This window comes from Berghia stephanieae, chromosome 12 (genome assembly GCF_034508935.2).
Source record: "Berghia stephanieae isolate SIO BIC M18660-M18661 chromosome 12, UCSD_Bste_1.3, whole genome shotgun sequence".
Classification (NCBI taxonomy): Eukaryota; Metazoa; Mollusca; class Gastropoda; order Nudibranchia; family Aeolidiidae; genus Berghia; species Berghia stephanieae.
Window position 1 is genome coordinate 12,294,463 of NC_088371.1, and position 63,784 is coordinate 12,358,246.

Below are 63,784 nucleotides of genomic sequence, written 5' to 3' on the forward strand. Positions count from 1 at the left end.
TTTGAGACTGGTAGCAAAGCTGAAAGGCATAACACAGGTTGAAAATTTCTTACCGTTGTATCTGGAGGGAGATGCATTGGCGTTGTATTTGCGGTTGGATGAGGTGCAGCAGTCGAATGCGGGAGAAATTGAACAGCATTTGATCGAGGTGTTTGCCGACGGGCCGTTAATGGCGCATAAAAAGATGATGGAAAAGAGATGGATGGGTGAACAAGTTGATGTGTTTTTCATGGAGTTGAGGAGGCTTGGTGGGTTGGCTGGATTTAATGGCGAAGGGTTGAATAGATTGGTGAAGTTGTGTTTTGTTAACGGTTTTCCTGATACAATATCGTGTACGCTTCAGCAAGTTGAAAATGTATTTCAGATGTCAATGGCGGACCTGCTTAATAAAGCTCGAATTCTTACTGCCAACAAAGGGTGTGTTGCATCGGCAGTGAGAACCATTACCCGCACAAGAAGCTTAGATGAGCAGACAAAACCGTTTAGTGGTTGTTTCCGTTGCGGTCGGCCACATATGAAAAAGAACTGTGACCAAAATGTGACAGAAGTACGGTGCTATAGGTGCGACAAAAAGGGCATTTAGCGAATCGTTGCGCAAGTCTGAGTACACAATGGGTACAGGGAAACAAAGTGGAGGTCACTGGTGCGCCAGCAGTTACCCCAGTTACACAGGGGCGCACTCTCTCCCAGTAATAATAATTCATGCAGACAAATGGAAAGGAGTAAAGGCATTGGTAGATACAGGGTGTATGACGACAGTGGTTAGTTCGAAGTTGGTTGGAGCTGGACAATGTAACGGAAGAGACTATATATTTGCGTTTGACGGGTCACGGGTGGAGTGTTATGGTGAACAAGATGTGCGATTGGAAGTAGAAGGGACAATGGTGTTGGTGAAAGCGATTGTAGCAGATTCTATATTTGGTGACATGAAGGTAATCATTGGAATGGACGTTATTAATGAGTTGGGGGATGTGACAATCAGAAGTGGAAAGATTGAATTCGGTAACAGTTGCAGTGCAGTTCTTGTCAGCAAAAAGGCCGTGAGTGAACAATGTATCAAATGACAATAAAACTGATGAATGCGGAGACAGGGTTGTGAAAGCCAGCGAGTATGTTGCTAGAGAAGAGGGAAAAGTTGACAATGAGATGATTGAAGACAGTGATTTACAGCAGTATTTCATGGAAGGCACTGGACGGTGCAATGGACATGGAAAACGGAGCCACCCGTATTAGATACGGTTGGATGTTATGATCGGAATTTAAAAGGTACAGTTAAGGATAGCTTTGAAAAGGAAGTGGATAGATGGATAGAGGAAGGTATTCTGATGCCATGGAATAGAAAAGTTAAATCGGGAGTGATTCCTTTAATGGCTGTTGTCCAACCGACGAAGAACAAGGTCAGGCCATTCTTGGATTTCAGGGAGCTGAATAAGCATGTCAACTGTCACACGGGTGATGATTTTACGGATATATGTAGCGAGACGTTGCGAGAGCGGCGGAGACAGAGCAGAGCTGAGACGATTGTTGACCTCAAGTCAGCATATCTCCAGATAAGAATTGCGGAAGATCTTTGGGTCTACCAGTCAGTAAACTACAAGGGTACAACTTAATGCCTCACACGGTTGGGGTTCGGCTTGAATTCCGCACCACGGATAATGTCAAAAATTCTAAAGACAGTATTGGTGGTGAAGTGAAACGTGCAACAATATCATATGTTGATGACAGTCTTTTAGACGAAAATAGCATGTCAGCAAATGTGTTGATTACTCACTTGAAAGAATGTGGGCTAGTAACCAAGCCGTCAGAGTCATTGACTTTGACTGGTGGAGCTGCACTAGGATTGCGCATATCGAAAAGCGGAGATGGGAGGTTAATGTTTTCACGGGGGGAACGAATTGCCGGAGAGTGTACCTGATAGTATTGACAAAAGAGAGCTGTTCTCAATATGTGGAAAACTAATCGGCCATTATCCGTTTGCTGGGTGGCTTCGCGTGGCATATAGCTATATCAAGAGAGTAGCTGGGGGAATTAAATGGAGTCAACAAAAGAGCAATCGAGATGCTACAGGATGTGTTGCGAAGAGTGAAGGATGATGATCCCGTGAGACGAATATGGCGAGTTTTGAAGTCAGAGACTGCAATTGTATGGTGTGATGCAAGTAATATTGCCTTGGGTTGTTTATTAGAAATCGGAGATAAAGCGGTAGAGGACGCAGCGTGGTTGCGAAAAACAGACAATTTCAAGCACATCAACGTAGCTGAATTGGAGGCATTAATGAAGGGGGTCAATCTGGCACTAAAGTGGGGGAGTGACACGTGTCACAATAATGGCAGACTTAGCAACGGTGAAAGGATGGGTGCAGACTGTGTTGACGGGTGAGAAAAGGGTGAAGACGAAGGGAGCGGCTGGGTTACTCGTCAAAAGACGTTTAGGGATTTTGAAGAGTTTAATAGATGAATTTAACCTTCATGTGTGTATACAGCTTGTGCCGTTGATAAAGAATAAAGCGGATGAATTAACGAGAGTGAAGAAGGAATGGATTGAGTTAGGAAAGAATGGAGATGGAGAAGGACAATTTGTATGTGCCTCTGTTGCTCCTGAACTGAAGGCCCTGCATGAGGTTCATCACATGGGTGTTGACCGACCGTTGTTCCTTGCGAGAAAGATCTTTCCAGAAGTTCGAAGAGCTGATGTTTGTAAAGTAATAAGAGCATGTGGACGATGTCAATCAATCGATCCTGCCCATGTCGTTCACAAGAGAGGAAATCTCAGCGTTTTTGATAATTGGGAAAGGTTGGCGATTGATGTGACTCATTACCGCCAAATTCCGTACGTGTCCATCCCGGGAAGATTTTCCATCTGGAGGAAACTGATACGTGAAACGGCGGAATTTGTTACTGCAACATTAAATCAGTTGTTTCTTGAGAGGGGGGCTGTGAAAGAAATTCTAATGGACAATGGGACTGTATTTCGGTCAGATTGTATGTGCCGGTTACTCGAAAGGTGGAGAGTAAAGGCAACATTCAGGGCTGCCTACCGCCCAAGTGGCAATGGGATTATAGAAAGACATCATCGAACAATTAAGACGTTGGCAGAAAGGGCAAACATTTCACCCATGGAGGCTGTTTATTGGTATAATTCTACACCCAGGCACGGTATAGATGGGGAGACTGTGCAGTTTCGTGCGATCTAAAAGTACGAGTGGAGAGATAATCAGACCGCCGAGAATGAAGCTCCTAGTAATGACAGTGAAAGAATTGGTGGAAGATTCAAGGTTGGTGAGAGAGTTTGGGTGAAACCGCCTCATGCCAGCTGTACATCAAAGTGGCGAAAAGGTACTGTGACTGCAGTGAATTCGATAAACAATGTTGATGTTGATGGTATACCACGACATGTGTTGGATATACGGAGTGTTGTTGAAGCAGAAAGCGGAGACAATGTGGAGAACATCACCGGGTGACAATGGGCGTTTGATATTCAGAGATTGGAGGAAAGTGACGGTGAGGAAAGAGAAGGTGAAATTCAGAGATTGGAGGAAGAAGGCGTTGAGGATACTGTAGAGAGCATATTATGTTTCGGGCGACCTGGTGTCGATGAAGAAGTGAATCCGTGTATAGCAGAGCCAGAAGATGAAATTGGAAAAGCTGGCGGATTAAGACGGGTTGGGACAAGGACGCGCAGGCCACCGGTTTGGCTCGGGGACTACGATTGCTCATCGGATGATGAAATGGATGATTTGTAATAGTAATGGACTTAGACTTTGTGATCTTTCGATCAGGGGAGCGTGTGATTTGTTAATTGAAGTGCACACAATTTTTCGGACTCTGTGCTAAAGAGTGTAAAAACGATAATTGAACAGAAGAGAGAATTGTGTTGTCAAGTGAAAAGCCGGCAGGAAAGGGGATATTTTTTCATTGTAGTTTCGCAAAGGTTAAATCACAGAAACACAATCTTTTCGTAATAGCCGATAAAACCGACATTACGAAACTTGACAAAGACGACCAAGAGTGGAAAAAGACAAAGAGGTGGGATCGTTAATGTGAGACAAAGAAGACGTAGAAAGACGAAAGCATCTGTCGGCAGCCGCTCTCAATAAGCTGACACACATATGGCTGAGAAACAACAAACTGAAAAGAAAAGCAAAAATAAAGCTAGACAAGAGCCCTGTCAAATCAGTACTTATTTACAACTGTGGAACATGGGCACTAACAAAAAGCGAAGAAGATAAACTAGATTACTTGCTCAGGAGAATTCTAAATATCCACTTTTCAACCAAAATAAGTAACACATCATTGTACATAAAATGCGAAGAAATACCGCTATCGATTCAAATTTTGGAAACAAGATGGAGACTATTTGGACATATCTTAAGGAGAGACAGAAATACTGCAGCTAATAAGGCAGTGGTGTTATTCTTTACACCAAGCGGACATAACAAACATGTCGTCTGTCTTGTGTTCTTCCCTTATATATGAATCACAAATGTACTCACTCTATCTTTCTCTCCATCTTATTGGCTCACTTAGACACCTCTAGTTTTTGATTTATATACAATTAAATTTCTACTGGTGATTCATATGAAAAGTTTTTGAAAGCACATCACTGTTCTCAACCAAGTGTTTCTTTCCATATGAATGGATGCACACGCTTCAAAAATTTGAGAACCCATAACTTCTTCCACGTAAAGATTTCTTCAGCAGCTTGAAAAATACAAAATATAAGTACATACGACTACAAAGAATGCCTCGCCGTTTAAAAGACGCACACCATGACAAAACCTGAAGTCTATCTGATATGGTATAACATCAGAGATGTCTTACCATTTATGGAAGCTATACATATAATCTCAACCATCCATTATTTTATGAGAGGAATCGACATGTTTAAAGATGGGATAAGATTGTCAGGGCTAACCGTGAGATTTTTTTAAAAAATTGTCATCGGACACATTTTTCAGGCTTTTTAATGAAAAGTCCGCTGGGCTCCATACACTTATAAAAATGTAATTAGTGGTACCTCCCTAATTTTTCATCGTCATCATGAAATTGGCGAAACGCATATTCAGTCAAAAAGTTGTGGTGTCGAAGCCAAAAGTCTTCGGTGGTGTTTTGGGATTTGGTGACAACGTACTTTTCGTTTACTGTTTAATGCAAGAAGATGCCGACGTGAATGTATGCCAGACGACGAGGCACAGACTTTAAAGCTGAAGTATCTCTCAGTGATGGACACATGACTGAAATACACGGCTACATAGGAAGGAATATTTGTTTGGCTGAGTGTGAATATGATGGTGTACTTAGAGTTTAAAGTCGCACAAATTCTGTTGCGCATATGTTGGAGTGTGAATGTTTGATATGCAAACTTTTAGCCACTCTTTGTCGCTAAGAAACACAGTATGTTAAGTTAGTTACAGAACATCTTCGTCTGAGTTTAGTCGCTTCTACACTAACAATAATATCATTAGTAATAAAACACGTTAAAAAATTTCGTCTGAGCTGAGTCGTTACATATTTGCCAGGAGAAGAATGGCTGAAGAAGCTATATTTGGGCATGTGGAATGTAATGCAACCCATATTCAATAATATAAAAGGTCTGATAACCCAAATTGTTATGGTCTTATTGCTGTAATGGGAATAATCTCAAAACAACGACCCATAATTGCGTTAGGTTATCAGACCTACAAATATTATGAGATTAAAAATGAGAAAGAAAACCATCGAATTGGATCTCCCTTTGCACATTATTCTTTTGTCGCCTATCAGTATGGAAAATTACATAGTTTAATGATATTGAGATCATTTCGTGGACAGGTATAATTTTGAATATAAAGAGATGGATATTCACTCTGCATATTTAGCCCTGTCAGGAGATTATCTTGAGAAAATGGTAAAAGCAGTAAAACAGACAAAAAAGCAGAGTTTTATGAGGTGTGGACAGGTGGCTTCCGGCTGAAGCATGTGACTATCATAGAAAGGCGTTCGTCAAAACGAGAATGCAAAATAATGAATGGAATCCAGGAGAGTGCTGAATGGTGAGAAGAAGGCATGACAAAAGAAAGACAGGATTGTTCAAACTTGAATGGGAAGGTACTGGAATTGTGGGCCTTTATAGTAAAATGTATTAGTGTTTTGGTTTTTTTCCAAAAATAAAACCATTAAAAAAACCAAAAGCAGTCAAGATCTTAACAAATGTCTAAATAATTTCAGAAAGATAACAATTGAAAGTATTAAAGGAACGAAAATTTGTGTGGAAAGAATATGGGTTTTGTTTTGAAGATAGACCTCGTGTGTTAACGTATCAGCAATGTAGACATCGATTGAGCTACTGTTATCCCAAACGTTTTGTCCAAGCAGATAGTGTTACCACTTTGCCACTGCAAACATAGAAGAAGAGAAAACTATATTGAATTGTCAGTTTTTCTACATTTTTAATGTTATCAGTCTATAAAAGCATCCAAAATAACTCTTCATTTTGACATTATGGATCCACAATGGGAACATCCATTCACTTCAATCTTGGCTGGTTCAACTATTTAGGACACATTTTGTCCCCAAAAAATCTTGCAATATATAGATGAATATAAGTGATGACTGAGGAAATAAAATGGAATTATGGTGAATGGCAGATTGATTACAGTGTATTTCCAAAATGTCAAATTCATTGAAGGTTTACCCGATTGTACGAGGTCTATTATTCCATAAACAAGTCCCACCCCCCCCCCCCCCTTTAAATTCGAAATTAGCAGATGGGTATACAGCATTTTAAGCACCTATATTGAATAAAAAATTATCTACCTTTTCCTATTGATAGTTTAGTCATGATGGCCAGCATAATAAATGGTCAGGGCATGAGGGGATTTTTCTCAAGGTATGATATTTCTAAAAAAAATTATGACCGCATGGAAAGTATCACTCAAATCTGTCAGACGGTGATAAGAAATTTAGATAGCGCACGGACTTGAATTTTGAAACGGACTACAATTAAGGAATTACATGTGTATTTTTCAAAATATTAAGTATTATTTTAACAATTGTCAGTTGATAGTCTAGAGCAATTTACCTCTTAACGGCCAAACTACTTATCGGCCACTCTCAGCAAAAATTGTGTCTCAAAAGTTATGCTTTGTTTCAAAAACATAATTGAGGCGTTTATCCATTAAAACAACTTTCCTTTTACATAATACCAGTTTAAGGTTTATTTCGATTGCCAGAAGATGGGCTTACTTCTAAGTCTTTACACTTTTTCAAGACTTTTCCCTGTATTTTTTTTCTCTAGTCAACATTATGAACAACTTCCACAATAAAGGGAAACCTGTCGAGATATCCGAAAACAACCATTTTCATGTTCATCTTGTTCGCCAGTTTAAAACCTACGAGAATTTCACAAACATCTAAAGAACTGGAAAAATAGAAAAAAACAAACAAACAAACAGGTAAATAAACGCCAAAAGGAATAAGAAAAGGGGTATTAGAAGAACTGCAGAGAAAAGGAAGGAGGCGATAAGACACCTCGTGGCTACTTTTATTGTCTTTAAGATAGATCGCAACTCGGTAGAAACAAAAATTGATTCAATCATACATAAGAAATGAGTGCCAACATCGTACAAGATTATGTCTACACGAATGTCGACGAAGTGGTTCTATGAGGAATTTTAAGCTGTTTCTTTCTTTCTTTATTTTAGAATAATAGAAAACAGGTGGTGACCGCCCCCGTTCAGCGAGGGTAGAGGAAAATATCGACTTTTTGGAAGATGCTATTCTGTCTCAAGAAGACAATCCTGGATCCCATCTCTCTACTCGTGAAGTTGCTGGTGTCCTATGCATAAGTGACTTTTCTGTACGGCAGATTATAAAAAAAAAAGATCTTAATCTCCGCCCTTTCAAGCGAATCAAAACCAGCAGAAAGTCTGAAAACGTCAAGAGAAAACGCAAAACACGAGCAAGAGCTTTACTAGACAAATTCACGTCAACGACGTTAAGTATATCATTTTTACTGACGAAAAAGACTTCACTATTGAATTTGCAAGAAACAGTCATAATGACGTTGTGTACGGTAGTAGAAAAACTGACATTTCACTGGATAGACTTTACCACGAGAGTAATCGGTTCTCAAAAAAAATTGCATCGGCGTCACCAGCATGCCAGCTCAATCATTTCATCACCGCCCTTAACAATAACAGCTTCCATTCAGCAATCAAATATACTTACCACAAATCGACATCTCATGTAGTCTTCCAAGACATCGCTGTTTCTCTCCCCCCAAGTGGACTTAAGACATATATATCTACTACAAGGAAACGAACAGTCATAGCTACCTTCTCTACCTGTCTTCATGTCCCATCAAATGCAAAAAGTCCACTCCAGTGTCGCAGCTGCTCAGATTAAGACAAATCTGCCAGGATGATGAGGACTCCAACATGGAGAAGGTTAAAATGCTTGACTTCTTCTGGAACCGCCAATAGCCGGAACACATATTGAAACAAGTGGTCGACAAGGTCCGAATGTCTCTAGGGAGGCTGTCACGAGACTAGTTAACAATAAAAACAACAAAATTGACAGACCTATTCTCGTCATCACCAGTCACCCCAAAAAATAAGGAAGTCATCAATTTAAAAAACAACAACAACAACAACAAAAGAATAATAATAACTATCGTCACATTCTCCAAGGTCATGTAGAAACCAGAGATACGTTCAATAAATTGCGGACGTTATAGATGCAATACATAACCACATTTATTCGTGGAAAACGCAATCAATTTCTCGGAAGAGTGTGGGACATCTGGCATGTCTTTACATCTTTACAGGCAAAGCACATTGACCGCAACTCGATTCACGCAATCATCTGCAAAAGTTGTCACAAGACATAGTGGGTTAAACTGGCAAGAGATTAAACGACAAGTCTGTAACAGTTTTATGTTATTCACCAATAATACTTAAATTAGATGTTGCGCATCTTATTATATTATAAATGTTATTTTGGTGCTCTTCCGTTTATTGGGTTTCTAAGTAATTGGATGTAGAAGACACTCAATGTCTTTGCCAACTTGACGACAAGATTGTATACACGAATTTCGACAACTTTATTCAAGTGATTCTATGAGCAATTTTAAGCTAAGTTTTCTTTCATTCTTTATTTTAGAATAATATAGTTTGTTTCGTGTTTTTTAATTATTATATTTTTTTTTTATTTATCTCTCTCCTTTATTTTAAATTTAACTTTGAAACGCATCCTTCCACTCCCGTTCTTTCATCTTCATTCTCTCTCTCTGTCTCTCTCTCTCTCTCTCTCTCTCTCTCTCTCTCTCTCTCTCTCTCTCTCTCTCTCTCACTCTCTCCTTGTGCCTGTCTCACTCTCTCTTTCTATGTTGTAATTTGGTTTTACTTGAAACAGGCCAAAGGCCGAAACGTCGTTTGTTTTGTGTTGTTCATTCATGTGTCAGATTTACTCCCTTTATCTTCATCTCCATTTTATTGACTCATTTAGGCACCTCTAGTTATTGGTTTTAAAAGATGAATAAACCGAATGTTTAGAAGCGCAGAAAAAGTAGATCAAGAAAGAACTGATACGTAAACTTAACACCCTGTCACATCACGGCATCTTAATATTATACAACATTGCACATCTGCATCTGCATCTGTCTGAATGACAGTAATTCATATGCTAATGCAAACATCTGATATTGATAATGTTTAATTGATAATTGATATTAAGTTGATTAAAAATAATTAATTTTGTTCTTTTCGAAGAGGGGGTATGTAACATTATCATGTTAATCACCAATGATACTTAAATTAGATGTGGCGCACCTTATTATATAAATTATGTTACAGTTTGGTGCTCTTCCGTTTATTGCGTTACTAAGTTACTTGGATGTAGAAGACACTCAATGTCAAAGTGGCTAAAAGATGAATAAACCGAATGTTTAGAACCGCATATCTGCATCTGTCTGAATATATACAATGCATCAATATACAAAGTCAACATCTGCGGTCCATTGAAAACGACAAGGGCAAACATATCGCCCACCATTTCAATGGTTCCAGTCATCGAGGATTGCATGACGTTCAAATCACCGTCCTTCATTTCTGCCACACCACTAAAGAGCATAGAAAATACAGAGAGGCATAACTGATACTTAAACGAAACACCCTGTCACATCACGGCATGAACTCGAGTCTGGACTTCATTTAATATTATACAACATTTATCTCTTGCATTACAACAACGACTACTACTACTACTACTACTACTACTACTACTACTACTACTACTACTACTACTACTACTACTACTACTACTACTACTACTACTCACTAATCATCCCAAACATTTGTAAAACTTTATCCCAATTAGTAGGGGGAAACTAGGTCCAAAAAACCCTTGAATTGTTCAAATTAGGGTTGAAAGCATGAAAATTACATATGTAGAATATGAAAACTTATATAATTTATGCTATAGATAGAACCACTCTGAGCGATCAGTGTTAGTGTTAGTTGAGATACAAGCTTTTTAAGATTGGAAAATTTTGAAATGGACGACAAAAAATTCGTCATTGTGTAAACATTCAAAACAAGGCGACCCAATTTTGTTTTAATGTTTTCCTTGGATTCCCATTGGTGACTATTATTAGCGCCAAACCGGATGTTTTCCTTTCACTAAACATTCGATTCACGAACTATCCAAATTGTTTAATTGTCAATCTTATTCAATTTTGCTAGTTTTGTGTACCTGATTTAGCAAGTATAATTAACTACACTAATAAAGACCGGCAGACGGACAGACAAACAGACTCGCAGAACACAGCTGGATGAATAAATGTCGGTAACCAGTGTTGACATAGACGGTGCTCCTTTCCCCCTCCTCCTATTTTTTCTTTCCAAAAATACTGCGATAATCATTTTACGTGTTTTATAGCCTGTTTTGGTCAGTCTTGATAATAGTTAGGAATCAAGATAGCTCAGTTGGTAGAGCACTCGCTTCACACACAAAGGGACCGAGGTTGATTCGGGCGCAGTCGATTTTTTCCTCCTGATGTAGGGAATGATATGTCTTTTTGTGTTGTGTGTTTGTGTTTACAATCTCGATCGAGGTTATTGTGAGCTTTTCCCGTTTGTCATGGTGTTTCGTTTTCGTAAATTGTGACGTCATGTCTTTTATCAGCCTATATAATCGACAGCCACCTTTCACTCTATCTCTTTGTCATATTGGAATCATTAATCTTCCTACTACCCTTCATGCCGGAATGTATTAACGCACTCATGTAGCCTTATCGGCAATTCCCAGTTCATGAGGAAGTGGGCCAATGAAAGAAGGCCGGAAAGACCTCTCTATCAACCTCGATCCGCTGATACTAGGGCTGCGCACTCGGGAGCACAGGTCACTAGGTGAAACGCTGACAGTCGGTCAGATAGTGGTGGAATCGCGGCCCGGAGGAGCAACGCCTTCAGGACGAGAACACAGCCCTGAAAGATTCCCTGGCCTGTCTCCAGAAAGACCTGGAGAAGACTAAGGCTGAGCTCGCCCGCTTGAAATCGGAAGTGGGGTGTATCCAACTGAACAAGCCCATCGACGATCTGCTAGTGGACTTGTCCGACCAGGAAGGTAAGTGTGTTGGACTAGTTAATGCCCACTTTCATTTGGACCAATGGCATAAAGCTAAGGGAAAAGGGAACCATCTGGACATGTTAGAACAACTCCTGATGTACCATGTTGCACCCAACCCATCGGCGGAGCTACCTCTTTAAGGCGGAATAATAGTCTACTGCGATTCTATTAGTTTCCCTTCAGAGAGTGAGCTCAGATCACTGACATGCAAATTCCCTAATTTTGGGATAGCTGTAGGTATCCACCCATCCCACGCTACCTTAAACATGCAAGCGTTGTCAGCAGCCAGGGATAAGATAAAAACCTAAACCAACTGGACATGATTCACGGGTTAGGAGAAATTGGTTTTCATTGGACAAAACGGAGCACTAGAAAAGAGCAAGAATTTCTAGTGCAGAGTCTTATTGTTGGCGCAAACCCCCAGAAACCAATTATCTTGCATATCAAGGGGGGGGGGGGGGGGGGGAAAGAGTCGGATATATTTGGAAACAAGGCATATGTGCACTGTTTAGAATTTCTTTCTCAGAGACTATGTAGGGAACAATTCATTCAGGTAGCAGTACCACCCTACATAGATGACTAAGTATTTTCTTTAGCTCCTTTGGTTTAGTCAGTAACAAATAAAAGCAGTACAGGAGACCCCGAGCAACAGGCTCCTGCTTGAAACAGACTCCCCCTACCTACCATTTCACCCCCATATTAGACGTAACCATCCACATTACTTAGGGTAATCTGCTAGTCATTGCAGAATTAAGAGGAAAAAGTCTAGATGATAATTTGAAAGCCAACTCCAGAAATGTTAGACTTGCTTTTAAAATTAGAATATAATGGTCTTATATTTTGTCCTTAGGATTTGCCGTAATGACCAGTATATAGTACATTAATCCATGATTTCTCGTTTTACAGGCGCATAAAGGACACTCCCTTCGATGTACACAGTGTATATATATATATATATATATATATATTATATATATATATATATATATATATATATATATATATATATATATATATATTTACATATATATATTATTATACATATATTTATATATACAAATATAATATATATATATATATTTTAAATATATATAATATATATATATAAATTAAAACAAAAACATGAAATAATAGTGCTAACTTTAGTATAAAGGAGCTATTTATAAACATTTGAATATAATTAGTGTTTGACTCTCAACTTTCGATAACAACGTTGTAGAGTCAAATATCTAATATTTTCAATGTTATTATATATATATATATATTTATATATAAATATATATATATATTATTTATATTTAACCCAGGAGGAGGAGACTATCCCCTGCGGAATTGTATTTATTATTTCAAGTTTTCAGCGTTTCCAAGACCCCAGGAAGAGAAATTTGCGGAATTTGTCTTTATTATTTCTCGTTTTCATCGAGTTTTCAAGACCCCAGGAAGGGAGATTTATTGTTTGTTTGTCACTCCTCCGTTTTTTTTTTTTTTTGGGCTCAAAAGGGGTCACGAAGGCCACGCCTGAACGGGATGTCCTTAGGCAGGGTCTCAAATTCATTCCAGTCAACCCTCATGCAGACCACATACAGAAAGAGCACGATATTCATCAGTTTACACGCAGACTAAGACTCCAACTATATTTCAAGAGTAAAGAGAGGGATGACGAGAATAATACTGACGAAGACAATAGGATAACCAACACCGACAGTAACAACTTTCACTCCTTCTCCAAATACCAACTGCGCTCTTCTTTGACGCCAGCGCCAGGCGAATCTATACGCTTGATTTATTCATAGACAACATCAAATTTGGGGCTGCCTATTTCCATTCCCGACTGATGAAACATTCGAACCTCAGTGCGACAGAGCAACAAGCCTTCGAACCCAGTGCGCCCGTAAAGATATCAAGCCTGCCGACAAAGGGGGTACCATAGTACTATGGGGTACACAACTATATATCCAGGAGTGCCAGAGGCCGCTTACTAACACTACAAAGCTTTGGAGAAAGATAACACTTTATATAACAACACGGTTGTCTAAAAGACTTAAAGATTTAATAAAACTCGACTCCTACCATCCGAAGCGCACAATCTTGTCATCCCTACCATATAACAGTGATATTGGTTCCCCCACTTTTTACCTGTTACCCAAAATACATAAAATGAAAACCCCAACAGATATTCCTCCTGGAAGGCCCATTGTCTCTGCATGCTCCAACAGAAAGAATTTCCGATCTGCTTGACTTTGTATTCCAACCCTTAGTACAAAAACTTCCTACTTACGTTAAGGACACTAACCATGCACTCACCATTTTTAGAGATTATACCATTTCTGACTCCCAGTCCCTCCTTTTGTTCACTGTGGATGTCTCATCACTGTACATTTCGATTCCCCACTCTGACTCTGATGGTCTTAATGCAGTCAAGTAATTCCTCGATCAAAATCCTCCCACAGATATTGAGTTTAACACAGTACTCAGGTTAACATCTCTTGTCCTGAACCTCAACAGCTTTGAATTCAATGACAAGTTTTACAAACAAGTAAGAGGTGTGGCCATAGGCACAGAAATGGGATCTAGTTATTCTTGTCAATGCATGGGGTAAGATCACATATAAGAGATAAGGAAGTAGAGGGAAGAAAACATTGATCGACAATTGCACTAAATAAATTATTACATATATTGATTAGAAAAGATAAAATACGAATAAACACTAAAATCAAAGAAGATTATCTTATTTTTATTTTATAATAACTAGTGGAATTCTGCGCTCGATGATAAAAGTTTAACACTGGCTTTATAGGACAATGTTGATCCCCTAACCTATTTTTAAAAAAAGAATAGATTAGAAAGATTATCATTACTTGGTAGTATCAAGAGCGATTGTAAAATGCGTCCTCGTTTTTTTGTTGTGGATATGCTAGAATTGCGTAGAATAAATTATACTCGCAATGAAAGTCACACGTCAAAAAGGACTGAGTATTACGACCTTGCAGATTTTCTTCGTATTAATTTGAGTCAAAGGATGATAGAATTAGCCTGAAATAAAAAGAAGGTTTGCAAGTTACTCGTTTATCAGTCTGTAAAAAAGTTTTATAATTTTTAGATTTGCCAGTAATTCTGTGCTCGATTAGATATATAAATTTTACATTGGCTGTTCAGAACAATGTTGATCCCCAACCCAATTTTTAAAAAATATTAGATTCCATATTTGCTCCCCTCCTCTCGTTTTCATCTTGTTTAATTATATTTCTAAAGGAGAGGAAGAGGAAGAGGGTCAATAAAAACACTACCTCGGTCCAGAATTTTTAAATAACACCTTCCTATTCCCTCTACCCCCCCCCCACCCCGCCCCTTATCTTATGCTTGATTTATATTATAGTTTTGATCTCGATTTACCTTTCATCTCATTACTTCATCTCCTTGTTGCTCTCTCTCTCTCTCTCTCTCTCTCTCTCTCTCTCTCTCTCTCTATCTATCTATCTATCTATCTATCTCCGCCCCCTCCTCCTTCCCTTGCACACACACACACACACACACACACACACACACACACATGTTTACATATGTTTTCTTTTTTTTTACTCTCTTTTTCTAATTTACTAACCATATCGCAAATGTAATAAAACATTTTTCCTTTTCTTGTTTACCCGAAGAAGGCCTCTTATCATTTATAAGAGTAATTTTTATTCCCTTTATTTTACTAGACGTTTTATAAACTCTTTAGGCACCTCTATATGAGGGTAAAGACCAGCACTGAGTTGTTACAGGAAGATGCAGATTTGCATGATATTCACCATTCCGGTGTGGAAATAACTGTAAATTCCAAGAAGAGACTACAATGAACCTTTTGCTATTGTGACAAGATAAGTACCGATACTGTCTACAGTCTTACAACGTCGATGAGGTGTCAAGTAAGGTATTTGATTGATATTGTAGGGGCCATATAAAATATTGATTTGAGATTTTCAGTTTGTAAAAGTTTTCATTTACCGTATAGAAATGATGTCTTGCCATTCGAGAAATCTGTGATTTTATGAATTCTCGACAATTTCTCTTTCAGGTGGGGTTTTAGTGTTTGTTAAGAGGATGACAAAAAACACAAATGTAACGTTACTACTCTCCATCAAAGAAGATCGCACAACTGACAACTGAAGATACGCCTCAGTGTCGAAATGGCCGTATTGGTGGACGAAATGTGAGTTGATTTTACTCATTTGATAATGCTCTGAATTGTGTGTGTGTGTGTGTGTGTGTGTGTCTGAGTATGTGTATGTGTGTGTGTGTGTGTGTGTAAGTGTCGTGCATATCAATTTCTCACAAATATATATATATATATATATATATATATATATTTATTTATATATATATATATATATATATATATATATATAGTTGGTTGAGGGGAACATGCTGGTGGTATCACGTAGAGTGCTTGACAGTTTCTTGGAGCGAATATTTAAACAACATTGGCGCCAACTGAATATAATAACATTCTTCCCGGACACTACTATACAGACTAGCTCCCTGAAGATTCCAACAATGGATGAAACAACGTTGTAGGAGGAAAAACCGAACGAGGTGAGGATAATCTATATATACGCATGTAGACACATAAAAAAACTCCTTCTTTGCAATTACAAACCACCATGATATTCTCGACAACAAAACATCACAGGAAGTATGAGCAACACACAACCATAATTAATAGTAAACAACAATAACGATTACACTTCCCGTATATTGTCATAGTGGCATGAATCAGATCTGTAGAAGTCAACAGTAATTCTATTTTATGAAACATTCTTTTGTAAGCTGTACACATGGTGATTCAATGGAATGTGATATATATATATATATATATATATATATATATATATATATATATATATATATATATATATATATATATCCTTTCTTTTAAAAAATATAGCCTTGTGGAAAACTGTGTGCTTATTTGAGTCAATAAAAAAAATTGATACGGCGCACAACTCTACTGAAAGATTTGAAAAATAGAACTGTATTTTTTACAGATAAACAGATAACTTGATTTCCTTTTATAATTTATAGTCAGTTTGAAAGTTTGTTAAGTCAAACAAATATCATAAAAAATTTACCGAAGACACTAACATCTCAAGGCCACACCCTCAACTCTATCTGTCCAGTAGAGTCCTTACTTCCGTTGTGTTGATTTAGCGGTGATCAGTGTTGTTATGTAGTAGTGTGTTCTCATTGCGTGTATGTTTATATGTGTGTGCGTGTGTGTGTGTGTGTGTGTGTGTGGTGTATACATGTGTGTGTGTGTGTTTTGGAATGTGGTTGCGTGGAAGAAAAAAAAAAAGGGGGGGGGGGGAGGTTGTCCATCAAGTAGAGAAATTCCTGAGCAAGGAAGGGGGGGGGGGGGGGGGGAGGGGGATGTATTTGCTAGGAACTGTCAGATTGGCATTTTTCAGCAAATCGTGGCATTCATAGTGATATAATTCACTTGATCACAATACGGTATTCGGATTTACAGAAATTTTAAACAGGTTTCACCGATTAACAACATCAACTAATATTACTGCTGATATTACTGTCGTTTTTATGCCATCGATGTGATAATTATTGCCCTGGGAAATATTTAGTTAAACGTTTCGGCAAACTGTCAATTGGTTCTATCTAGCTTCTAGCCCGAACAAACGAAAAGTAGACAGATTCGGGGACTTGATATTTTTCGCGTCCGCTTCAGATTTTCATTTGACCTCACATAAGTAAAGGGGAGACATTCCGAAAGCTCCTACATCCCCAGTATTCATTCAATTTGTATTTTCACCTTTGATCTTTTGTCAGGCGTTTATTTATTCAATTTGTCATCATATAAAAGCGTTTTAAAAACTCTAGAACAAACCTTGATAGATTTGTGAAAGTTTAAAATTTCCTAATTTGACCATTGTTTTGATTCTCGGCCGCCATATTAATTTGTGAAGTATTGAAGGTAGTGCAAAGCACTCCCAAGTAAAGTGTGGTAAAGACTTGCGACTTATTGATATTGATATCTACTGACTGATAAACGAAAAGCATGCTGAATAAAGCATGGCAGCGACGACAAGCACATCGATTAAAATGTGCATCTAATCGTAATCAAGCTAATCAAGAAAATGATTCTGACAATATCGAATGAAAATAGTTCTTTCCCCGCGAAATTGTGGGCTTTTTACTAGTATATATATATATATATATATATATATATATATATATATATATATATATATATATATATATATATATATCCTTTCTTTTAAAAATATAGCCTTGTGGAGAACTGTGTGCTTATTTGAGTCAATAAAAAAGATTATACGGCACACAACTCTACTGAAAGATTTGAAAATTAGAAATGTAGTTTTTACAGATAGATAAACAGATAACTTGATTTCCTTTGATAATTGTAAGTCAGTTTGAAAGTTCATTGAGTCACAAAGATATCATAAAATACGTACCGACGACACTAACACTCTCAAAAACAATTGCGTCACTGTAAAACGTTGTCAGTTTGGTGTTTTTACGACAGGAAGAACAACCAAAAGTTGACAGACCACTGTTTTGATTTTCAGCCGCCATTTTGATTTGTGAAGTATTGAAAGGTAGTGCAAAGCAGTCCGAGGGTTGTTTTATTCTATTAGGGTTAGCTCGAGATCGGAGGATTTTTTTTTTCTATTATAGTGCATGGGCCAGTGGGCGAAACCCTCCCCCCCTGGGGGAGTTTTCGCCACATGGTTTTTCTGAAACAGCACTATATCTTGAGTATTAATCCGGGTGTTACCGTTTTTTCAAGTGTCATTTACGAGAGTTACGGCCCTTGAAAGGTCATTAGGTGCAATTTTTTTGTGAAATCGTTTTTGTGCATAAAATGGTTGTTTATCATCTTAAAATTGTTTCACATACAATCAATAATGGAATTTTATTGTAATTTCTCATTTTTTGCCTCATGTCATAAAATATTTTACAAAGCCATATAGCGTTTTTAAATCTTTGATAGCCATTTTCTCTATAATTTGAAAAAAAATCTATTACAGTGTACTTGTTTCCCTTCAGGATGAATAAACAAGAGGGATTTTGCACTAGCACAATTCAGGCATGCTTCAGGGACATATAACACAAATTAATCCGGGTGTTACAGTTTTTTCAAGTATCATTTACAGGAGTTATGGCCCTTGAAAGGTCATCGGGTGCAATTTTTCGTGAACTCATTTTTGTGAATAAAATGATTGTTTATCACCCTAAAATTGTTTCGAATGCAATAAATAGTGGAATTTTATTGTCATTTCCCATTTTTTGCCTCATATCATAAAATATTTTACAAAGCCATATAGCGTTTTTAAATCTTTGAGCCATTTTCTCTATAATTTGAAAAAAAAATCTATTACAGTGTACTTGTTTCCCTTCAGGATGAATAAACAAGAGGGATTTTGCACTAGCACAATTCAGGCATGCTTCAGGGACATATAACACAAATTAATCCGGGTGTTACAGTTTTTTCAAGTATCATTTACAGGAGTTATGACCCTTGAAAGGTCATCGGGTGCAATTTTTCGTGAACTCATTTTTGTGAATAAAATGATTGTTTATCACCCTAAAATTGCTTCGAATGCAATAAATAGTGGAATTTTATTGTTATTTCTCATTTTTTGCCTCATATCATAAAATATTTTACAAAGCCATATAGCGTTTTTAAATCTTTGATAGCCATTTTCTCTATAATTTGAAAAAAAAATCTATTACAGTGTACTTGTTTCCCTTCAGGATGAATAAACAAGAGGGAGTTTGCACTAGCACAATTCAGGCATGCTTCAGGGACATATAACACAAATTAATTCGGGTGTTACAGTTTTTTCAAGTATCATTTACAGGAGTTATGGCCCTTGAAAGGTCATCGGGTGCAATTTTTCGTGAACTCATTTTTGTGAATAAAATGATTGTTTATCACCCTAAAATTGCTTCAAATGCAATAAATAGTGGAATTTTATTGTCATTTCTCATTTTTTGCCTCATATCATAAAATATTTTACAAAGCTATATAGGGTTTTTAAATCTTTGATATTGATAGCCATTTTCTCTATAATATGAAAAAAATATATATTACAGTGTATTTGCTTCCTTTCAGTGATAAATAAACAAGAGGAATTTTGTACTAGCACAATTCAGGCATGATTAATGGGCATATAACACATATACATTTGTAACATTTGACCTTGCTGTAGCAAAGAAAGCTTACGATATTGTCTGGCAAAACCCACAGCTTTACAAAACAGTCATTATTCACCTGGGTGTCTTTCACACCATAATTTCATATCTTGGTGCCCTGGGAAAGCTCCAAAGTGGATCTGGTTTTGAAGAAATTGTGACTGAAGCAGGGCTATGTGCACATGGTTCTATGGATAGGGTTATGAGTGGAAAGAACTACAACAGGGCTATACGAGTGCATGTGTCTGTTTTGGAGGCTCTAGAGAGGCTTCTGCTTGCAAAATTTGAGCAGAACACGGATTCAAAACTCAGTAAAGACCTCATGTCTTACATAAAGGAATTCACCGAAGGAATTTCAAGCCATACAGCTAATAAAATTCTCCAGTCAACTGTGTATGCTGAGTTATTTTCCCAGTATGAAGCCTTCAAAGAGAGTGTCCGCTCAGGAAAGTACGGAAAAACTGCACAATACTGGATCCAATACATGGACAGAGTTTGGCTTCTCCTCCAGTTTCTGCGAGCTACCAACTTTCTTCTTCATATATCTTGTTTAAAAGAACTGTGCACACTGCTTTTTACCATGAATCACCACAATTATGCCAAGTATCTCAGTCTATATTTTGTGTCACTAGCCAACCTGATTCATTCCCACCCAGGGGCAGAAGAAATGTTACAAGATAATGGATTTAGTGTCTCCAGATCAAGGACGCCTGCTGGAAGAATAGCAGTTGATATGACCATTGGACAAACAATAAACAAACATGCAAAGACAAAAGGAGGTATTGTTGGGTTCATCAAGAGTCTTCCAAGCTATTACCGTTGGAGTGTAACAAGACACAATCGAGCAGAATATGTATCAGCAACCCAAAGAATGATCAGCAACAACAACTGTATAGATATAGACACCCACAAAGAATTGAGCCTTGCAGAAAAAAGACAAAGTGAAAAGCGAGTGCAAAAGATCCTCCAGGCATTTTCAGCATTATTTATCAATCCCTTTGAAGTTGAAGATGGTCTGGTCAGTCTAGCTTCAGGAATGAAAGTGCAAGAGGATGTTGCTGATGACCTGCTAGCCGTGGAAAAAACAGGAAAAAGATTGTTTGAAAGTTTTGTTGAAAACAGACTGAAGGAAAAGACTGTAGAATTTCACAAGCCATTAGAAAGGAACAAGACCAAGACATTTGCATCATTGAGGAAAGTGGTAACAGTGAAAAAAGACATGAACGTGGTCAAAATCAAGGCACAAAGAAATTTATTTGGCCAGCTTCTTGTTTTGTCCCAAGAACACAGTGTTGATCTTCAAAAAGTTCTTCAATATCCTCTAACACCTACTCCATGGTCGCTGGCTTCATCAGATGGTTTACCTCTGAAGACCAACAAAGCAACTCTGTTGCACAAGCTCACGCCTGACAATTCATTAATGTTCGAGGATTATGCAAAAACAAAACAAACACCGTTTACATTGTTGATGGCAATGCACTGTTACAAACTCTGTCAGCAATCCCAAATACATTTGGTGAAGTAGCCAAACTTACATTTTCCTCCTTACCACAAGCAGCTTGTGTACACTTTGTGACTGATACTTACATAGAAGATTCAATCATAGAAGATGCATACTTGTTAAGAGGATCTGCAACAACAGTGCCCAGACGTTGGAAATCATTTCTCAGCTGCGTTGATAACAAAAGACCCGTCATCAGGTTTCTCCTCAAGGAATGGGAAAGTAACGAATATGCAAAGAAACTGAGAAACAGGGAAATCTTCTTTGTCTGTGAAGAGAGATGCACCTTACTTTACAGTGACACGGATGAATTTACCACAGCTGTACCTTGTCTAGATCTCTACTCATCACAGGAAGAGGCAGACACACGAATTATACTGCACTGTCAATATGCTTCCCGCCAACCAAACTGTGAAACAATTGTTGTCAGATCACCAGACACGGATGTCTTCTTACTTCTCCTTTCATTCTCAGAGACAATTGGAAAGACCCTGATTTTTGATACTGGCTGTGGCAACAACAGGCGACAAATCAATGTCTCTCAGATAGCAAAGATGCATTACTTGGTGTCCATGCATTCACAGGCTGTGACACAACAAGTTGCTTTGCTGGGCAAGGAAAGCTGAAAGCTCTAAAGTTTCTTCAAAAGGAGGAAGATCTTAGAATTCTGTTCTCCAGATTTGGAACATCAGCAGCTGTTTCGAGTAATGACTGTCTCATGTTAGAGTCATTTGTGTGCAAGCTGTATGGCAAAACCTCATGCACAAGTGTCAACAAAGTGAGGTATGACATGGTTCGCCAGCGTTTCAAAGGAAAGAAAGGTACCATCTCATGCAGTGGTGGAATTGATCTGTGTCAGATGCCTCCTTGTAGTCAAGTATTGTCACTGCACATATCAAGAGCCAACTTTCAAACTCTCATTTGGAGGAATGCAGTGTGCCAGAATCCTAGCATTCCAAAACCAGAGGATAACGGTTGGCAGAGAAATTCTGCAAATGAATTGGAAGTACAGTGGTTCAAAGATGCTTTCATTCCAGATGAGTTGCAGGAAATTGTGTATGAAGAAAGCTGCACCAGTACTGCCGAGGATGGTAGTGATAGCTTTGACAGTGATTTCCTTGACGACACTTCAGAGGACGAAGAGGATTTTGCTACTGATGATGAGGATATGTAATAAATTGGTGAGCAGTGCAAACTGTTAAGGAGTAAAGCATGTTTGCAAAACACATAAGGATATTGTTTTTATGTACTTACTGCATCTTGAATCAAGAATCCCTTTTGAGTATCAATTATTCTTCATAATATAACAATGCGATTTCGTTCAAAAGTCTTCGGTAATGATGCTTCACTTGGGTTGTGAACAAATTAATCTTTTTTCATGATATATCTATTGTTTTTACCACACCTTCAACTTACTTTTAAATGTGACAACTGGACATCAATACCATGTTTAAAAAGAATGAAAATTATGATGAATTTGGCATCCGACAAAGTGGAGAAAAATGTAAGGGTTGCGTACACTTTTAGTTTTTCCTGTGACGTAGAAATATGAAGGTTGTTGTTGAGGCTTGGGCCATAGCTTTCTTCAGTGCTACATTTTTAATTAACATGCTGTTTTTGGCCATATTTAAAATAATTTTTTGTGTAAAACACTGAAATAGCCCATAAGTTTAGATATGACACTTCATGAGATTACTGACAAATTGTTTCAACTTTCTGTGAGTCTATATAATATTTACAAATTGAAAGCTTGTGCACATAGTTTGATAGTATATTCAATTTCCTTCAGTTTGATACCCAATTTGCATATATTTGAATTAATATTGTAGTCTCCAGAGCCTTTGAAAGAAATGTTGTCTCTTTTTTGCAAGGGGACACAACTCACTTTTTTCAAAGAGCTATAACTCTCTTAAATGACACTTATTTTTACGGTAACAGTGGAATTTGTATGGCCAATAAGTTCTATTATTTGAAAAACATAGTGGCATAAACTCCCAAATGGGGGGGAGGGGGGGGGGGTCCCAGTGGCCTAAGCACTATTAGGGTTAGTCACAAGTCTTAGTAAAGGTGCTAGGGTGTTTTTTTTTTCCATAAGTTAAGTAAAGGGAGACATTTCGAAAGCTCCTACATCCCCAGTATTCTTTCATTTTGTATTTTCACCGTTGAGGATTTTCTTACCACAACCTGTATTCACACATGCACAACTATATGGGTCAGAGGCCATAGTGGCTTACACTTCATGTTGGGCCACACAGAAAAATCAAACGAAGATATACCAAATTACACAGACTACGTTGTTTACCAATCTGCCCTCATTTAATGATGGTGAGTACAATATCGAATGAAAATAGTTCTTTCCCCGCGAACTTGCGAGCTTTTTACTAGTATATATATAAACCATTTGCACGGCTTACGGACGAATGTTTCATAACCGTAACATGCCCAAGTAAATAGGTACCAAGCTGTCTTCCGACATTGCAAAAGACCATATTATTGACTACTGACTTCTTCACTAATTTCTCCTCGCTCCAAACATGACACGTTCATATTTTATTTATAATATGGCTTTGGTTGTTGGTTGATGAAAATTTTGAGCTTCAAGCGTTACGACTTTTTATAATTTTGAAATCTTCACAAATTTCGGTCAAAGCCAACCTCGCACATATCCGTCATTTGCTTCTGACACAACCATTCGACGAGAGGATGGCGGCATTATGCCAAGTGACAGAGCAAGCAATTGTCGCCGCAACAGCTGAAAAATGAGTTGCCTCTTGCATTGCAAGAGACGATATCTATATCATGTGATCGTTCACTAAAGAAGTATCAAATATTTGTTGTACCTTTGCATTTGTTCTTGGTGATTTTCGCCCCTCATCTTTGGCATGGTGTTGTCGTGAGCAGAGTGATGTGTTTATCTTCAATATAAAACAAAACAAAAAAAAAAAAAAAAATAAAACCCAAAAAACTATACAATGTTGAAATTGCATTTCGACTTGACGTCTATCATTTGTATTCCCTAGCATTGTTATAATTTTGAACGAGTTGCTAAATTTAAATTTCGTTATTTCATTATATGTTCCCATTTTGCCAATTAATTGACAATTGCAAAAATTAACGCACATCATTAAATTTCTGGCATTTCCCTATTCTCATAATTTTCAAACTTCACTCATTCAGTGTAGTTTCAATTTCTTTGGCCACAAACTATTTATAATGTTATCGCCAAAAGTTTTCCAAAACATTGAAAGGACCATTACCAGAAACAAATGATTCGGAAAGCATCAAAGAATGGTGGCAGGCCGCAGCTATGATTGACTGGTTAGTTATCATTGACTACATCATCATCATCAGCGTAGTCATCGTAGACATCAATATCATCCTCATCATCCATTATCATCATCGTCATTATTATTATCCCGTCCTCATCACAATCATTATTTTTAAAATTTTAGCCCAACTATTCCCATAATCATAATTATACCAACGGGGGGAAAACCCTAATTACTTCCGCAACCACTACTTTAAATATGCCAGTATTTGCATACTATATAAACACACCTAACAGGCATGACGTGTCGTTCTGTGCTCTTGTTTATTTTTTAAAATTTGTGATTTCTATATATTGATACCAGGACATTTTGATTTCGTCGTGCTTGTTAGAACATACTGTTTCTTATTGTATAGTTTTTATCAACTGTTAAGAAAGGACTGCTCTATAATTCTGTATTTTATCATGGAAACTGTAAGTTTTAAAATATTTTTACACGGTCACTTAATGGCCGCTCTCTTACAAACACTGTTCACCTTATTTTTAGCCGTGATTTACCACCACCGTTATTTTTAAAGACCACTTTTATTCAACATCCGATATTTACAACAGACCCCGAGGCGGTAAGCGTCATATTCCACCTGTGATTTTTAACTTAACTGATCCGGTTTATTACAATAAGAACAGGGCTTGGGGAGGCGGAGTAAACAACACAACATTCCAACGGTGACTACTGGTCGTCCACTCCCACACAAACCCCCGTCCACCACAGTAGAGACATGGCTCTCCCCGTCTGGAGACGACCCAGTTGCAAAGGTAATGGCACCCCCTGGGTACCAAAGATCGTAACCAAGGAAAGATCAGCGAGGGGGTGGCATGGGCGTGTGTTATAAAACAAAATTATCTAAACGTCTGGAAATCCTCGAAATGCGCTGCAAAACAACATGTAACACACGCGTCCTGGCCATTCAATTATTCTCGGCGACTTAAATCATCATTTCGACAACGTCACAGACACCGCTAAATTGCATGAGTCATTATCGGAGAACAACATGTGCCAGATCGTAACAGCGCCAACCCACTCTGCTGGTCATATTTTAGATTGGGTAATTGTGGAAAATTAAGAGTCCCAAAAAACTAACGCCATCGTCTCCACTTTTCGGACCACTCCCTCATTTCTTTCAATCTTGACGTATCAAAACCATGCCAAGTAACCACCACCACATCAAAGGGATTAATTTGGACAAGTTCAGAGGCGATCTAGAAACAATACTTAATCAAAATCCAATGATTTCTCCAGACAAGTGGAATAGTTGTCTCATCGAAACACGAGCCATTCCAAACAAGGACCGTCACCAACCGCAAGTATGCTCCGTGGTATACGTCGGATGTTAAAAAAAGCTAATTTAGAAGTGTCGGAGAGCAGAAAGACTGCTGAAAACATCAGGTCTTACGATTTATCGTGAATCATACAAGAACAGATTTCGTGCCTGGAAGACAACAATAAAAAAGGCAAAGACCACGTACTTTCTTTCAAAATTCGAAACTTCTAAATCTTGCAAACATTTATTTAACATCTACAATGATCTACTTGGACGTGAAATATGCACTTCATTACCATCTATAACCAATCAAAAAGACTTGCCAAACAAATTTGTTAACTATTTTCAAGACAAAAATAAAATCCATAACATTTGTTCAGAATTAGATCGGCATGAACCATTTTTAGATACAGATACATTCTGTGGTACCCCTTTAGACAAGTTTCATCTAGTTTCATAAAAGAGTTGGTCACAAAAGCCCCCATTAAATCCTGCAACCTTGATCCCTTACCAGCACAGCTTTTGGCCAGCTCCATTGATACATTATTACCATCCAATACATCAATCATAAAACCACTTCTGAAGAAACCATCACTGGACCACAATATATTAAACAATTATCGTCCTGTATCAAATTTACCTTTTTTTTGGTCAAAACTTTTGGAGAAGGTAGTACTGACACCATTATCATATCATCTCAAGAACAACAGTTTGGAACAACCCTTTCATTCAGCCTACAAACAACAACAGAGTACTGAAACGGCGCTTCTTCAAACATGTAATGACTTGTTATGTAATGACATCAATATCAATGTATTAGTATTATGCCTTTTAGATCTTTCAGCTGCTTTTGACACCATTGACCATGACATTTTGCTAAGAAGACTAGAAAATACGTTCGGCGTAAAAGGAATTGCCCTTAAATGGTTTACATCATATTTACAGGATCAATGGCAGACTGTCGTGGTGAATGGTGTTCAGTCATAACAAGTTTTACTAAACTTTGGAGTGCCACGAGGCTCTGTTCTTGGCCCTGTTCTTTTTACTGCTTATATGCAGCCCCCTTTCTAGTGTGATATCCAAATTCAATCTGAGTTATCATTTTTATGCAGATGATACGCAAATTTATGATTCAGTCCCCCTAAGTAATTTACAATTCTTAATACAACGAATTTCGAGCTGTTTTAATGAGATTAAATCTTGGATGTGTACAATAACAAGTTAAAATTAAATGATAGTAAAACTGAGATTTTAATGTGTGGAAGGCCAAGTGTCCTTAAACAGGCAAATAAATCACCTATAACTCTCGGAAATAGCACAATAAAATTTTCAAATAAAGCAAAAAACCTTGGCGTCATCATTGATAAAGATCTTTCTATGACAAGCCACGTGAATAACACCATACAATCTATGTATATAGAAATGAAAAAAAAACGCAAAATTCGTCATTTAATACCGAAACATATAGCAGAACATTAAATTAATTCCCTTGTTTTATCTAAAGTGGACTATTGTAACTCCTTTTTGGCGAATTTAGCTAAAGAAAAAATGAGCTCAAAATAACGCAGCCAGACTCATTGTACGCAATAACCAAAAATACCTGTCAGTATTTCTCCTTCTCCGTGAGTTACATTGGCTTCCTGTGGAAAAAAGAGTTGCCTATAAGATTTGTACTGTTGTCTACAAATCCTTGAGCACCAAAAGTCCCTCCTATATTAAAGTACATCTAAAAATATATGTCCCCAATAGAAACTTGAGGTCAAGCAATAACCAATCAATCCTTGTCAAACCTAAGCCATTGCGTAAAATAGGTGAACAATCTTTTCATATTTGGAACTCTCCCCCATCACACATGAGATGCTCGGATTTGTTGACAACTTTCAAATATCGCTTTAAGTTTTATCTTTTCACGTCATAATGTTGCAATACTGTTATCATATTTTGATGGTGTTAAATTGAATTCTTATCACTTTTCCATCAAACTTGTCTTACTGTAATATTTTTTTTTGTTTTATATCACTGTAAAGCGCTTAGAGCCTGTGACAACGGGGTAAAGCGCTATATAAATTCCATTTATTATCATTATTATTATTGCTGTGGTTAGAGAAGAAGCATTCTTATTTGATTTTGATTTCTATTTGATTTCGCTTTGTCACATTTTGATCTTACTATGGTCACATTTGAGCCGGAAAGCCTATATAAAGATAAAACATTGATCCTGGCCGAGTATTTGAATAGAAGCCAGACATTTCAACAAGATTACGCATTTCAATATTTTGGATTAATAAAAAATAAACAATACTTGCGATAATATCTTTTTTGGGTTTCAAAATCAATGCTATTAACTGGTCTTGTCTCCGCATGTCAGTTGAAGCACGGAGTTTCTGAGTTCCTGATGCGCCGTCGAGAAATATCTGAATTTACGGTATATGATCATGAGCACTGATGATTTGAGGAATGTTGATTTGGAGAAAGTAGGTTGTCGATAATTCGTTATATCTCTCGATTATTCCGATGATTTCGTTGGTCTATCGAGCCAATTTCATCCAATAATAAACATTGGGAAACATTTTTGACGGTTATCGTAAAGTATCAGTTAATTTTCCAATTGCGTGTATTCTTGAAGGTAATCAATAAATCATAACATTATATTGATAGCGAAATTGAATAATGAATAGCGTTGCATACTGCGATGATGATATTCAACAAAACACACAATTTGTACAATTTGCAGACCACCCTCAACACTGATGTCTATAGTATTGTCATGTTGTGTTGTAAGCTGATAAGAAACGTGGTAGTCATGTATGGCCTTTCATTCGTATTTTTGTGAGACGGTGGATTTTCTTTTTTCAACAGATCCAAATAAAATGGTTAATTAGAGCCTAGTATTCATTGTCTTAGCTTGTCTTTAATTGATCGCGATTTTAGCGTAGATCATGATGGTTACACTGCAATATCATGACGATGTACCGAAGTCTCGCATTTTTCCACACCGCTGAACCGTCCTGGGACTCCGGTCATTCGCTTTACGATTAAATCTTCAACCATTTACTGCAATTCTCACACAACGAGTGCTACTGATCGGGAACGCTGCTCAGGACTGAAGACGCACTTTGCAGAGTGGTCGCAATTAAGACAGGCCCTACTTGGGTCTATTGAAAGAACAAAATAGATAAGGGATAAAGCCATTCTTTACGATAGTGAGACAACAGGAGACAAAAATGTCTGATAATTCGTCACATCATCATCAGCAGCAGCTTAAAACGTATACGTTGTCGATTTTTCTTTTCTTTCGTTATTTCCTTCCTTGTTGTTTCTTTCATGTCAACCTGAAACAAACAAACAAAATAAACGTAGATATCATTCAAAGTAACTTGGAGTCGTGAACGTGTAGTTACTTATTCCGCTACTTTCTAATACAATGAAAGTGTATCAAAGAGATCTGCAAGATCGAAACATTTTGTTATTCCACGAACGTACGGTTACTATTTCCGCTACTCGCAGTTACAATGAAAGTTTATCAACAAAGAGATCTGCCAAGATCAAGGAATTTACCCAATGGAAACCGTACGGTGCTCTTATTGGCTAACCAACCAGCGGCCTCGATGAGAAAAATATCCGCCATTGAGACGTTGGCTGGGAATCGCGTTACTATAGTAAACAAGCCCTAATCGGCCGTTCATGAAAACAAGTTGCTGCTCGCTCGTTTAACTCAAAATTATTCAAAACGATCTCTCTAAAATGATATAAATGGGACTTCTTAAGGTTTTCTTCACGGTCAAAACCACACAACATTCTATTAATGATTACGTCCGAGGCAAAAAGGAATATTGACAGGTCGACCGAGAGTTGAACTCGTGAGACGACAAACATCAATGCGAAGTGTAGCGAGAGTCAAGCTATTGTTTGTCTTGTCCTGTTCTATATAGAGAAAGGGATAAATAGTATAGCCTCGTGTGTGAGTGGTTGCGTGTCATAGTCATGTTTTTAAATTGTTTCTGTTGTTTATGTGTGTAGTGATGACTCTCTCACACTCAATTTCAATGCCGAAAGAGGAATTGGAGTGGTATTTGGCATACATATTGTATAATATTTAGTTCTAAATAGATAACTGATTAGAATTATATTATGAATATAAACACAGTGCCAAATACAATTCCGAAGTTTCCTTATTTCAAATGAAGTAAAGCTCCAAAACCTAATGGTAGTGATTATAGTACTGGTGTTAGTGAGGTGATGTGGTGTTGGTGGTGGTTGTAGTTGTAGTAGTAATAGTGATGATGATGTGGCGGTGGTGATGATTGTACTTGTAGTAGTAGTGGTAGTGATAATGATGTGGTGGTGGTTGTAGTTGTAGTAGTAGTGGTAATGGTAATGACATGGTGGTGGTGGTGGTTGTAGTAGTAGTGGTCGTGATGATGATGTGGTGGTGGTGTTTGTAGTAGTAGTGGTAATGATGCGGCTATGTGGTCTAGTAGTATGACACTCGCTTTCGGATCGGAATGTCCTGGGTTCGAGCCTCGCGCTCGGCGCATAGTTGAGTCCTTGGAAAAAGCTCTTTACTTACATTCTCTCATCGTACTCAGGTGTAAAATGCGAACCTGGCCGTTAACAGAGTTGTCTTTGTTCGAAAAATTGTAATATCGCCTAACAGGCGTCATGTCCCGTCCTACATGTTAAATGTTGACCAGGGACCCCTTGTAAAGCGCTTTGAGCACATTTAGTAGATACTGCACTATATAAAGCTCAATTAAAAAAAAAAAAATTCAATGATGATGATATGGTGGTGGTGGTTGCAGTAGTAGTAGTGGTAGTGATGATAATGTGGTGGTGGTTGTAGTTGTAGTAGTAGTGATAGTGATGATGATGTGGTGGTGGTTGTAGTAGTAGTGGTAGTGATGATGATGTGGTTGTGGTGGTTGTAGTAGTAGTTGTAATGGTGATGATATGGTGGTAGTGGTGGTTGCAGTAGTAGTGGTAGTGATGACGATGTGGTTGTCGTGGTTGTAGTAGTAGTGGTAATGGTAATGATGTGGTGGTAGTGGTGGTTGTAGTAGAGTGGTAATGGTAATGATATGGTGGTGGTTGTAGTAGTAGTGGTCGTGATGACGATGTGGTTGTAGTGGTTGCAGTAGTAGTGGTAGTGATGATTATGTGCTGGTGGTGGTGCAGTGGTGGTAGTGATAATGATGTGGTGCTGGTGGTTGTGGTAGTAGTGGTAGTGATGCTATTGTGGTGGTTGTTGTAGTAGTTGAGGTAGTGATGATGTGGTGGTGGTTGTAGTAGTAGTGGTGGTGGTGGTTGTGGTAGTAGTGGTAATGATGATGATATGGTGGTGGTGGTTGCAGTAGTAGTGGTAGTGATGACGATGTGGTTGTGGTGATTGTAGTAGTAGTGGTAGTGATGATGATATGCTGGTGGTGGTGTAGTAGTAGTGGTAGTGATAATGATGTGGGGCTGGTGGTTGTAGTAGTAGTGTTAGTGATGATATTGTGGTGGTGGTTGTAGTAGTAGTTGATGTGGTGGTTGGAAAACACATTACAGGTTATTATAATACATGATTACACACATTCTCTAACTTCATTTTTTGACAGCTTCATTGTGCCATAAATATACGCAACGGTTCTGAAACATTTTATTGTGGATTTTGATATTGTTTGTTGTTTTTCTTGTGTCGTTAAGTTGACATAGAGACCGAATGAATGGTAATGACTACATTCTCAGCCAACAATAAAATGGCGCTGAATGCTTTCATTGGTGGGCACTTTTTAGGCTTCGTAAGTATTCTCATTCGTTTAATTCTATGGCCAAGATCGAAACATTTTATTATTCCACGAACGTACAGTTACTATTTCCGCTACTCGCTAATATAATTAAAGTGTATCAAAGAGATCTGCAAGAGCGAAATATTTTGTTATTCCAGGTGTAACCTTGTTGCTATTAATATATTTTTAAAAATATTTTCAACTCGTCAATAAGAGAGAAAAAAACACATGAAACATACCAGCAAACAAAACTAGACGTCTAACCTAAGCCTTAAACACTGGCGCTCTGGGTGGGGTTCCAGACCTCCCATAGTTTGACTTACTGCGTCTTCTATCCCCCTATATCTGTTTTCCAACTTGCTTTCTGTCTTTGTCTTGGAATGAGATTACTTGGTTTTGTCCTATCCTGGCCAGATGCCCGGACTGAGAGAGAAACAGTCAAAGTGTATAGTTAGTTTTGGGAGATGATATTTTTTTCCCCTTGTAAATCATTTGTAAAACATTTGAGGTATTCCTCTCAGTGGGGACCTGTGCTTGTTTCTGGATGAAAAAAATAAAATTATAGAGAGCAATATCCACTAAACGTGCTCAAAGCACTTTACAGGGGTCCCTGACCAACAGCAACACTTAACATGTAGGACGAGACATTACGCCTGTAAGGCAAATTTTTTCGGACAGGGACAACGCTGTTAACGAACAGGTACTCATTTTACACCTGAACACAGTGAGAGAATGTGAGTAAAGAGCCTTTTCCATGGACTGAACTATGCTCCGAGCGAGGCTCGAACCCAGGACCTTCCGATCTGAAAGCGAGTGTCAACCACTAGACCACACAGCCGCATAATAAGACTTTTGGTGATCTCAAACTAAGTACTTTGATAGTATGCTCTTGGAATGTATACCTGTTTCTTATGCTAACCAATACCCCTTTGTCGTACCTTTTCTTGTGTGCTTTAATTGTAATTCTAGAACTTTTTACTGTCCCATTTTCTTCCTTTTTTATTGGCGCTGATATGACCTTTAAGTGTTGCAAATGCCGTAAAACCCTTTAAAAAAAAAGAAAAAAAAGGCCTAAAACGTTTATAATTATTATATTATTTTCAAACATTTATTATTTGGTGAGAACCACAGATTAGTGAGAGGGCCTGTGATGAGAACTGATCATCCAAAGGTGATGAATAAAAATACATTTATTTAAATAGTCATAAACATCGACAGTCAGCAAAGTAATGCTCAACACAATGTTTTTGCGTGTAGAAAGATTTTTTCCCATGGTGATGATGCTTGTTATGCCTATGGACATGGGTGTAGACAGTAAATTAAATTACAGAAGGGCCATTCCACGTCAAGTGGACCAAGGGTGAGAACCACACCCCTTTTGATTTCCCTCAAACTTCGCTCAATTGAAGATACTTGTGAGACAAAGAGAAAACCAAATTTTCAGTTCAGAATATGGATATTTGAATTTTTTACAATTTTTTATAATTTTGTATCAAAACGTGTCAAAATCAAATTTGCTCCTGTGTCCATTTTTGAGAGGCTATAGCTTTTTTAAAATTAATAAAGCAAACTCTCGCAAATTTGGTAATCATGTACAACTTTTAGCATAGATTACAATTATTGGAAGGGAAATGAAAATATTTATCAACTTTTGGAGTTATCTGCCCTTGAATATGGACTCCCTGTTGTTCGGCAAAAAAAAAAAAAAAAAAATCAAAAAAAAAAATCAATATTTTTTTGATGACTTTAATGTTTAATTTTTGGTCATTGATGATTTGTATCTCAATAAAAAAACATATGGTCCAACATAATATATCTAGCAAAAATATGGGTCTGGTACCTTTTCGAACAATAAAGCATAGAGTAATGCGACGTGTACCAAAATCGCAAATTTTAGTCAACTTCAAGACTCAAAACGGTCAAAGATGTCGGCTGAGATTTTTTTTTCAAAATTTGATCTATAGTGCAGATACACTATTTCTATAAGAATATGGAAGCTTTCCTTGTCTTTTGGGGTGCTTCATGGTAAAAATCACCTGCAAAGAACCTAAGTATCTCAATTCTTAAGTTACAAAGGGGCATAACTCAATAAATTATTTAAACCCCCAATATTGACTTTAATATTATATTACACTGCACATATAACAAACAAATCTTAAAATATTTGGCTTATGACAAACTGTTAAAAGCTAAATAAATGAAATGCTTTCAGTTTATTTAATTTTGAAAAAAATGCGTAATAATGCATTAACGGTTCAATAATTGTAGACGACACACTCATTCTGATATAGACAGGGTGGCATGAATGACAAAAAAAAAAATATTTAGCTCCTTTAGATTTATCATTTTGTGTGTTGGAATCTTCTCCAGTTAAAAATAGCTTGTGAAAAAAGTGAGAAATTTAAAGAAGGAGAAAGGCCTTTTTGCCGAACCCGATTCTAAAAGAGGTAAAAGAATAGATAGCAGATGGGATTAAAGAAAAGGTAATTGAATTTTTATAACAATGATAAATACTCGCGGCTTTGTCCTGGAAAGAACGACTGTGTTTCAGTCACAATTGATTGGGGGGAAAAACTAAGCGCAAAAGCTTTTGATACTTGTTAATTTGAACGAACTGCATGCTGAATTTGTAAAAAAAAAATAAAAAAAATACCTCCCCTCAATACGATATTGGTTTATCAAAATTATGTGAACTTAGACCCAAAATGATTCCCGAGTATAGTTATAGGACCAAAAGGAACGCATTCAGTGAAATGCATCAAAATTCAAAACTAATCATATTAGCTGTTCCTGGAGATAACTTCACTAATATGAATAATTAAGTAAAATAGTGTGTAATATTGAAAATCCAGAATGAGAATGTAATTCTTCATCGTGAAAAATGTCCTGGAACTGGAACTGACAATCTGAAACTGAAAGCATTTCTTGATAATAACTTTTCTCAAAATCAAAATGATCTTGATCTCGGTGATGTGTTTACATGGATACCTGGATACCTCTGTATAGAGCTTTTAGACTTGGTATAGTCTCCTTCGCTCCTCCTCATCTATTAATGATTGGACCAATTTTTATAATTGAACTTGTTTCATAGGGTGTTGCTTATCTCCAACTCTGCTTTGAATTTATTCAAATTTTTTGCTGATACTGTGGTTTCTTGTAGTTTATTCCAGTTATTTACAATTCTAGATGAAAAAAAGTTCCTTCTTTCATTTGTTTTAAAACGTTCTTTTTTCAGTTTCTTGCTGTTTCCTCGTGTCTGAATGTTCTTGTTTGGTTTAAGGAATCCTGCCTCTACCCTGTCTATTCCCTTTACTATTTTATATGTTTGGATCATATCTCCCCTTCTTCTCCTGTAATCTAAGGTCGGGAGATTTAATTCTTTCAATCTCTCACAGTAGGTTTTGTCTTTCAGGTGTGTGATAAGTTTTGTTGCTCTTCTTTGCACTCTTTCCAAACAGTCTTTGTCTCCCTCAAACTTCGGATATCATATGCAGTTAGCATATTCCAGCTTTGATCTAACCATAGTCTTGTAGATGGTAGTCATGTGTTTTGTTTTCAGATTCTTGAAATTTCTTTTCACTATTCCGTGTGTTTACATACAAACAGTGGTGCATACTGACAGAACTACTTCTTCATGTCTAATAATTATCTTCAATTGAGCTAAGTTTGAGGGAAATCGTGTGGTTCCCAATTTCCGAAAATTTGGTCCACTTTACATGGAATGATGGCCCAGAAAGTAGAAAGGATGGGGCATAATAACAACAAATTACGGTTATGAACAATTTGAATAGTGACAAGGTTTTTGTAGGGAAAACAATAAATCAGTTTGAATATGAAGTCATTGGGATGAAAAATAAAATTACCATGCGTTTACGACGAAACTTGGAAAGAAAAGAAAACAGGCAAGAGGTTCCAATTCTGTAAAAAACTGTTGAAAGCAGTTCCAATATATTTATGACGTCATTTCATCACATCTTTGAATTGAAAAGCATGTCGAGCACAAATTTCCATGACGTCATTTCGAATTTTAAAGATCTGAACAAGTGTTATGAAACGGTGCCAGACAAAACAAGAAAGAAAAATACATGAAAATAAAACATCCCAAAAAACTCAGTCTACCCCGACTGACTGGGGATCGAACCTCAGACCTTTTGATCACCGGTCATGCGTGCTCGCTCCCATTTCACCTTAGAGGCTCCCAATAGTTGGGACATTGTCCTAATTTCTCAAAACAAATTAATGTGTCAAGCTGAAGAAAATGACCAATCGTGATGCGAGATATTTCAAAAGATGTGAACACTTTTCACTATGTGGGTCACTTTGAGCACATAATATTCCAATGTGACCATGGCCGACTACTATAGTTACGTCATGAATGTGACCAATGACCTCGAGTAGTAGTAGTAGTAGTAGTAGTAGTAGTAGTAGTAGTAGTAGTAGTAGTAGTAGTAGTAGTAGTAGTAGTAGTAGTAGTAGTAGTAGCGTTGGCTACACTTCCAAATTCATTTCGTCAACCCAGCTTCGAAACTGAAAGGTAATATAGATCATCCCCATTGAGACAATGTGGGGTTTGTGGGACTCACCCATAGCCCTACTACAATACTCTTTTAGTACGCCATGGACTCACCCCATCTGCCTTTGCTCTTACTGCCGTGTGCCTTATGATGCTTGTAGAGTATTGCATGATTAAATAATAATAATAATAATAATAATAATAATATAATAATAATAATAATAATAATAATAATAATAATAATAATAATAATAATAATAATAGATCTTTATTGTCCATAAATATAGCAATTTGTCATTTAGTTACACTTGTTATAACTATAACGTTATATGATAAATATAACATTGAACAGATCTCCTCTCTCTCTCTCTCTCTCTCTCTCTCTCTCTCTCTCTCTCTCTCTCTCTCTCCCTCTCTCTCTCTCTCTCTCTCTCTTTCTCTCTCTTTCTTTCTTATGATAACTAAACTTGATGGAGGTCAGAGGCACGTAATGGATTAAGGATTAAATATTAATGATTAAAAGTGCCTAAAATTAATGAAAGTATAACTTCTTTTTCAAAGTACCAAATCCATCCAGTCAGCTCGTTCAGCCAGAGAGACCTTGATCTTAATACTGATACTATAACTGCTGTTGACTATTGCCTATTGACTGCTATTCACTTCTGGGACAATGAATTGCCAATTTGGAATTTCAAATGTCAAACATTGAAAATTAACAATCAAATTGTGACCAACAGTATAATGTCTGCGTTTGTATTTGTAAACAAATAATGTAAATGCGAACACACTGCTTTGTTTATGAAAGTTGTAAACAAACCCATGTGTCAAGCTGAACAAAATGACCTATCGTGATGTTAGATATTTCAAAAGATGTGAACTTTTTTCACAATGTGGGTCACTTTGAGCACATACTATTCCAATGTGAACAATGACCTCGAGCACATGGAAAGATAATATAGATAATCCCCATTGAGGCAGTGTGGGACAGGCACATTTTCCCCAGGACAGGCAATTTTTTTCTTACATTATCAACAAAATCATAAAGTTAGGATTGTCTAAAATTCACTATCCACATGTCCCACAATTATTAATAATAAAACAATAGGCCTATCAGTGTTAACTACGAGACAGCCACAATCATTTAAAATGATATTCAGACGTCATAAAAAACTCAAACAAAATACAACACACACAATGCACGCCCCCCCCTCCCTCCCCCTCCATCCCCGCGCGCGCGCGCGCACACACACACACACACACACAAACGTAAAATTCACACATTCATACGTACGTACAATACATAATATTCACACACAACTCTAGACCCTCTCACTTGTTCTGTACTTAATAGATTCTTGGAAGTCTTGCATCGGAGACGCCGCGAGTTTCCCTCGCTGACTCCCAAAGGCAAGTAATTTTGAAAATGCTTACCACGTCCAATAACGGGCGCTACAAGTTGTCAGTTCAGGCCGTGGCTATATCTCATATATATAGCGGTGAGGGAAAGCAGTTCATTGTCTGCTTGTCTCCATCGTGAGCTTAATTAGGTTAATGAAACAAGTGGTGGAACCGTGCTTTGCTTCTTTCTTTCTTCCTCTCTTTTTCATCGCGTCACACTGGGCCGTTTGTCACTATAGAAGTCAATAATAGATGCTTCCTTGGCTATAAGGCTGCTATTCCCAGTTTTTCATTAAAGTTTATGAAACGTATGCATATTTTGTAGACGTACGTCTTACTTTCCTCTGCAATGTTATAGGCAATGCACTTAAAAGTCTTGGATAAGCAGTGTTTACTATGTTTCTATGGTATGTGGGACAAACCCCTTTTGCCCTTGGTCTTACTTTGCTTCGTACCCGAAAGGAACCAAGTTCGACTACCTGCCGCGCTATGTGGCCTTCAGGAAGTCACCTCGCCTTACCTCCATGCCTCACTCTGCAGCGCTGCACAGTGGCGGGCGCCTGGGTTATTCCAGACTAATGAATAGAGGATTTATGCATTTATTTTCACTATTAACACGACAGTTTTTAAACAACAATACTCTTCAACAGTCGTAACGTCACTTCCTTTCTAATGACGCATGTTAACTTAGTATTCTGGCTCTAAACTATCTGAACAATGGCGGAGGCCGTATGAAATATTTCTCAGGTGAGCATAAAAACGTATCCAGAGCAATAAAAACCCATAAATGTTATCATGTTTTGACTTTTACACATTCTGATCACAATGCATATGAAATGTTCTAGCCAGCATGAAGAATAAAAAGTAATGATTTTCTTTGTTTAGAACAAAGATGGCCGCCGTTGCCGGGCGGCGTGACATCAGACTACTGAATCCAATTACCCAACACCAGACTGAAAGATCAGAGATTAGTTCATGATTACTCCATTTACATAATTTGTCATACTTCTGGATTATCAGTTTCACCGCATTATTAGATATAGTATTTCAGCGGATACATTTAAAATCTATTTCTATTCTACCCGTGTCCCCGCTCCCCCCATTTTTTTTGCGTTGTTTCGCTCACTTTGGAACTCCTTAGTTGCATTCGAACGCTTCTTTTTGTTTACATCCCAAGACTTTTCTTCTAGCTAGAGAGAGGACCTATCAAATTTCTCTGTCGTCGATCTGGAATTTAGTACTGTTTTAATTGTTTTTTGTTGTTGGCTGAAGAAGAGTTTTGAGCCCGAAAAGTTCCGTGTTTAGTATTTTGATCTTTTTTGAAGCTGTTATATCAATGCCCTCTATATAGTTACACACGAGAAGGCCTTGGTTATATTCATTTTTCTTTTTTTTTCTTTTTAGTCCTGATAAACTTGGCTTACTTTGTAAAATCTGACTGGCACTATTCACACGCTTCAATGATTGTTGTAGGTTGTAAATTGTAAAGTAAAGATCAATCAAGTATAACTGAAGCCAGCTAGTCGACGAGATAGGCCGGTGCGAGGAGAAACGACCCAAGGTTGCAACTTTGCCCTCGTACGACCTTCTATCTTGACAGTTTTTGACGATTGCTTTGAAAATAAAGTTTGAGCCACAGGTTTGTTCTTTATCTTCTTAACAAAGAACACACCCAGTTAGCCCAGGTGCATTTTCCACTGACTTCACCCAATAATAATACTCGTTGCTTCAACTCAGAATCAAGTCGCGAGTCACCTTCACTACATAGTCATAGTCACATATCTATCACTATCACTATCTGTCAGTTTCAGTATCTAAATAGGTTGCTTATTGTGGATTTTGATTAAGATGAAATTTTCACATTGGAAACGCAGTGCCAGAATATGCAGCTTCAGCATGGGATCCATATCCGAATCTGGCAAAGGACTATCTAGCACCAACTGCTTTGAATCTATGAAGAGCAGGCAGCTCGATTCGTGACGGACTATCGGTCAGTGTGACAGACATGCTGAACCAACTGGGATGGAGCGAGCTTTCCAGACAAAGAAGAGAAGAGAGAGACTCATCTTGTTATTCAAGATTGTCAAGGGCCTGGTAACGGTGGAATTTGAACAACTTACCGTAAACACAATGTCGCACAAACAATAGTAATAGTTGCAACTTCAAAATTATACCAGCAGCAACAAACCAGAACAAACACTCATTTCTAGTTCATCCACTTTAGGACTGGAATTAGCTGGATGACAGTGCAGTCACATGTAAAACTGTGGAGCTTTCAACTCACATGTATGCAAAGACTAGCCACATGCGGGCACTTGAGCTCACCACCCCCTGCATGTGTGATACTCCATTAGGAGGTTTACGCAGTAGTTCACAGATGAAGATACAGATACCTACTGAATTATGTCTTGTGACTGAGTCTACAAATATTGACTATGACCCTTATTTGTGTATTAGATATTTAATACTCTTCTTCTTCTTCTTCTAGGTTCCATGCCTGGTCCAGGCTTCGGATACTGCATGAATTATCTCTCTCCATTCCTCCCTGTCTCTTGCTTTTTCAAACAGCTCTTGGATTGTTAGGTTGGTGAAGCCCTTCAGTTGGTCTATGAGTGTTTTTCTTTGTCTCCCCCGGGCGCGTTTACCAGGTATTTTTCCACAACTTGCCAGGTATTCATTCTTATCTTTCCTTACTATGTGTCCGAAAAAGGATAGTTGTCGATCCACTATTAAGGGCATTAGTTTCCTTTGTTGGTATGTTTGTTTTAGCACTTCTTCGTTCGTTTTGTGTGCGGTATACGATATTCTCTGCATCCTTCTCAAGCACCACATTTCAAAAGCTTCAATGTTCTTTTGTGTTTCTGCATTTGTAGTCCAGCTTTCGCATCCGTAGAACAAGATTGGCCACACGTAGCACTTCAAGACTCTGAATCTAATCCCGAACGACATCTGTTTGTTTTTCAAAATGTTTCCCAGGTCCATGAAGGCCTGTTTGGCTTGAGTTATTCTTGCTCGTATGTCTCGGTTACATTTCCATCTGTTGTCACTATTGAACCTAGGTACTTAAAACTTTCTACGTTGGTAAGCTGCTCGCCGTGAATCGTTATATTGCAGGTGTTGTTGTTTTCGGGGTTTTTCTGTATTACCATGCATTCTGTTTTGGTGATATTCACTTCCATTCCCTTGGCTTCACTATCTACTACCACTTTGTCAACAATCTTTTGAAGTTGGATTTCTGATGTTGCAATGAGTACCGTATCGTCTGCGTATCTTATATTATTTATGTTGTGACCTCCTACTTTTATTCCCTCCATATTATTTATGCCCCTCATGATTGTTTCTTGGTATAGATTAAACAGATCTGGTGAGGCAACACACCCTTGACGGACTCCTTTCTTAATAGGAATGGAATTTCCTGTAGAGTTTCCGATTTTGATAGATGCCTGCTGGGTGTAGTATAATGTTTGCATGAGTCTGAGGTCTTTCTCATCAGCGCCAATGGAGTGCAGTTGTTTTAGTATTTCTTCGTGGCGTACTCTATCAAAAGCTTTTTTGTAGTCGACAAAACAGAGGTATAGTGGGGTCTGAACCTGTATAGCTCTTTCACTTAAAACATGGAGGAGGTATATTGCGTTCCTTGTCCCTCTGTCAGGTTGGAATCCATATTGTTCTTCTGCGATTTCGGGGTTAATCTTATTCCTTAGCCTGTTGATAATTATACGCAACAGTATTTTGTTGATGTGACTTATTAAACTTATAGTTCTAAAATTTTCGCATCTGACTGCACCTGCTTTCTTTGGTATTGCTATGAAAATAGAGTTACAGAGATCTTCTGGAATTTTCCCAGTATTGTATATATTGTTGAATAATATGTGAAGTTCATCAATTGCTAGATCTCCTAGGCTTTTTAATACCTCTACAGATATTTCATCAGGGCCTGTTGCTTTACCATCCTTCATTCGTTCCATGGCATGTTCAATTTCACTTTTGGTGATGTTTGGTCCGCTTAATGGTTCTTTGAATTTCAGTGGTGGTTCATTTCTATTTGGATCATTGTACAGTTCGCCTATGTATTCTACCCATCGGCTTTCTATATGTTGTTCTTCAAATAGCAGTTCCCTTGTTTGTTTTGGATACAACTTCCTGCTGCTTTGCTTTTCCTTTTCCCTGATAGTTCTTTTATTCTTTGGTGAGCTTGTTGGGGTTGGGTTTGTATTCTCTTTCGATTTCGCAGCATTTCCAGTCTAGATAGTTCTCGTGTGCCTCGATGCATTTGGATTTAATGTGGTTGTTCAATGTTTGGTATTCTGCAGACCCTCTGTTGCATTTAATACTCAATAATGTTAAATTAGCAATGAATGATGTTTATATAACTTTGATAAACTGTATCTAAGCATGAAATTGTCACAGAGCATTGTTTTAAAAAAAAAATGACTGTCCCATTTTCAAAATTAAATCTACCTATAACATTGCTTTGAACAGCAACACGTAACAGGTTTTTGGTTTTAATCACTTAAAGTAAAGTATACAAACAGTTAAAACCACCCTTCGACAGAACTTTTTTACACAGAGAGTAATTGAACGTTGGAACGCATTGCCAGCAAATGTCGTTGAAGCGCCGAGTGTCAATGCTTTTAAGAATAGATTAGATGCTGTGATGGAAAGTTATGTGCATAGTGTAGAAGTGCCTCCCACCATCAAAAGATCAGTAGAGAAAGTGTAGTGTAGGCTAGCCCCTGATCACAAGATCAAGTAGGGAAATGCATGAGATCAGTTGTGAACAAGACATTCAGTGACTGGAAAGACTCGGCGACAGGCCAGTGGCCTAATCAAGCGACGTCGATACCTTCTATTCTATTCTATTCTAAAATATGATTGGAATACATCACGATGTCTTCAGGATCTTTTGAAAATATCCAGACAATCAGAATGTCGAATTATGATATATTTGTTTGACAACTGGATTGAAATGTTAAAAGGATACCGTTTGGCCATAGTCTTTTTCTTCTTCAATAAACCAACTGACTCGGTCAGACTGAACATTACTGAGGATGTTGGATTTCCAAAACAGAAAAATTATATGCTTTCCTGATAATCTGTAGTATAGCTTTAAGTCTCAATGTTACCATCAGATAAGATGAGAAGAACCTCCTTGGAAAGAATGAATAAAGAAGACTGCCATCATGGAGGAATACTAGAATTTTGGTACCAAGCCTGCCTAGATTGTATTTTACTTTACTTTATTTGGTATTGATCTAAGTCTGATTATAGGCAATCGAGGAGAGAGGCTGTCATTTACATTTTATAGGTCTTCAATCCAATTCAATCTAGTCAGTGTACTAATTTATTTATTTGTTCCAAAAGACTTAACAATCTATGCAAATTTGATCCTCTATCTTTTGGTTTAGGTACTAGTGAAAGTTTACAGAGAAATTTCCATAATACTTGAAGCATCTCCAAAATGGCAAGTTTGAGAAAATGCTTGGCTGTCTGCATTCTCAACGCTGGAAAGAGAAATTTTTCATGTAAGTTTTTAAAAATTTTATTAATTTTCATTGAATGCACAAGGATAGAATTAAATGATGAAAAGTAGTGTGCAGAGTACTTAATATTGAAGGAAAGTGTAATTTTGATTGGTTGGCTCGAGCTTCTTAGAAAACTCGATTTTAATTTTTTCATTGTCTTCATGCCTGAAAATAAAAGAAAAAGATAAATATCAAAATACAAATTGTAGAAGTTCCTGAAATTATGAATGGCAACATATCAATTGATTTTGTTTAAAAGGACATCATTATATGTACAAATTTTCAAGTTTATTGGGATACAGCTCTATATCCTATTTTGAGGACTGGAAATTATTGAATTACACTCTAGCACAGTTTCCTGAAGAGTGGCAAAATAGTTTAAGAAAACTGTGAACAAAGAGAAGCAAGGAAAAAAATTTTGGGACATTTGAATGAGTTGTAGGAAACTGAATTCAAGGAAACCATACTGGAGTGTATGTTTAAAAATGTTTTGACAAGTCCTATTTCTGGGATTCTTATTGTTTAATATATTTTATATTCAGTTGTAGGGAATATATAACTTTCTTTTCTTTTCTTTTCTTCTCTCCAACAAAAAAAATAATCTTACAGCTTCATCTCTACGCTTGGTAAGTTGGTATATTTTACAACATTTTGTTCTGCAATCTTGTACATTTAAAAATAATAATTATGCACATTTTAGACCCATTTTTGTAATCAGATATTTTGTTGATGTGAATCTGATGACGAAAAGTAAATTTAATGTTAAAATGATCAGATATGTAAAATTTTACCATTCAGATTTTTTTTTTTAATATCATTTTTCTTTTTGATAAAACTATAAAATGTTAGCTCAATGTCGTGTATGTTTTAGCTTAAAATTCAATTTTAATCTACCAAAATGTCCCAAACTCATACCATTATGAGGTAATGGGTCACAATTATGTAGCCTGTTTTCAGTTTGTGGCATGTAAAGTTTGTTCACAGTGATACTCTTATCTCTTCAGCCATATGAAACCATATGTCCATATAGCATACTTCAATTATTTGTTTTTCAGGAGTTTTTTAAGGTAGTAATATCAAAACTTGTATTCAATATCTGTCACCAGGTATTCTTACTAAAGTACTGTGCAGAAGGTCAGGAACTATAGGCTCATTTTCACCTATCCACATTATGCAACATATTCATTGGTCTTGAATAGTAACAACAATAACATTTATATGGAGGTTATACTTTAATTTTGAAAAGTAACCATCTGATGGTGCCACTTGATGTTCCAGTTCGGGCAATTGTAATATTCTATAAATACAAAAAAAAACATTGGCCATCTGTTGTCTCGCCTTAGGTTATTTTGAAACATCAGAATGGGAGTAATTTGACTGAATTAAAATTTTGTTTATGATCAAATTGGCTTGTAAGTAAGCTGTATTTAATGTTATACCACTGTTTCCTACTCTTCGCCAGCAAAAGAGACGATCATTTATCAACACATTTGATTTATGTGTTTAGATTACAGTGATTGACAATGTAGCATAATATTCATGTAATGTTCTTAAAGTACTTTATGAGGGGTACCAAGTCAACAGCTACACTTAACTGTAGGTAGAGATGTGTCTCTTGTAAGGCGATATTACAATTATTTTTTTTTCCGACAAAGACAATGCTGCTAATAAGCAGGCACTTATTTACACCTGGGTGTGGTGAGAGAAAGAGAGTTCAAAGCCTTCTCCAAGGTCTCATCTTTGCACCACCATGAGCAGGAACTACAGGGGAATGTCATATCACAAGAACACAACTTTCCACTTTGTTTGTTGTTAAAATATATTTGTTTTTGCCATACGCCATTACTTCTCATCATGTGAAACTATCACTTGAATTCTTTATTTTCTGTGATGTTTGAATAGTTTTGAGAGATAATATGGTTGAAATTGTTTTTTCCTTTCTATTCTTCTTTATCCCCCTCCCACCTCCCTCATCTTTCCATCCTTTTTCTTTATTCATTCCTTTTCAGTCGACTGAGTCTCCTGTGGGCTTTATTGGACTTGGCAATATGGGTGGACACATGGCCCGCAATCTTCTTAAGAAGGGTTATCCTGTGGTTGTGTGCGATGTTAACAAAGAGGCAGTAGCTGAGCTAAAGAATGATGGTAAGATATTTTTGTCATCTTCATTATCTTTGATATCATTGTCGTTGTCGTTATCATCATCATTATCAACTTCATTAATATTTTTGTTATTGTAATCATATTTTAACTTAATATTAATAATATTCTTTTATTTTCTGTCTCTCTGAATTTTAGAATTTTACACCAATTTGAGTTTGAATTTTAATTTCTTGATATGTCATACATATCAATCCTTCTCTAGCATACACAATGAAGAATAATTGATGGATAATGTCTAACTCAATCATAGTATCACAAGTCTTTTAAAAAGTCACTTTTTACGTATTTGCCTTCGTGGTCAAATTTGATTCATGACATGTATGTCTTGGCTCAAGTTCTGTCATGAGTGGCACAAATTTGAGTACTTAGAGAAGACTCTTTTCTCACATTACCTCACCACACTTGGGTGTAAAATGAATACCTGCCTAGTATTTGATGTCTTTGACAGAAATACCAAACTGTAAATTATATGCTTTATAGTCATGTCTTGTCCTAAATGTTAAGTGTTGCAATTGGCTTTGGATTTCTTGTAAAGTCATTGAGCACTTTAAGTAGGTATTGCATTGCATAAAAGCTCATATTAATAAAAAATATTATATGATCTTTAAACATATTGAGTATTTTATAATCTTTTTCACAGGTGCATCAGTTGCTTCGTCTCCAGCAGAAGTAGCCTCAGGGGTAAATAGGTTAGTGACAATGCTTCCTGCCACTCAACATGTTGAAGAGGTATACACTGGAAAGAATGGAATATTTGGGTAAGATTTTGAATTGGACATTGAGTTTTCTAACATTTAAAACTTTTTCAATGTAGTAGTAGTAGTACTGTTATATTTATTGAGTGATTGTCAATTTGTTATTTCATAGTCAGGACCTTGGGCATGCTTGAATCTGAATTGTACATAATGTTGGCATGCTTGAATCTAAAATATACTTTGAGTTGGGCATATCAGAGTCCATTATGGACTATAATTATCCATATTTATCATTTTTCTTTTTGGTTCATAGATTTGTAATTTGTGGCCTCGTGTTTAGCAACAGATCAGTATTGTGGACACTTCAAGTACATCATCTGCAGCTAGCACTAGCACTGCTTTCAGCAATATAATAATATGAACTAATTGATACACAGTATAGACATCTAGACATGAACAGAAAGGAGAGACTTCATTCTCCCGTATCTGCAGATAAGGCGAGTTAGCATTGCCCAGATCCTAGCTGAGGACTTTTGTGCATGTCTTATTCAATTTTTTAATTTTATGTTAAGTTGTATTGTTTTCCATTCAAGTCATCCCTCTGAGTGACTCTGCATTAATATTAGGAACCTTCAGAATTGCTGTCCTTTTGACAAGGACCCCATGCCATCATCTGGGTGGCTTAAGGCTGGGTACAGAGATGTTGCTTTTGGATCTGCCTATAACTACTCCCTTTTTCCTTACTTACCGTCAGACACTCATGATCCAAGAGTGATTCAGAAAATGAATTTTAAATTGAACTGTCCTTTAATGAAATTGGTCTTAAAGTGTTGTAAGTGTTATTAGATTTCAAAATTATACTTAGAGCTTCTTTGAATAAGATAAAGCACTACATAATTTCCATATTATTACTATTATTATTATCATCATCATAATCATCATTTTAAAAATTATTATTATTATGAAATTATCTAAATAAGAATTTATTTTCACCAATCTCCAGAACTGTTAAGTCTGGTACCCTAATGATTGACAGCAGCACTATCGATGCGGCAGCATCACAACAATTGGCAGCTGAGGCCGAGAAGTTAGGATCTGTCTTGATGGATGCCCCTGTGTCTGGAGGTATTTGCAGCAGTCATCATTCTCTCATAGCTGCCAAATGTTCCACTTTTAGCAATTGTGATCTGTTAATCTGTTTTTAAGTCAGCGGCAATGAACAAAATACTATTAGGGTGGTAATGTGTGGGATATAATACAATGAATCAAATATGATTTTAAAATATGAAATTCATTGGTCTCATTAGTATCATTTAAAAAATGCAAATTTGAATCATCTACGAAAGATAATTTTGAGGGAGGTTGCTTTTTTCTTTTATTTCATTTACTGTAATCTGCCTTTTAAGGGAATTGTGCTCTGAGAACAATGATTCAAGAGGGTGCAATTATTTGTTACATATTGATGTAAAAATGAACAATGAATTGAAAACTCGCTTATAAACCTACCTTGCCCCTATCATAAAAACAAAAGGAAGGAAACACCACATTGGGCTTCTGGGGTGTGCATCATATGGCACTAGGCGACATGTTGTTATTTACAGGTCTGATAACGCAAATTGTCATGGGCTCATTGTTATAATTGAAATACTCTCAAACCAATGCAAAGTACTTCCATTACAATTACAACAATGTTAAATCAAGCCCGTAATTGCATTTGGATATCAGACCTGCAAATATACACACCCAGGCACTCGGTAATGCACTCATTTTTATTATCACACTGCAATGAGTAATGGTGGACAATACTAATGCTGTTTCACTAAATGTATTGGTATGTGATGATAGTATTATTGTTAATCCTTGTCTAAATGCAGACCCGCCCACTTGTAAATCTAAACGTTCGTAATTTTTGGGAGATAAAGATTGTTGTCACAATAGTTCACTATGAAAATCAATAATTTACCCTCACAAGGATTAGATAATACTTCACAATCCTTAAAGTTGTGTAGTCTGGCGTCAACTTTCATTTTTGATAATTTTTAATGACTTACAGATGCTCATGAAGTTCAGAAATTGGAGTCTAAATTTTGTAATTCTACGAATTTTTCACAATAGTAGGCAGGTTAGTAAATGCGTCAGAAGATGTTGTGTGACACATGAGGGGCGGTTGAGGAAGTGCATTGTATTAATTTGTATCATAAAAAGAGATTTCAATAGGATTGAGGTCTAGGGGTATGTGTGTGTGTGTGTGTGGGGGGGGGGGGGGGTCGTACCAGGTTTGGTACGCTTAATGGGGATTATACAGTTTTTATTTATTTGTTATGTATTTATATTTAGTCAAGGACCATTTCATTTTTCCATAGGTCTTGGAGCTGGTAAATGTTTTTTAATGGTGAAAAATATAACTGAAGTTGACAAACCTTTTTTTTCATTGGCAAAAAGAAAAAAACCCATCAGTTTTATAGAAGTGTTGAAATTCATATTTACTCTCACTTTAGCATTCCATTGTTCTTGTTTAATCTTCCTCAATTTTTTTGTTGTTGTTGTTGTTGTTGTTGTTGTCATTATGAAAATTATTGTTTTACAATAGTCAGCAAAATGGTTTTGAATTTCGTGATGCTCATCAGGTGTGATAGCAGCTCGAGATGCTGGTCTTACATTCATGGTAGGGGGACCTGAAGCTAGTTTTGACACTGCCAAGGCTTTACTGGACAACATGGGCAAAAACGTGATTCACTGTGGATCTTCAGGAAATGGGTTGGTAAGTAGAGGCATGTTGGGTTTATGTATGTTTATTTCATTGGACAGGTCCTGCTCAAAATATTTTCAAAAGTGACCATTTGAAAACCTTTTAGTAAATTAACTAATCAGAAATATACAGATTTGATTAATATTGTTAAATTTTGTTGTTGTTCCTTTTTTATTTAAACTTCCAGAAGTGACCTTAAAAATAAAATCAATTTTTTAATGAACTTCAAGAAATGAGATTCCTAGATGATTTGATCTTCTGTTGATGAAGGCTGGTTTTCTATTTCATCTTTTTTTGTTGTTGTATTTTTTACTCGTAATTTTTTTTTCATTTTATCTCTAAAATCTTTTCACATTTTGTATCTTAAAACACTTCAATTTTAGGTTGTATTGGAGCAAAATAAATAATGTACCCTTGAGTTTTGAATAACGGTGTATTTCATTTGCTGTTCAGTATATTATTATTATTATTGTATTTCTTGTAATTATAATGATAATAATAATAATATCTATTAATATTATTATCATCCTGGCTTGGCAGTTTTTTGTATCACTTGCTGCGTTGCGGCTGCAAAAAATCACAAAATATCACTGCTTTGCATTGCCGCCGCAAAATCTGCAATTTTTTTGCAAATTTTCCAGATTTTGCAAAGACAGAAAAAAAGACGAATTGTTTTTGTTTTTTTCTTTTTATTTGATAGCTGGTGTAGAACGTGAAAGATAATTAATCAAAAATAGTTTCTTTTTTACTATCTCATTTTTTTCATTTTACTGGCACTGATATGACCTTACATTTGTTGCAAGCGACGTGAAACCCATAAAACAAACAAAAACTTTCTTTTTCATGAACTAATTATGGGTTTTTAGGAAAATTTGTCTCAAATTTTTGAAAATTATTATAATTATTATTATTAGTCTCATTATCATTGTTATTATACTTGTTATTATTATTATTATTATTATTATTATTATTATTATTATTATTATTATATTATTATTATTATTATTATTATTATTATTATTATTATTATTATTAATATATTACAGTTGTTATTGCTGTTGTCACAATAATTAATTGTTTACATGTTGTATTTTTTTCTACAATCAGGCAGCCAAAATTTGCAATAACATGCTCCTAGCAATCAGCATGATTGGAGTTTCCGAGACAATGAACTTGGGGATGAGGTAAAACATTTTTAAATATATGAGTTTTCCGTCCTCAAATAAAGAAGTAATGAACCATAAGATTTGACATTATATCTTCCTCACTTTCAGTTCCGAACTGCTTGGATATGTGAAATCAATCTTCTCGAGAACAGTTAACACATTGTGTGTAACTTTGTCCTCGTGTTTTTCTTTGTTTTAAAAAAAAAAATACTTTAGTGGCATCTTGTGCTCCTAGCATAATTGTGTCAGTGCATGATATAATTAGTCGAAAGGTGAAAATTTTGGATTTGCATTTTGTTTTGTTTTTCATTTTCTGAAAGAATATGCTCCCCAGAGCATTTTTATCGTATTTTGAAGTAAATCTGATGATTTTTCATGAAGTTATGGTCAGATGTATGGGAAAGTTATCCAGCAACATTTCTCAAATTTCATACTTTTTCAACTTGACTCGCTGTGAAAAATATTTAGAAGTGAAATTAAGCTTTGATATTTCCCGAAGATGTACAAAAAGGGTTGATTTAATCATTTATGAATGAACTCCTTACTAAACTTCGCAATATATCTGTTCAAACCTTTTCATCATCTGACTGATTATGTCATTCACTATAACAATTAAGTTCTCAATGTCTTCCTTGTTCATCCACTAGTGTCCAGAACATCAGAAGACATTACGCATTTCAAAGGAGTTTGAAACCAGAAGCTGCGATTTTGAATTTGCCAATGAAGTTTTGTGATTATTATTTCAAAGAGCCTTAGACAGTCTGCACTGCTTTTTTTTTTTTTTAACCATCAATTTTCCCTGTTGTTCAGGATGGGAACCACTGACTTACCATTGTATTGTTGTCTCTTCTATCCCTCACTCTGTCTGTTTAGCTTCTATGTTCTAGAGTTTTTAGTATTAGTATTTTGTGCAGTTAAAAGCTCCAGGGTTGTAATCCTGCTCTGAGCAGTGCATAGTTGAGTCCTTGGAAAAGGCTCTTTACTCACATTCTCTCACCATACTCAGTTGTGAAATGAATACCCAGGTGTTAACAGCATCGTTTCCATCAGAAAAAAACTGTAATATCACCTAACAGTTAACAGTTGGCTGTGGACCCCTTATAAAGCGCTTTGAGTACATTAAGTGGGTATTTTGCTGTATTTATGCCAATTATATAATTTATTTTCCGCATTGCCTGTTCTGGCTGTATTATCTGACCAATTTTCTCAAATCAGTATTATATCAGTGTGGTTTATGTGCTGAAATTTGAATGTACTGTCAAATACTGCATTGTGGGAAATGTGAATGGTGAATGCAAAGAAGATAATGATGAGAATGGGTATAGTTTTTCTTAAGTGACAAAAACTGAAATGCGATATTTCAGATTATTTTAGCTTTAAATTTGCTTTATGGCAACTCATTCACATAGACAGTATTATAGATTCAAGGTGATGGGCAACATCTTTTAGATAGGGTATTAGATATTCGCGTTTATGGTAGAAATATTTTTTATAATTTTAATGTGTTGTATTACAAATCATTCCTCCGTTTCTAGATATATCCTTATACATTCTTGGATTCTATATGTCCCCATTGCTCTTTGTTGTCATTCTCTATTTTTCAATAGAATTAATATTTCCCGCATTTCATCTATCTGACCTTCCAGAATGGGACTAGATGCTAAGCTCTTGGCCAAAATCCTAAACATGTCTACAGGAAGATGTTGGTCCAGTGAACTCTACAACCCTGTACCTGGTGTGGTGGAAGGTGTTCCTTCTGGAAATGATTATAAGGGAGGCTTTGGCACTGCCCTCATGGTCAAAGTGAGAATAGCTATCTGTCAGCTTGGGTTGATAATGCTATTGTTATTATTATTATTATTATTATTATTATTATTATTATTATTATTATTATTATTATTATTATTATTATTATTATTTGTAGAAGTAGTAATAGTACAGGCCTGTAAATCTTCCGTCTATTGTCGGATTTCCGACAGTACGATTTTGCTCTATAAGTGCTAAAAAAAAATAAAAATAAAAGATAATAGTAAAAATAAAATTCGTAACGCCAAAGAACAGAACATAAAAGACTTTTATTTCGTTCCTCGAAAAAATTAGATTTTATTCCGTTTCAAATGCCGACTTAAAAAAAAACAAAACAAAAAAACTTTTTATTTGTCGCATCAAAGACAAAGTATGCCGTCTATCAGTTAGCTATAATATTATCGTGCCACCTACACGCTCCGCTAGACGTTTATGTATTCACTGCTTGGCTACTGTGCCACAGCCAGCGAGAGAGAGGTCGCGAAGTTCGCGCGAGTCGTCTTCACACACACACACACCTAGTCAGTAAATAACGCACACACAGAAGTGTGTCGAACCGGACCGGAAGGTTTCTCTCTATTTTGCTACTGACACACATGCATATCTCCGGTTCTTATTTCTCATTGGTTCCGTCCCGATGTGAGACGGAAAAAGAAATAATGCGAAATAATTATTTTTCTTCGAAATATATATTCTTCTTCGAAAGCTCTCACACCACTGCACCACCTCTTCTTCTTCTTCTTCTTCTTCTTCTTCTTCTTCTTCTTCTTCTTTCTTTTCTTTTCTTCTTCTTTTTCTTCTTCTTCTTCTTCTTCTTCTTCTTCTTCTTCTTCTTCTTCTTCTTCTTCTTCTTCTTCTTCTTCTTCTTCTTCTTCTTTCTTCTTCTTCTTCTCTTCTTCTTCTCTCTTCTTCTCTTCTCTTCTTCTTCTTCTTCTTCTTCTTCTTCTTCTTCTTCTTCTTCTTCTTCTTCTTCTTCTCTTTCTTCTTCTTCTCTTCTTCTTCTCTTCTTCTTCTTCTTCTTCTTCTTCTTCTTCTTCTTCTCTTCTTCTTCTTCTTCTTCTTCTTCTTCTTCTTCTTCTTCTTCTATAAGAATTAATCCAAATAAACGAAAGAATCAGCGTAAACATTTAACACAAACAGGAGCGACGATTCGGAGCTTCCCGTGTCGAGCACTAGACGTCTAGATACACATCCTTCAAAAGGGTAGGAATTGTTCTCTTCCTTTTATTTTACAACTAACTCAGACCTGGGACCTAAAATAATTGGGATTTTATTTTTGATACCATAAAATCAGGACCTCGTTATAAATAAGTAGGGGAAAGTGACATGATTTGACTAGTCAATTGACGTGTCATATCTGTGTTGTGTCCATATTTTTGTCCTGTTGTGTCTATTTTTGCGTGTTCAAAAAGTTCCGACAATTTTTTCACCAACCATTTACAGGCCTGATAGTAGGAGTAGCAGCTGTAGTCAGTAGCACTGGCTGGATGGGGTCTTTGACCTCCCATAGTGGACATAAGATCACGCTGTGTCTTCTATCCCCTGTATCTGTTCTCTGGGTTGTTTTATTTCTATCTTTATCTTGGAATGGGATTACTTAGCTTTGTGCTAGCCGTGGAAGGGAAACAGTCAAATGTAGTTTTGGGAGATGATATTTTTTTCCATGGTAAATCAACTCTCTGTTTTGTACTGCTATATATTTTTAATTTTAACCCATAGAGGCCCGGTGTTTACTAAAAAAAATTCCCCTGAGGCCCAGTGTAAGGGGCATAACTCTTAACAAAAAAATACCAACACAAAGTTAAAAAATTATTAAACGAGAACCAAATGACATAAAATTATAATTTTAATTCCTTTTTATAGCCAGATAAATTTGCTTTCGAATGATATAAAACATGACATGTTTTGATTTCAATAAATTGGGGAAAAAAATATTAAAAAAAAAAACTCATTCCCCGCACCCCCATTCCCGTCATTTTCGTCAATCTCGGACTCCGATTCAGTGTCCGAATCACCTTGATCGGGTGCTAACGCCTCGTCTTGTCCATCCCCACCATCGTTTACATCTTTTTCTAGTTCGATATCGCTTTCATTTCCAAAATCCTCTTCATCGTCTACACCACTCTCCAAAACATCATTTCTAGCGCCACGCAACAAACTCGTGAGGTACGGGAATGCCATTTTTCTGAATTCGATTACTCACTTGCTATCAACGATATAGAGCAGTAAAGTTAGGTGCCCCAAACATAAACAATAACAAGTTGCTAGTGATTTCCGTTAGGGACCGGAATAATTTACGCACAATATAGGTCTCCCAATTTTGTAGTTTGAGTTGTAGGCAATACACTTTCAGTATTGAAAATATGTTTACATAAAATCTAACAGTTGCAGAAATAATAATATAAGGCTAAATTATTATGAAAATCAGGCTCCGAATAATTCTCGTTTTGTTCACACCAGCGCAATAATTTGCTCTGGTCTAAAAATAGATAGACTGTAACTTTTGATAAATTTTAGAAAATTTTACCTTTTGTTCCATAAAATATCCATATCTAGACATTATTTGATGCATGATCGAGTATTTATGAATATGTGTTTCTTTTGCCACCTAACAGCCAAATTTTAAAGGTTATTTTTTTCTATTATTTACATTGGAACGTGAGCTGTCAAGACAGGAACATGTGGTTTGCCACGTGCTTCTCGACCTTTGTTTACGTTTTGGGCATCTAACTTTACTGCTCTATAAACGTGCGGTAAAAAGGAAACGGAAATAGAACGATCGCATTACGTTTACGATGTTTCTGGTTTAGAATAAAACGAAGTGATTCGTTGCAATAACAAAGTAACATGATCCGTTTTTTCTCGGGGGCCGCGGGCGATGACGGGCGATGCGGGCCTCAACGGTCGCGGGCGACTCCAGGGGAAGCGGGCCTCTATGGGTTAAATATATCAAGTGGTCACACAAAAAAAAATTCTTTCAAATTCAAAACACAAATGAAACGAATCCTTATATGTCAACTTTCAAAATTTTATGAATATGAATTGAGAAACAAAAAGGATACAGTGAATTTTCAAAATCGTGTTCAGAAATACAATATCAGAGAAAAATGACGCAACATTGCAGAGAATATAATGGCGATGATCTTAACTTTTGTTGCCATTTTTAGCAAACTCAAACATTAATTATGTCACCGTGAGCATTTTTTTCATCATAATTCTCCTCGTCATGTAAGAAATCAATCTGCATAACACACTCACATACCTATTTTGGTTTTAACAATTACATACTTTTCAGTGATCAGTAGCTTCGCTGTACTCTTTAATAATGCAACATAGTCTCTTTTTCCAACTTGAAATGCACTTCCGAATTTCCTTAATGGTTATCTCCTCCCAGTATAAAATAATTCTTTCTCTCAGTTTCTTCTGTGAATGCACTGTTTGACTCCCTCAGGGGAACATTCAAAATTTTCCTCCTTTTACACTTTTAGGCACAATCATCACTGATTTTAGTCCTAGTCTGTGGTACCTTTTGATGAGGTAACCATCTTAATTGTTTCATATGTGCATATGTTTTATTTTTAACCCCCATCCAGGATCTGGGTCTTGCCCAGAATGCTGCCATAGCCACCACCTCTGCCACTCCACTTGGATCCCATGCTCACAACATTTACCGTCTAATGACCAACAAAGGACTGGGCTTGAAAGACTTCTCTTCAGCATTCCTCTACCTCCAAGATGAAGGCCAGAAATAGGAAAGCAGGGGGAAAAGTTGCCATTGCCATATTAAGATAAAGAGAGCAGTTGATTAATTTACTCTTTTTCAGTAGAGTTGTTTAAAGGTATTTATTTAAAAAAGAGAAACTTCTTCTTTCAATGTTAAAAACGAAAACAAAATTGGATGAATTATTTAAAGTGTTAAATCAATTAACAATTATAAAGTAAATAGAACTAAAATACCAAAATCATGAACTCATAGCCTTGGAATGCTGAACGATGAACTTCAGTTACAATACATCTTTACCGTTCAAATGTTTAAAAAAATAAGATCAAAAATGTAAATTTGTGAAAAGTGTGAAGGAACTCAAACCATTATGGTGAACTCTGATGATATACTCCCTTTATTTATTTTATTTTATTCTTTGGAAGTGCTTTGGTTTTATTTCAAGCAAGCTCCACAATACAATTCTTTTAATTCACTTGTTATTGTTTCATTTTTTTCTGTTGTGATAAGTAAGCTATTGATCTTGTTTGTATTTATTCGTTTTTGGTTTGACTGCAATGCTTGGGAGAGCTGCAAGTATTATGGGGCTTGGGGCACATGAAACTATGATGATTTTTTTTTACCAACAAATGCAATGATCTTTGAGTCTACAAATTTAAGATGGTCAGATAGATGATTTACACGCTGTGCAATATGTGAAGCGAAATTGTGAGTATTTGTTAATCTATAGCTTTTATTGCCAGTCTTTTCATTTACAAGGAAACTGAGAAAAAATTTTTTTGATAAAAGTAAAAGGATTTTGTTGGGTTTCTTTAATTACATTTCCACATAATGCATTACGTTTGTTTTTTCATTGCCTTGTGCCATTAACATTTTGAGAAATGTTTCTTATGCTATAATCAGATTAATAGACGTACCACCAAAAAACATCTATAGAACTCATTTTCACAGATTTACAGAGAAATAAAAAGCCAAACATGAATCTCCAGTAATTGTTGTAATTAATGTATTCATTGTGTCGTCCGTTAAGTTGTTTAGTTTTACAAGATCTGCTATGGCAATCTTGACATGGTTAGAATTGATTGCTTATTTCATCAGGATGGAAAGTTTTAAGATTCAAGAATTCACTAAAACGAAAAGCTTTGTAAATATTTATGACCCGTGCAGTCTTATTGTAGGCCCAATGTTTAGATGGAGATTAGTAGCTTTACTTTTGAAAAAAGAGTATTATAATATTATGTGGAAAAAAAAATAGTTTCAATTATTAAGATACCATTGTGATTTCTGAAAGCAATTTTTTGTACTGATTTTATTTATTAATATTTTTCATATTTCTTGCATTATTTATATACATGTTTTCATGGTTTGTGCGTAGCATGTTAATACCCACTTGGTACACATTGTGAATCACACATTATATCTCAACTTAAATTGATACACTTTGTGAATCTTTTTGGTTTTGTTGTATGGCATTCGGACCTCTGTGTCCCTGGTTCACGGCTTGTCTTTAGCAATGCATGAGTAAGCCCTTGAAAGAGGCCCTTTGCTCACATTCTCTTTTTTTCAGGTGTATGAATACCTGACTCATTATAGTGTTGTCCCAGTTTTAAAAAATTAAAAGTCTGCCTTACAGGGACAATGTCTCGTTTTACATTTTAAATGTTGTAAAGCACTTTGAGCACATTTTAAATGGATAATGTGCTAAAAAAAATAATTTTAAAATAAATATAACAAAATTAAGCTTTATATAGCGCAATATCCACTTAATGTGCTCAAAGTGCTATATAAATGCTCAAGCTCAAAATGTTTGGTTTGGGTTTTTTTTTCCTTACAATGTCCTCCTAAAATTATTTACACTACATATTTTGATTAAAAGTTATCTCCGTAGTGTAAGTGAATAAAATGGAAGGCATGCAAAGAGAGAGAGAGAGGAAAAGAGACATCGATTTATAGGTCAAAGTGGAAAAGAAAGATATATATCTATATTTATGAATATTCATATGCATATCAAATGAGAATACTCGCATTATTGATAATTTTGTACTGATTCAAGAAAAGTTGTCGGATATTTCAGAGGCGTGTTTCGAGAAAATGTCTCAATAAGAATAAGACGAAATATTGTAATCAGTACCTTCTCATGGTTGTATTCCTAGAAGAAATATTGTGATTTAATGATTTTATCCAGTCAATTGATTGTCTCTAAAACTTGCCATAAAATTGCGATTTCCTGAGTATAGTTTTTTCCTATCACTCTGTTCATAAATCAGAGTAATCTTGCCCTTATGCAAAAAAAAAAAAAAAAAAAAAAAAAAATGCATTTTATTCATAACGAAATGTTATTTTCCCAATTACTAATTTTTTAGGGTTGCCTTGAGGTTTTGGCAGGATTATCAAATCTTTGATATTTTGACTATCCTATTTTCGTCATTTTTACTGTCATTGAAATGACCTAAATGTGTCATAAGCGGTAACACCCTGTAAAACATAAAAACATTATTCCACTTCCTGGAGAGAAAAAGTGATCTTAAAATCATCATTATTGTGGAGCTAAAGAATATCAAATGAATAAATGTAATTTATTGTACCTTCTTGTTGAAAATGTAACATTATGCAGTATTCAAGAATTCCAACCAATGAATGTGTATGTCAATAAATGGTAGTGTTGAAATTCAATGATTGAAGTTAATTTTTTTTCTCCTACATTTTCAGCAAAATGTCTCTGGTGTAATAAGCACAATCAGATATAGTTTTACATACAATGCAACCCCTCTCTGACCTCCCATAGTGGGCAAGGAGGCACTTACTGTATCTTCTATCCCCCTATATCTGTTTTCCAACATGCTTTCTGTCATTGTCATGGAATGAGATTATTTGGTTTGGTCCTGGTCCTGGCTTAGAGGGGAAAAAGTCAAATGTGTAGTGTTAGTTTTGGAGATGATATTTTTTTCATTGTGAATCATCTCTCTGTCCTAGCCCTGACAAGAGTCCGGCTGAGAGTGAAACAAGTCAAATGTTTAGTATTAGTTTTGAAAGATGATTCCCCCCCCCCCCCCCCCCCCCCCCCTTGTTAATAATCTCTCTATTGTGTACTGTCTCTCATAGTGGGATCCTGAGCTGGTGTTCGGATGAGACTTTTAGGTGATCTCAAACAAAGAACAATGATTGTTTGATCTTGGAACCTACATTCTGTTCCCTGTCATAAACAGTTCCCTTTGTCTTACTTTTTCTTGGGCCCATTTTATTGTAAATCTAGAATTTTTGACTATCTTTTTTTTTTTCTTCTATTTACTGGCGTTGATATGACTTTATTGTGTTGCAAGCGTTGTAAAACGCTTAAAAACAAACAAGATACCTCGACATAATATGTACTGAATGGAGTCTTAGTAGTCACACATGAACATGTCACAGGAATCCTTCAGTAGTCAAGATGTGAGAGTTTTGGTCAATGATGATTTTTTTGGGATTGCCTTGAGGTTTTGGCAGGATTTTCATGTACTTACTCACACTCACAAGTCTCCCATATTGGGCAAAGAGGTACATACTGTGTCTTCTACCCCCCTATATCTGTTTTCCAACATGCTTTCTGTCTTTGTCTTGGAATGAGATTACTTGGTTTTGTCCTGGCACTGGGCGAAGTCCTGGCTGGGAGGGAAACAGTCAAATGCATAGTTATTACTTGGGAGATGATATTTTTTTCCTTGTTATGTATTATTATATTTGTAATTTTTAATGTAAGCATTTGAGTGTATTCCTCTTTGTTGGATTTTGTGCTTATGTCCGGATGAGACTTCTCAAGGTGATCTCAAACTAAGTACATTGGTGGTATGCTCTTGGAATCTACATCTGATCCCTATTTGTTCCCAGTTCCCCTTTGTCTTACTTTTTCTTGGATGCTTTAATTGTAATTCTAAAACTTTTTAATATCCCATTTTCTTCCTTTTTACTGGCGCTGATATAACCTAAATGTGTTGCAAGCGCCGTAAAACCCTTAAAAACAAAACAAAAACAATATCTGACTCATTATAGTGTTGTCCCAGTTTTAAAAAATTAAAAGTCTGCCTTACAGGGACCATGTCTCGTTTTACATTTTAAATGTTGTAAAGCACTTTGAGCACATTTTAAATGGATAATGTGCTAAAAAAAAATAAATTTAAAATAAATATAAAAAATTGAGCTTTATATAGAGCAATATCCACTAAATGTGCTCAAAGTGCTATATAAATGCTCAAGCTCAAAATGTTTGGTTTGGGTTTTTTTTTCCTTACAATGTCCTCCTAAAATTATTTACACTACATATTTTGATTAAAAGTTATCTCCGTAGTGTAAGTGAATAAAATGGAAGGCATGCAAAGAGAGAGAGAGAGGAAAAGAGACATCGATTTATAGGTCAAAGTGGAAAAGAAAGATATATATCTATAAAAATATGAATATTCATATGCATATCAAATGAGAATACTCGCATTATTGATAATTTTGTACTGATTCAAGAAAAATTGTCGGATATTTCAGAGACTTGTTTCGAGAAAATGTCTCAATAAGAATAAGACGAAATATTGTAATCAGTACCTTCTCATGGTTGTATTCCTAGAAGAAATATTGTGATTTAATGATTTTATCCAGTCAATTGATTGTCTCTAAAACTTGCCATAAAATTGCGATTTCCTGAGTATAGTTTTTTCCTATCACTCTGTTCATAAATCAGAGTAATCTTGCCCTTATGCAAAAAAAAAAAAAAAAAAATGCATTTTATTCATAACGAAATGTTATTTTCCCAATTACTAATTTTTTAGGGTTGCCTTGAGGTTTTGGCAGGATTATCAAATCTATGATATTTTGACTATCCTATTTTCGTCATTTTTACTGGCATTGAAATGACTTAAATGTGTAACACCCTGTAAAACATAAAAACATTATTCCACTTCCTGGAGAGAAAAAGTGATCTTAAAATCATCATTATTGTGGAACTAAAGAATATCAAATGAATAAATGTAATTTATTGTACCTTCTTGTTGAAAATGTAACATTATGCAGTATTCAAGAATCCAACCAATGAATGTGTATGTCAATAAATGGTAGTGTTGAAATTCAATGATTGAAGTTAATTTTTTTTCTCCTACATTTTCAGCAAAATGTTTCTGGTGTAATAAGCACAATCGGATATAGTTTTACATACAATGCAACCTCTCTCTGACCTCCCATAGTGGGCAAGGAGGCACTTACTGTATCTTCTATCCCCCTATATCTGTTTTCCAACATGCTTTCTGTCATTGTCATGGAATGAGATTATTTGGTTTTGTCCTGGTCCTGGCTTAGAGGGGAAACAGTCAAATGTGTAGTGTTAGTTTTGGAGATATTTTTTTCATTGTGAATCATCTCTCTGTCCTAGCCCTGACAAGAGTCTGGCTGAGAGTGAAACAGTCAAATGTTTAGTATTAGTTTTGAAAGATGATTTTCCCCCCCTTGTTAATAATATCTCTATTGTGTACTGTCAGTACTGTCTCTCATAGTGGGATCCTTATCTGGTGTTCGGATGAGACTTTTAGTAGATGATCTCAAACTAAGAACATTGATTGTTTGATCTTGGAATCTACATTCTTTTCCCTGTCTGAAACAGTTCCCTTTGTCTTACTTTTTCTTGGGCGCATTTTATTGTAAATCTGTGACTATTTTTTTTTTTTTCTATTTTACTGGCGCTGATATGACTTTAATGTGTTGCAAGTGTCGTAAAACGCCTAAAAACAAACAAAATACCTCGACATACTATGTACTGAATCGAGTCTAGTGATCACACGTTAACATGTCACCGGAATCCTTCAGTAGTCAAGAAACACTTGGATATTGGATGGGAGAGTTTTGGTCAATGATGATTTTTTTGGAATTGCCTTGAGGTTTTGGCAGGATTTTCATGTACCTACTCACACTCACAAGTGATGGGCAAAATCACTTCATCAGCACTGCCACCGATAGATACCAGATACAAGTCTCTGTTCGAGAAAAAAAAGAAACAAAGTTTTAAATTATATATATATTTTTTTTCCATCAGGAGCCTAAACTTTTCAAATCTTCATATTTTGTGAAACCTGTCCATCTTCAATCAAATATGAAAGATGTATAGTATATATCTTTGTTGGGAGAAGGGAAACATAATTAACGTAAACAATCTTTTTAAAAATTATCTTGCGGTTTTATGCATTTTGAAAATGAAAAATTTATACACGTACGTATGCATCAGGATAAAGTGAATATACTTGCATAAAAGAGTAAAATATGCAAATTGCTCATCCTAAATATTGCAAGCATGTACAATAAAAAATTGAACGGTAAAGTTAACATTCAACTCGTGCTTCTGTTTTAAGTAAAAAAGGGTTGTTAGGTCTCTGCTCTGGAGAAAAGTGTTCAGCATCGTGTGCTAATCGAAGAACAATAAAAATATATTACCTTTACAGGCCTACAGTCGACTGTGCCTCAGCCTTGTAAGTATAAAATTATCTCTTCCTACTTCCAACATGAACGTCTACTAAAGCCAAAAACTTTGTTCCAACTGGAGAAAAAAAGAGTTGGTACGAAATAACGCTTAGTTCTACAGTATCATAATACCATATGTCCAATCCAAAAACACTTAATTATAGAAATATGAATATTTTCATATTGTCTAAGACTGATTATGAAAAATCAAATGTTGCAAAAGACATGTTAAGGATTTATATAATATAATGAATATTTAACAATTGACTTTGGAAGAATTGTAGTGACACTGCAAATAAAAGAAAAAAACCCATTTGATTCAAGTTAAAAAGGGGAGGGGTATTATTATGATACCACAAAAAGAGACGCCTAAAGTAATGTTTGATTTTTTAAAACGTGACTGTGGATGAATTAAATTAGCGTTTCAACAATTGTCAATCGAGCATTTGGAAGTTGTGTATATTCTTTATAATGTGTCCCACCAGGGATATTTTTGTTCCACCTTACAATTAAAAAAATCACCACCCACAAAGTTTGTGCGGTAGGTAAAATGTGTTGGGGTTATTTCCTATAGTCGTGTTCATTGAGACAGGACCCGTTTATTGGCCGACAGTAGTAGTAGTGGTAGTACTAGTTGTAGTAGTAGTGTTAGAAGTAGAAGCAGTGATTGTGGCAGTACTGGTAGTGGTTGTGGTGGTGGTGGTGGTAGTATTAGTAGTAGCAGAGAGCGTAGAATAACGAGAGACTTTACGAGGTCGCGCAAGGCGTATCGAGCCTCGTGTGTAGCAACCAGAAGAAGTCAGGTAAACATTTTATCATCATGGCGGCGAATATGAAAGAACCAAAGAATACGCATTGTCGTTGCGACCCCGATGCAAGACTTGTGGGCACCTGTGGGAGTATGACAGAGTCAGCTTTCCAGACAAGATTTGGGACATCAGGCGGCCGTTTACTTGCACTGACCGTAATCTAGTCTATGCGATTACGTGCTCCCTGTGTGGGATTGCTTACGTTGGTGAGACCGGAAAGAGGCTGGGTGACAGATTCGTGCAGCACTTGCGTGACATATCGAACTGTGCAGACACAGCAGTGGCCAGACACTTAAATCTGCCAGACCACTGCGATGTACAGTGTGTGCGTGTGTGTGTGCTCAGTTTTTGCCATTCGGACACTTCCGCCCGTCGACGTAGGGAAACTCACCTGATCAAGTTGTTGGGAACGCTGACTCCACGCGGACTCAACACCAGGATTGACCACCACTAGATGTCAACGTCACCCATATTCATCACCACTGCTGCTCTCACTTCTGCCACTACAGCTACTTGCTGCTGCACTACACTACTTCTACTACTACTACTACTACTACTACTACTACTACTACTACTACTACTACTACTACTACTACTACTACTACTACTACTACTACTACTACTACTACTACTACTACTACTACTACTACTACTACTACTACTACTACTACTACTACTACTACTACTACTACTACTACTACTACTACTACTACTACTACTACTATACTACTACTACTATACTACTACTATACCACTACTACTACTACGACTACTACTACTACTGTTCATACTACTAAAAGTACAACTCTACCTACCTACCTATCTATCTATCTATCTATCTATCTATCTATCTATCTATCTATTTATCTATCTATCTATCTATCTATCTATCTAGCTAGCTAGCTAGCTAGCTATCTATCTACTGATTATCCACCGATTCATAGTCATCTACCTTCCTAGTGTCCAATCATCCACTTTTTCATCCATTAATATACATATAGACCCAGCTATCACTCAGCTGTTTACTCGCCCTCTCTCACCTCCCCTCCACCCTTTCTCTCTCTTTCTCTCTCTCTCTCTCTCTCTCTCCTCTCT

General features: G+C 36.4%; 1 protein-coding gene and 1 pseudogene across 2 annotated transcripts; both read left to right on the forward strand.

Moving 5' to 3' along the window:
• The first annotated feature begins 1,655 nt into the window (after window positions 1-1,655).
• On the forward strand, window positions 1,656-3,742 carry LOC144957556 (uncharacterized; annotated as a pseudogene).
• Window positions 3,743-39,030: 35,288 nt separating this feature from the next.
• LOC144958154 (3-hydroxyisobutyrate dehydrogenase, mitochondrial-like) lies at window positions 39,031-60,504 on the forward strand. Of its 2 annotated transcripts, XR_013642370.1 has the most exons (11): window positions 39,034-39,229; window positions 42,999-43,115; window positions 43,725-43,741; window positions 45,125-45,260; window positions 45,919-46,036; window positions 46,977-47,098; window positions 48,601-48,734; window positions 49,830-49,906; window positions 51,535-51,691; window positions 55,288-57,304; window positions 59,737-60,504. XR_013642370.1 is itself a non-coding variant. In XM_078889914.1 (10 exons), the coding sequence occupies exons 2-10, from the start codon at window positions 43,052-43,054 to the stop codon at window positions 55,444-55,446; spliced, it is 984 nt and encodes a 327-aa protein (XP_078746040.1). In that variant the 5' UTR covers window positions 39,031-39,229; window positions 42,999-43,051; the 3' UTR covers window positions 55,447-58,088. The 2 variants fall into 2 exon arrangements, 1 of the variants encoding a protein (XP_078746040.1); XM_078889914.1 differs by lacking the exon at window positions 59,737-60,504 and having other exon boundaries at window positions 39,031-39,229; window positions 55,288-58,088.
• The last annotated feature ends 3,280 nt before the right edge of the window (window positions 60,505-63,784 follow it).

Coding starts and splice junctions, on each gene's coding strand:
- LOC144958154 (XM_078889914.1), top strand. CDS start 43,052: ATGGCAAGTTTGAGAAAATGCTTGGCTGTCTGCATTCTCAACGCTGGA. Junction 46,037..46,976: donor GGAAAGAATGGAATATTTGG/GTAAGATTTTGA, acceptor ACCAATCTCCAG/AACTGTTAAGTCTGGTACCC. Junction 48,735..49,829: donor GATCTTCAGGAAATGGGTTG/GTAAGTAGAGGC, acceptor TTCTACAATCAG/GCAGCCAAAATTTGCAATAA.